Here is a 72,089-nt window from a genome sequence, read left to right on the forward strand (position 1 = left end):
TTTATACAAAGACACTTTGAATCCCGAAAACAGGAGCAAACCTGGCGTGTCGTCACTTTGCCTGAGCTGTCGTATGACCCAACATTAACTTTAGTGATTTGTTTTTCCAAGGTTATCCCCTAACTGGATACTTCCTTTGAACGTTTCAGCGGTTCAGAGGTCACTGGAGTGAGGCTTTAAACCCAACCTTTGCTGTTTCATTTCTTTTTCTAAAATCTGACTGTGTGCCAGAGAACAGTTGATAGTTCAAAGAAGCAGCACAAACAGAACAACCGATGCTTTTCCTTTTTTATTCTTGATCTTTCCCAATGGTACTTTATTTTAAGGCACATGTTGTTTTTAAGCCAAGATGTTAACGAGTGATAAGACTAAAGTGATTTTTGTATTTTTAATTCACAAAACCCAGCATTAAGTTGCCTGTCTAGTATTTTTTTTTTTTTATGTGAAGTACAGGTGAAGCTGCCGTTGTACTTGACAGAGCGGTATGGAATGAAGTGTAGCCTCTTCATGATTTGAGATTTTGTTCTTATCGGCTGCTTCGGTACCTGCTGTCATTGGATTCTGCTGGAAGAAAAACCTACTGCTGTGAGTGTGTGAACGTGTGTGTGTGTGTGTGTGTTTGTACTCAGATCTCTTTCTCCTTACCTCTCTCCTCCATCTCTAACATATAGTTTGTTAGCTGTCTGGTCTAAGCCTGCTTGTCCGTTAACTGGAATGAAAGGTTGTGCCATAGCGCCACAAACCTAATCTAACCCGATCTCAAGTTTTGTTTTGTTTTTGTTTTCTGAAGAAACTCTTGGAGTGTGATTTTTTTTTATTATTTTTTTTTTAAGTCTGTCCTAGCTGAATCTTGGCCTGTGAAACATTTCAAAGCGTGCTCCCTTTCAAACAGCTGAATCATACTTTTGTCACATGGAGAGGTGGGATGAAGAAGAGCTTTCCTCTTCTCTCTCTCTTTTTTTATTTTTTTATAATCTCTCCTATATTGCAGCCGTCTCCCAAAATCTGCCTTCTCTCAGGCAACATCAGTCATTTTCAGCAGAGCCCACGCAACATCCACGGTCCATTCTTCTCATTGTTCTTCCCCAGATGCCTCTCTCTTTTGGATCATTATACATGGAGCCCACTCTCTCTGCATTGGCCTCCAGGCAAATGACACATCTGAGCTGAATACCATGGGTACAGTAGTGCAAGCTTGTTTTCAACAGGACAAACCGAGGGTTGCCAGTGAATGATTGACTCAATAACTCTTTTTATTTATTGGCAGACCCTACACGTATGAGCCTCTAATCAAAAGATCCAGCGCCCTTTTTTTTATCATCCGTTTTTGTGTGTTTTGGCAGCAGGGCCAAAAAAAAAATCAAATCACCACCAAATCAAATTGAACGAACGCCGAAGGCCCTTGTGATGAAGTGACATCAATAGCAAGTTGGGTTTTTTTTAAATGATGATTTCTAACAAGAAACGAAAACACCTGCAGTGCAAAGTTAATAATTGATAAATCAGGGCTGCCATCTGCACAAAATGTCCAGCAACGAGCTGTCTGTGTTCAAAGTGTTTTGTTGTTGACACATAATTGGTACTGTCTGTGCGTTTAGGGTACTGATCAAAGGTAGTTTGGAGGGGACCAGACGTGGGGAGGGCTCGGGTTAGTTGTATTTTTGTAAAGATGAAAAACAGCTCTAGTCGGGTAGGGAAAGGACAGCACTTTGTAGAAGGCTGAGTGGCAGGTAGTGCTACTGAAAAAAAAGAGTTGGAGACATAAAGCATTGTTAAAATGAGTTGTTCTTTTTTTTTATTTGTCATTTTTATTTTGTTTGAGAATAAGACCTGTAGGGAACAAGAGAAAAAAAAAGAACTCCTAACTACACAGTGCCACTTGTTAATTTTTTGTAAATAATACTAGACCATGTAAATACAATGTTGTATATGAAAAAAATCTTTAAAATAAAAGGGAAAATCATTTGTGAGCAGAAAGATTTTGTTTTGATTTTATTTTTGATTTTTTTTTCTTTGTTCCCTTTTTTTCTTTTTCTTTTGGATGATTCAAATGTGACACAAATGGTGTGTATTTCAAGACTGCTATTTCAAAAACAAAGTTTTTTGTTTTTATTTGAGACGTAATCTATAACAGCGAGTGTATATATAATGAATCACAAAATAATGAGAAATGTTTTACCGTATTATATCCTTGGTTAACTCCTACCTGTGTCATAAAAACCTTTGTCCTCAGTTGCTTGTTTCTTTCTGGTATGATGGTTTTACGGTGCTTTGGACATGTCTATAAGCTTGATTGTGAACAATTAAAGCTTGTCTGTCAAAGCATGGAGACGTGGCGTCCGATCACCTTGCTTTTCTGCACCGTAAAAGTGAGGCTGGGTAAAATGTTAGAGTGAGCAGAAGAGAAAAACGGCACCAGTGACCTCGACCAGAATCACTTATTTTTTTGTTTTTTTTAATTTGAGATTTAAACACAAAGTGAAGCCATCGATCACATGAGGAAGCCAACGTGCTAAATCTCTGTAATGCAAAGAAAAAATTTATAGTAAGGGAAAAGAAAATAGGTTTTGAGTTGTGAGGAAAAAACTCTGACAGAGAGGTTTTCTAGAGAACCAAAACCGCTTCCCTACAGATTTATGATAATGTCAGATGATTTGATAGAAAAAGGTACTTTGAATCTCCTTTTATAATGTTATTATTGAGCCAGAGGCCACAATGGGAGCTATTACTGCGCATTAAAGCACCAGTGCAGAAAAAAAAGGATGCATCTACTGTGCTTTTTGTAATGATAAGGAGCAAACACACACAGTTTTCACACTTGTGTAAATGCAACACACACAAAAAGACAGTTGCCATACTCTCTGAGGTACAGTAGTGCTTGTTTTTAAAGGTGTTGTAGGGCTACAGTAACACAAGGAGGCTGAGTTAAATGCAGGCACTATTTGCATTTTCACAGACTAAATTTAGACTTTTTAAGCACCCATGATAATTTTATTTTTCTTGCCCCATTTGCCTGGAGTTTTTCAAACATACCAGATTCAACTCTATTCAAACAGAATTTTCAGCTAGCTGGAAAATGTGTTTATAACACAAAAATACATAAATAAACAAAAAGGAAACAAACAAAAAAATATACTTTGTATTTTTTTTTCTGTGGCAACTTTAAATGTAAAAATATTACAATTATAAATAAAATGTATATCTTTCCCTTCTTTTTTTTAAAAAAAAAAAATTTGATAATTTTCTTGTGATATGTTACTAATTTGCAATCTGTGGGGCATTCTTGCCAAATGGGCATTTCCTCTTCTCCCATGTTTAAGAAAGAAATCCAACCAATCTGCTTAGGTTAAATAGGTTAAATTACATGGGAGGTTATCCACAGAAGATTATTTCACAGAAGATTACATTTTGTATTATACATTGAATTTAAATTCCATGAATTTTTCAAAAAAGTTAAATGATTTTGACTAATTTCATGACTTTGCGAGGCCTGGAATGTGTGATTGTGAAATTCTATTCTATAATTCTATAATTTGGAAGAAGGCCCAATATTGTGTCTACACAGTGTGAATGCTATTCACATACATTTTATTAGTCATGCCATATTGTTGCAGGCAGCTCTTCACAATCTACACACATAGAAATATAGCTTGTTTACATAGTTTAGCATCCATAAAGAAACCTATTTGGTTTTTGTTTTGTTTTGTTTTTTGTCACAAATATGTCATATTTGCAATCAATGAGATGAGAGTTAGTACAGATATGAGGGCCAAAAGACACTAAAAACATTTAAAATACTTGCTGTCAGTGGCAGGAAACTAATTTATCAAACAAACAGAAAAGTTTAATTCACACTGTGCTCTTCCTTACTTCCTTACAGGCTTAATGCCCTTAAAACCCCAAATGAACCACAAGTCAAACAGGCCGCTATAGCCACATTTAAAACCATTATTCCCAAAACAACCAGACGGGGGGGCTGCTGTGTAATGGTGACAAGAGTATGGCTCTAATTCAGAAAATGATTAAGGCAAATCCTCCAAACGATTGCCTTAATACTGTGCATCAGGGAAACTCAACTTGCTTTGCTTGGGGGCCACTTTTGTAAAATGACAGGATGCCAGGGGCCAGTCCCAGCAGCCCCATACATGCTTATAGGATTTTAAGACATTTAGGACATTCGTAGGATTTTCAGATGTTTCTAGGATTATGGGATGTTTCTCTGATTGGAGGCCATTTCTAGGATTTATGAAATGTAGGATTTTAGGACATTTGTATAATTTTAGGGAGTTTCTAAGATTTAGGACATCTCTATGACTTAAGGGTGTTTCTATGATTGTATGATGTTTCTTGGATTGGAGGACATTTCCAAGATTTTTTTTTTCATGTTAGGTCATGTCTCTGATTTTAAGATATTTCCAGGATATTAGGACATTTCTCTGACTTTAAAAAGTTGCTAGTATTTCGGACATTTTTAGGATTTTAGGACATCTGTAGGATTTTAGAACGTTTCATGGATTTTAGGACGTTTCTAAGATTTTATGATATTAGGAGCCTAGCTATAATCTCTTTTGGGGGGTGTGGTGTTTCCTCCACTGAAACTTTTTTAATAAACACAATTTTTTATGCTGTTTTATTCACTCTGGCACCTAATGTTTACTAAAAGTACAAAACCAACTGAATCACTTTATTTTTTTAGAGGCCAGATTTGGTCCGCGTGCCGTAAGTTGAGTATTACTGCTGTAAGTTATGAATGGCATGGCGACTATTTTATGGCTTTATTCTTATTTTAATATGTGAGTGTGTGCAGCGTGACTGTATGTATAATTGATTAGCAGCCTTGTTTTCTCTGGCCCTGTATTAATAAATGACAGCATAACTGAAATAGTATATAATTAGGTGTGGTTTTAATAAGGTAAGAAAACGATATGAAAAAAGTAACAAGCTCAAACAAAGAGGCGTGTCTCTTTAAAAATGCTAATTACGTTTTTGTTAGGGATTTATCGTGACGTCACATCCTGAGGAGAGCTTTGCCTCCTACTTTTTGTTGGGACCTGGGAGAGAAAATCATCCCGCAGAGGTAACAGACTGGGAAGAAAAGAAGAAAGAGAAACAAGATACAAACCATGGAAATGTGCGAGGTTGTTGTTTAGTCGTCTACGATGCAAGAGGACGTCCTTTCACTGTGAATTCACCCGAGGAGGTTTCTGTGAGTATGCTTTTATCCAGCCCTCCACCGATCCACAAGTGGTTGCGGAGCAAGTGTATGTCGGATGCAGCTTTTTGAGCAAAAGGCGGCGTTTGTTTTGTAGTACGGAACACGTTTGTGTGGTCGGAGTCTTGTGTATTGCGTTGCTAACGGTTAGCTCGTGCTTTTAAACAAGCGCACACCTGTTGCTTTTTTCTTACTCCAGGTGCCTCAGGCCTCAAGTGGGTAAAATTGTGAAGCTGATGGTTAAATTGTTTATTTGTTTGCTTTATTGATATTATTTTAACAGACGCACTTGAAGTTTTCTAGCCGGTCTTTACGTTTCGAGTGCTGTGAGGGGTTTTGGCAGCACGGAGAGACAGCCTATCTCAGGGTTTCTTTTTCTGGCTGACCTGAAAACACAAATAGCGAGCCAGTTTACACATCTTTTCAGTCGACTATTATTAGCTAACTTTTTTTAAATTTCATTTTTAGTCTGTTAAGTCTGTCTTAAAAATACCATTTGCTTTCGTATTTGTCGAGTAAAGCTTGCTTAATAGTAATTGTAACTAACTACAGAAGGTTTTAATATTGTAAGTTTGATATTCGGTTAACATTAGCTGCGTTAAAGTAACGTTATGACACTGACAGCCGTTAAAGTAGCTCACGTCGCATCCAACAGTTTACCTTTTAGTTTATTGATAACCAAAGTAACTGTGAGGTGGTTAATCAACTCCTCCTCTCCCAGCCGAGTTGCTGTAGATAAAGTGATATCTGTTAATGTAATATTTACTTCCGATTTTTGACCTGTTAGCCTATGAAAGCTAGCGTTATCTTGGTTAGCCAACATTTAGCTTCAGGTCTGTCACCTGACAGTTTACAGAATAACCATGTAGCTAATAAGACCAAAAGTTAAGACCAAATAATAGTAACGTTAGCTTGTTGCCTCGTCAGGACACAGAATATAAGATTATGTTGTAAACAATATGGTAATGCTAACAAAAAAGTGCACCTGTTTGTTTCAGGTATGTATTAATGGTGGATAACTAGTTACCTGCCAGCTGACATGCACAAAAGCAATGTAACACAATTACATCTCATGTTTTTATGCTCTGAGCAGGGTTCCAGCAGACCCTTAAAAAGTCTTAAAAGGAACTGAATTGATTAATCTAAAAATAAAGCCTTAATTGGTATTAAATTTACCTAAATTACTATTATTTTAAGTCTTAAAAATCCTTAAGCATGAAAAATCCTTTTCTTAAACTTGTCATGATGGGAATCCAAGCGATGGAATGTCACATGCAGATTGAGAAACACAAAATTGTCCAGAAAACAGGCCAGAAATGAAATATATTTCCCACTTCTGTTAGTAAACCTAATAGATACCTTTATGATAATATAATATGGTCATTGTCTTCCTTAAAAGTGTTGTTTTTCTGACATTTGATGTAAATAATATAACTTTTATTTTACAGGACAAAAAAGTAATGTTTTATGTTACAATACACATTTGGGCATAATTAAATTGTCCTTCAATTTCAGTTTTTAGAAACAATTTAGTTAATAGAAAATTGGCATTAAAGAACACAGTGCATAGATGAAATATTTTATGTTCAAACTGATTTACTTTAATGTTTCAGCCAAAGTTTGTCAGCCAGTATCTGTGTTCATATCAGTGGCATAGGTAACTTGTACATCTGTAAAGTACCATGAAGGCTGAAGGGTACACACAGGTTTTGGAGTAATATATGCTGCCATCCAGATGATGTCTTTTTCAGGGATGCTCCTGCTTATTCCAGCAAGACAATGCCAAGCGACAACCTGCACGTGTTACAACAGCTTGGTAGTAAAAGAGTGTGGGCACTAGGCCGTCCTGCCTGTAGTCCAGACCTGTCTCCCACTTGGAATTTGTGGCGCATTATGAAGCGCACAATATGAAAAAGGAGACCTTGGACAGTTGAGCAACTGAAGTCATATATCAAGCAAGAATTAGGAAAAAATTACTTTGAAAACTTAAACAATTAGTATTTTCAAACATCTACTGAGTGTTTTTAAAATAAAGGGGGATGCCACATAGTGGTAAACTGTCCCTTTCCCAACTTTTTTGGAATGTGTTGCAGGTATCACGTTCAGATGAAATGTATATTTACTACCCCCACCCACCACCACCACAAAAAACAAAATAACTATAATAATAATAACTACAATAATAATAATAATAATTTTGAACATAAAATATATTGTCTTTGTACTGTATTCAGTTGAATGTAGGTCAAAAAGGATTTGCAAATCTTCACATTCTGTTTTATTTAGGTTTTACTCAACAACCTACTTTTTTTGGAAATGGGGGTTGTAATATGCTGGGTGCAAAATTAACTTTTGTCAACCGACCATATGGCTGATGGGTGTTCAAATTTTACCAGCCACTTAATAGATTACCACTGTTTTATTTTTATTGTTTTAGGCTGGTAATTGAGGCAAATGTGTCATACTGTATACTGTAGCTGCATTTGGCTTGTGGGTGGTGTTAATTTTGCACCCTACTTATGTATTTCATACATAGACACTGTTTTATATTACAAACGTTCGTGTGTTACAATTCCAAAGGCATAGTTCATGAATACAAGATTAACTTCTTATATATGTGCCAACATCCACTCATTTCTCTTTCAGGTGTGGTACTGTAACCTTCCCTCTCCCCCATCATGCTGAGTTTCCTGCGCAGGACGCTGGGGCGACGCTCCATCCGGAAACATGCAGAGAAAACTCGATTACGGGAGGCCCAGCGCGCCACGACACACATCCCTGCTGCAGGGGATGCAAAGTCTATCATCACCTGCCGTGTATCCTTACTGGACGGGACAGATGTCAGCGTTGACCTGCCGGTAAGGATTGTTTCTAGAGTTCGAGCCTTTTAAGTTGTGCATGTTCATGATGACTCTGTGGTGACAGTGGTTAACAGTGATCACCATCTAGATGCTTGTTGATCTCACCAGCCGTCACTTTGTGGTTGTGCATTCTTCTACACTTGATTGTAATGAGCAGCAGGGAGTCACATCATTTGGAAGGACTTTTGAACTAACAGTTTTCTTGAGAGTTACAGCACATTGAAAAGTCCTCATTTGTGTGTGTCTTTATTTAAACACATAAAAGAATTCATAAAGTCATAAGTCACAATACATATTTTGCAAAATACAACTATGCAGTATACACAGAACCTTTAAGAACTCACAGTGGCTGCACAAGATTGAGTATACGTATATACTGTGTTCAAATGGGGTCATGTTTACCATCTAATGTGAAGAGTCTAAATCGTATGAATGCCCCCCCTCATGTGGTATTCAGTAAGTGGTTCATAAGTGGTAATTTTTTGAGAGCTACAAGTTCACATCTTCAAGTACACGATGCTGCGTTCTAATGATGTGGTGTTTATCGTGTGTACAAGAAGAGTCCATTTGAATGCCCCCTCATGTGGTATTCACAGCCTCCTAAGTGGAAATTTTCTGAGAACTCCTAGTTAGCGACTTCATGCACACGACTTCCCATGTTGTAAACACAAGCGCACGGGTTCCATTTGAATGCAGCAATAGTTTAAAAGTAGGAAAGCCAAATTCTGTGAGTGTAAATCCTTGGCCAGTGGTGACACATCAGTGGCCTTCCAGAAGGAAAAATTTCAGGCATTAGAAAAAAAGCTGCGTTTTTTAAATTCTTTTTATTTATTTGCTTTGGTTTTTATGCTCACCCACTTTATTTATTTTGCTTTGTTTATTTTTTTTAACTGGGTAGGATGGCTTAGTATTAGGGCTAAGTATCGGTACACATTACCTTAAAATTATCAACAGAAGTAACCCAATACTAAGTCACCATCAAAAAGTCTCCTCTCTCTCTTTTTGCTCATTCTCTCCCTCTGTGCTGCTGCCTGCATGTGCGCAGCTGCAAAGAGGAGTGTGAAATAGTGTTAAATAACCCTAAGGTAATGTTAGCCATATGATGCAAATGCTTGAATGCTGTCACTGTGTGTCCCGCCAAGCAAACTCCCAACTGTCCCCAGTGTGGAGCTCACATTCCCGCAGCTGCAGCAGCTACAATCCATACTGTACAGTCTGTAGCATGGTGAAGTCATGCGGGGTGTATTTTGACAGATTTGGCTCTTCAGTGTGCTGATTTCCCAACGAAACGTTTGAAAGTATGGTTGAACCACACGCCATCCCATTAACATTATGGATATCGAATGAAGTACTCCATTGCTATCAGTGTAACTTTCAGGGTATGCGTACTGGTACTTATACCAACAGTTTTGAGCAAGACCCAGCCTTACTTATTAAACACATACTAAATGCATCATTTTTGAACAGAAATGTAAAGCCATAGACTGTGTCTTTTAATGGATCTCCCTGTGTTTGTACTTGTCCATTAAGTGTAAATACTGTTGATGATGTTAATAAGACAATTAACTCACTGCAAATGGATTAAATGTTCTAAGAAATTGGTGTCATATGTGCATCAACCATAACCAACTGAGTTTATGTATTCACGTGAAGTGCAAGAGCCGTACTAGTAACCGTTGTGCGCCTGTGTCAGTGGAGCAGTACTCCTGTTGAACCCACAGTGGGTGTGTGTGTGGGTGTGTGGTAGTGTTGCTGATCACCTGTAATTCCATGATCCTCTCTAGAGAACACACTTAATCACATGACAGCGTCACATGACATTCAGGGCTCATCACCAAGAGGACACAAAGCAGAGGTTCACTGTTCCCATGCCTTTCTTGTGCTACTGTCTTTCTTCCCCTGTTCTTCTCTTCTTTTTTTCTTTCTCATGTTGTGATTTTCACTGTATTGACTTATTTTTAGACAAACACAAAGCTTCTTGGAAAAAGTGTCATGTCTACTTTTGTGTTAAAAAGTTTTTGTTTTTTTTTTAGAACCACTGGGCTTAAATATCTGGATATTTTTTTTTCCCCATCATGTGATCTTTATTTTTGCTCGGCTCACAGATTTTGCTACTTTGTGTTTCCATGTGTCAAATCTGCTGCATTCCAGTGAGGCCAATCTTGTGTCTAACTGTCCCCTATGACTCAATCTTATCTTGAAATCTGTCCGTCTGGCATGAATATAAGGAAGATGTGTCAGACACAATAATTTTTCTCATTATTACTATCTGTTTTATTAGTTTTAACTCCAAATGTTGTGGGTTTACTACAAAACACTTTTTAGCTTTTTATTTCTCCTTTGATTTTTTTTTATTTAAACGAGAGCATTCTCTACATAAACGTCATTACTCATGCCTGAGACCAAGCGGTGATACTAAGATGTGATAAATGATACCAGTTTACCAGCATTCGAGAATTCCATACCAGCTTATTGGACAAGAACGCATTTTTTTCTGCACGTCTTTCAAGCATGGATCTATTATAAATGAAGTGATGTCATACATTTTTTTTTTTCAAGTGTAAGAGCTGCTAAATCATTAACATGTAATCCTTCCTATCAGCTCAGTATTGTGTGCAGAGTTACGACTTACTCAGTCTTTCTTCTAGTGGAATGTTATTTGCTTTGACTGCATTTTTTACAAGGCTGTTTCACTGATGTCTTTTTTTTTTTAATTTCCAATCGTATTGATGGATTTAACTGACTTTGCTCTAGTGCTTTCATGCCTTAGAAACTCTCAGGCATTTGCAGTGTGTGCCTGAAGGATGTTTTAAAATTCAAGTAGATTTCTGAATGCATTCCTGCAGAGCCCTGGCCTTGTGTTAGGTTTCAAAATGATCTGTTCGGTGCCTCCCATCCCCCAGATTTAGGTAGCCTCTGTAAACCCTGTCTTATCATCCATCTATCTGTAAGTGATAGGACATTAACAAAGACCCAGTCAGGGGCATTGCTCTGTTTGCCATCTAGATATCCATTGTACTCATGACAACAACACTGACAGCATTTTAACACAACCAGGGAAGAACTGTTAAAGAGGTTACTTAAAAAAGATACTTTTTGGTTGAAGATTAAATAGAGAATATTGTTGAAATAAACACAGACAAAACAGATTAAACCCACTAAGTATGTTTTATGCAACAGTCTTTATTCATTAAAATGGTGTTGACTGTCTTTCTCTAACATCTCAAAAGTAGACAGTCCCACTCGGATATTTTAAAAGAATACTTTACCCACAAAATGACCATTCATCAATCAGTTAGTCATGCCTTGTTATCTTGAATTCTTGAAAGAAACTTTTACTCGTAGGCCTTCATGGGAATAAAAGCAAACATACTGATTTTGTGATTAATTGGGAACCATATTCAGCAACAGTAAAGCTATACCAAAATGTCTGTTTACAATGTCTGTTTACAAACTCTTACATAACTTAGCAGTTTGTATGCTTGGTAACTAAAAAAACACATGCATTTTTTTTCTTAAAAAAAAGGTAGGGGTTGGAAAGTACTGAGCATATGACTGGATAAATGAGACTTGGATTATACTGCCCGGATTGTGTAAGAGTTTGCAAACAGATGTTAGATTCAGTTTTGGTGTTCTTAAATGTGGTCCCCAGTCAATCACTAAATCAATATGTTTGTGGTTTTTCATGGAGGTATGGAAGAAAAACAAAGTTTTCTGCACAAATTCAATGCAAAACAGCATGACTTATTGATTAACAGATGCTTTTTTTTTTTTTACCTTTTTTGTGGGTGAAGTATTTCTTAAGTCTGGTCGTTCCTCCCTAAAGGTTACTCAGACAGATATAGTTCAAAGTTTCTCGTCTCTGTTAGGTCAGTATTCTTGCCCTTCATTATGCTGGAGCCTGCATGTGTTGACAGATGCTGTAGTGCTAACTGAAACCAGTGGTCTCAGTTTAAGGCATGACATTTGCCTCACCATTCAATCATAATGCTCAGATTTTTGGCTTTTCTCAGGTAATAGAGGAGAAAGTGCATGTGCTAAACATTGTTGATGTCTGGGGGTTTTTTTTGTCTTCAAGGCACTATTTTTTTGTAGTTTGTGTATGTGTGTATAATGCTGTAATGAGTAGAGTACTGAAAAAATATACTCAAGTAAAAGTTTAACCTCTCACATAAAAGTGAAAATAACCATCTCTTCCTCACCATAGCATTAAAGACAAACGTCACGCATGAAAAATGAACATGCTAACGTCAGACAGCTATCTACGTTTTCACGTACAGTAACAGCACGTGAAACTTACTTCAACCTCTCCTGGAGACTAGTTCTTCAAAGAGTAGATCTTGGTGTTTTTCAGGAGGCACAGCACGCATCGCATCATGCAACTGTTGTCTTTTTTTTTTAGATTTTGGTGTTTTAAGTGTGGCCAAATGTAGTCAGAGATTGTTGCTGTAAGTTGCTGTTGCTTCTGTGTTTTGCTCCGTCATCATCACGTCATGGTCAAAAGACAAGTGGCAGTTCTTTTTCTTAGCGGCAGCTGCAACTTAGCATCTGCAGTAGAGGTGCTCCTTGCATGCTCTCCCCCTCTGGACTCAATCCAAGTCAAGTATTGTCTTACAAGTACAGTTTTAAGGGAGGAACATGCAAAGTACTCCTTTAAAAAAAAAATTTAAAAAACCTTTTTTATTCATATGCGTTACTTGAAATGTGTTACTACCCTCCCCTGGTGTAATGTGGAGTTGCTAATTTTGGAGTTTTCTTTTTTTCAGCTCTATTTTGGAAGATCTAAATCAAAATGCACTTTGTTACTCGCAGCAGGACCCAGTTGGGAAATGCAATCCAATGGCATTGTGCCTAATTAGTTCATAGAACTGATTCAAGGTAACTTGTGTATATCCGCACTTGGGGGACATGATAGTTTTGAGTTTTGTTGTTGTTGTTGTTGTGCTACTCTGTCTGAACTGCTCCTAAATGCTCTGGGTAACACGGGAAACTAAACTGAACTCCTCTGACAGTAGAGAGTGAAGCTGTGCAGGTTTACAGGGAAACATTGCAGCTTGCCACTATCTGTGTTTCAGCCATGCTTATCATTTAGTTAAACAGACTGTGAAAAAGTTAGCACATAACTGCCTTTTGCTGGCAGTCTTTCTTTACTTCAAGTATGTAAATATGGTGTAAAAGAAGACTTCTGTTACACTGTTAAGCATTTAACTCCATGAAAGGGTTTTGGAGGCTGCCAGGTGTCAGTTAAAGAGTTGTCAGTTAAACTCAAGCTGGTATAAATTTGTGAGACCCCCTGCTTAACAGTGCAGTTTTTTTTTCTTTTCAGATGTTCAGGTGGTTGTAAATAGATTGCCACAATTTAAAACTGAATAGGGCTCATTCACATGCTTTACTGGCTGTGTCACTAGTATGTAAGGCCACCCATCGTGACTCCTCCTAGGGAACTGGGATACTTTTGTTTGGTAGCCTCCATGTCCAAACATAAATCCACACAGCCTTATGATTCACATTCCTTCCTTTAAATGTATTTACTTCCCTGTCTTTACTCTTTATCTTTATCTTCCCACCCGACACACCACCCACGCTGTCACCCCTCCGGCCTTATTTTTCTTGTTGTAGACCAATCAAGAAGCATATGCAAGCTTTATTTATTTTTACAAGTCATTTTGTTGATAAAAGTACAGCTCAACACTGACAAGGTGGAGATGACATAATATTTTGTCACTTAAATCCCACATAGGAATTTAATATAAAATGCCTCTATGCTGTGCACAATATCAACACTGGAGCAAGACAAATCAGAGGATTATTATTTCTTTTTTTTTTTAATCTATTTTATAAGAGTCTGGACAATTTGTATGTGGAACATTTTTACACCCCTTGTGACTAATGACTGAAAGAAGAAAGTTAAGAAAAACTTGCGCTGTAGCCTCATACTTTGACCAGTTTGAAAAATTCCAGGTCAGGTAATTCTTTACGTGCTGTGAAGGACATTTTGAAATTCCACTCAGGACAGTAATGGGTTAATATGTTAAGTAAACTTCAATCAACTCCCAACTGCAGTATTTTAGTATACTTTTGTATTTGGGTTCTATTTTTTTCCTGTAAACTATATGATACGATACAACTTGATTGTCAGTTTATACTCTAGTGCTCCACTCGAGAGGTTCATACACAAATTAAGCACACAATTACACAAACGGCTCACATTATGGAAAAAAACCCTCTAGAATCTACACACTTTAGTGGTGAGGGGGGTGTGTGTGACTTTTGACATTTTGATGGGTAATATAGGTTGAATATACAACACATTGTTATGGGTCTGAGCTCTGGTTGAGTAACTTTCACTGGTGTAAATGTGCAGCCATGTTAAAATACCTCATAAATTCTTTGACCTTGCTGACTTTTATATTAGTTATCAAACGTTCACAAAATACCAACAGCATTTTTTATTGGTAAATGTGACATTGTGTGCAATGCAGCCATGAAAGCGTCAGCACTTATTAAAATATTATCAAGAACCAAACATTTAGAGCTTGTAACTGGATCGCAATAATTCAAAACAAGCATCGATGACTTGCTGGGACGTGCGGTCACCTTTTCTCTAGTACTGGATGAGCGGAATTTTCACAGTGACTCGGCATGTGAGTAAATGCATCATTGAGGACAGACAGATGCCTGCTTTAACTTTTCTTCTACAGTGTGTTGGGTAAATAAGACCCCAGAAATTCTAGGTGAAGGAGTAGTCAGTCCCAATTTGGACAGCCATACTCTAAATGAACAGCTAAGTGCATAAAAATAATGATTTTTAATGATCTTTCACCTACCCTAAAGATATTTTGTCATGGCCTTTGAAAATGGATGCATTTCCAGGTAGATTGTGTTCATGGACTTGTTAATTGCTGTAGATCTGAGCATCAGCCAAATACTGCAGTTGTAACTCAAACACAGTGTCTGAGAGACAGAGCTGTATGCTCACGGGCAGGCAGAAAGACTGCAAACAGCCGAACAATACTGCAGGCGGTATAACAAGGCCTTGGGTGAAGCACACATGCACACACACATACACAATGAGTCCTTTGTACTCTCTCCCTGGGTACTGTAGGGGTGCGGTATGCCTCGTCAACTATGCCAGCTAGCATGGGGCCAGCCCCCCTGAGCTGCCCAGGAGCTCTCTTGGGGTGAGTGTGTGTGTGTGTGTGTGTGTGTGTGTTTGTTTGTGTGAGAGAGCGAGGAGAGTGTGTGTAAGACACACAGGGAAACTTTTAGAGCATTGATGCCCCTTTTCTTTTCTCATTATTATTATTATTATTATTATTATTATTTTTACATCCCTGACTTCTCTGGGTAACATTTTGCACGTGTGTGTTTTTTTTTTTTTTACTTTAGCTTAAAAATGAAAGACAAGACAACAAGCTGAATACAAACATAAAACAACAAAATAAAAAGAAACAAAAAACAAGAAAACAACATCCTTATACATCCCAGTAATTTACTGAGGGGATACCTTTTGGACTTAACTAACAGGCCAGTCACATGAATGCCAAAAGTCATTTCGCTGAATCTCACGTGGGGACTCTGTTAGTGCTTTATATAATGACTCAAAGAGGCAGTAAATTCTGAATGTTTTGGTTCTCGTGAAAATGTTACAGACAATATCTATGCACACATAAACAAATTTGGCTGAAGAAATAATTTAAGAAAAAAGATGGAGAGAAAAGCAAAAAAAAAAAATGCAGCTGCAGACTGATCTGGGATGGCATATTTTCCTAACATAGTGAAGGACGCACAGAGCCAGATGATCACATGATGTATCCAGCCACCCCACTTCCCTCAGCTCCTCGGCGTCTGGGGCACTTCAGCCCCCGTTACTATGGCAACCCTGTTGCTGTGCCTCATGGTGGGGTTTGAAAGTGTGTGTGTGTGTGTGTCTGTCTGTGTGTGTGTGTGTGTGTGTCTGTCTGTGTGTGTGTGTGTGTGTGTGTGTGTGTGTGTGTGTGTGTGTGTTAGAGAGAGTAACTGAGTGCACATGTGAGGGAGAGATCTCCCAGGCAAAACACAGGCAGTAACTGGTACAGCCTTGTCAGGAAGGGAAACACCTATCTAAACGTTGAGTACTTTATGTTCATATTTTCTCACCTCTCTATTCAATCCATGAAACATGGATAAGAGCGTGTACACTTAAACCAAGCTGTGCTCTCAACAATATTTTGGAGAGGTGGATAAAAATAAGCTCAACCTTTTAGCCAGAGGCCAACAACTATCTTGTGAACTTCTTCAGACAAATCAGATGTATTCTTTCAAAAACAAAACATTTTCTGATTTCTCCTAAAACGCTATTTTAGAGTTGTTGTAGAGAGTTGATAAATTGTTTCGTTGGTTGATTGAAAATGAATTGGTTTTAGTCCGTTTATGAGCAAAAAAGCAGTCAGAAGACCTCATTTATGATAAGAGTGAAGACCCCAACACACGCAGGCATATTGCAGATTTTGGATGCTAATTCCTTCTTTCAGGACTCTCTACATAGTATTTATGTTGTGCATGACCATCATCACCAGTATCAGTATTCAGACTGTAAATTCAACTTGTGTTTTTCTCCATAACCTTACAGGAGGTAATGTGTCACTCAGTAAGTCTTCTGTTTGCTTGTGTGTTTCATTGATCAGAAAAAAGCCAAAGGTGAGGAGCTGTTTGACCAGATCATGTACCATCTGGACATTGTAGAGAAAGACTACTTCGGGCTGCGCTTCATGGACTCGGCACAAGTGCCGGTAAGAATGAAGACACGCTTTACACAGTGATCTTATTTTGAAGAGTTTGCTAATTTAAATGTTTTGATTTATTGCAGTGCTGTGGGTTGCTTAATTTGTTGGGTCTCAGGGTTGGTTTTGTATGTTATTTTGTTTTGTTTCCATGCCAGTGATAACCGTGGCTGGAGGCATTATATTTTCAGGCTTTCCATCTCATTCTCGTGAATGTGATATCTCAGGAACACAGTTTGGGAATTTCTTCAAATTTGGTACAAATGTTCGCTTAACAATAATGAACTGATTAGATTTTGTTGGTCAAGCGTCAAGGTCACTGAGGAAATTTCTTCAAATTTGGCACAAACTACCACTTAGACACAAGAAAGAAAAGATCAGAATTTGATTGGATACTGAATTTGTGAGGTGAATTTTGGTTGCCCACCCTGAAACTGTGTTGATTGTGTAGATCTTCGGTGCTGCTGGGGGTGTCAGAAGCTTCCATGTTTTCATGAACAGTAAACGGCAAGTGCAACTTGACTGGTGTGTGGAGACACGCTACCCTGAGGCAGTAATTCCAATTTTTTTCCCACAACTAATGAACAGATAAACTAACTGTTTAAACATTTGAAAAACTATATTACCAGAAATGGAAATAGATAATGTTCCTGTAATGGTTTATACCAGTAACTGTACCAGCAAATATCTACTGTACATAGCTTATCAAGTTTTATCCATGTGTTCAATACAGTTATTTTACATTTTACCATCTCGGCTGCTGTTCACAGCCAGGCTTCAGATTTCAGTCCAAATCACTATTCACCCATTTGAAGGAAGGCTTTAGGCAGGGACTTTTGCTGCCAGTGAGTGGGCTAAAGGGATTGGTTATGGGACTCTGGGAGTCAGGCTGTGCTCGGAGACAAACTGTTTTAAGTCATTGGTCTGCCACTGACCCTGTTCCTTCACCCTGATACTCAGTGAAGGCCATGGAAGGAGAGAAAGCTGGTGGGAGGATGTAACAGACAGGAGGGACACGGAGGAGAGGGTTGGAGGTACAGAGTGAAAGGGCTGGGAGGGGGAGCTGTGTAGAGAGAGGGAGGGCTGTGATGAGGAATGTGGGGGAGAGGAGACTAGAGAGTGCTGCAAGTTCCTCTGTTATCTTTCCTCTGTGTCTCTCTCTAACTTGCATATGCACACACAAACACCACCACCACCGCCTCTTCTTTGCATTTTTCATGCCTCATAGAGCTTAAACTTCCAAGAAGAATTAAAGCACAGAACACTGACTTTAGTATTTGTGTTTTTGTCTGTGTGCATTTTGACAATGGACCTCCCAGAATTCAACTTTTCATTAACTGCCCACTTTGTTTCTACAGTTTTTGTTCAGTCATTCAGTTGCACACATAAATATTTTATGTTTCTAAATGAAATTAAGACGGTTATAATTGTTGTGGAGAAAAATGCTATATACAACTCTACACTGTTGAAGCTGCTGTGTTTTTTATTGGTTGTCACTTTCATGTTATTTTGTTGTTGTTTTTTTTTTTTAGCACTGGCTCGATGTTACTAAAAGTATCAAAAAGCAAGTGAAAAGTAAGTATACAGAAGACCTCCATTTACTTTTTTCTATTCCCTTCTTCAGACATGCATAATTACTTGCTATATATCTGTATCTATGTATGTAGCTATCCATCTGTTAATACTTTTTTAGTGTTTGACAGAAGTGTAATTTACTTTTCTGTGATTTACAGAACATTGTATGTTTTTGTGTAATTGAATGAGGTGCATCTGATCTCTAAAAGACTTAAAATTACTAAAAATGAAGTACATAAAGAATATGTGGTTGTAAAGCCTGATAGCCTTTACTCAGCTGTCATTATATCTATCTTTTAGTCGGCCCACCATACTGCCTTCACATGAGAGTCAAGTTTTACTCCTCAGAACCGAACAATCTGCACGAGGAGCTTACCAGGTGAGTTACGCTACAAACCTTTGAGTTTTTTGGCTTGCTTTCTCTTGAACTCGCTTTCTCTTGATGTTAAAAGCCCAGTGAAATAGGTCTTTTGAGGTTGTTTTTGTGTTTTTGTGAATCTGTTAATCTCCTATACCTTGAAGAAAGTCAGAGTATGCTGTTTGTCTACATAACCATATTTAACCGTACTGTTTTGTTTTTTTTCCAGATACCTATTTGTGTTACAGTTAAAGCAAGATATCCTCAGTGGCAAGTAAGTAATATCCTTTGGCTGGCTGCACCAACAGGGTTTACACCAGGTCTTAAGCTAAATCAGTCATAACTTGGTGTTGAAAGTCTGGCCTAATGATTAGGCTGGTCTCACTATCTAGGCCTAAGCTTTCTCACCAGGACCATGCGTAAATCTTGCACTTTGTCAGGAAGCGTTCATTTCTATCTATAAGCAGCCTCAAACACAACGCAAAAGCCACAAACTTTACATAATAACCCACATTAGGTTTTACTGTTCAAGTCACCTTTTTATCTCGCTAACTTACAAACATAAACATACGTCTTGTTCTTCACCTCAGTTTGTTGAACAAGCGATTATTCAAACGTTCACCATGGAAAAATGCACTGCTAATGTCAGTTGTTAAGCCAGCTAACCCTAACCCTCCCTGACTGAAGGGTTAACTTTTGCCTTAGCATTAAACAGAATTGGTGGTGGCTTGTCAGTAACACATTTTAAACAGTCAACAGTTATGTTGCTGCCAATAAAACACCATCTCAAAACAAAGAAGCTTGATTTAAGATACTAGACAATCCCTGAGGATTCCCCTCTTTTATCCGAGAGAACCAGTAGCTTCTTCTTTCAGTGACACAACATAACAACCTTCAGTATTCGACGCTAGTTCTGGGTACATGCTTCCATGTTTGTTCAACACATTGGGATTGGTTATCCAGTCTGATTATTCAGTCTTGATCACAGGTGAAAAGCAATTGCCTGCTCACTGTTGGTCCAAGTCAACTTTTACTGGCTCCTTTATGGTTGATATTGTTGAGGACTGTATTTGTTATTAATTAAGTCGTCCTGTCATTGAACCCATTATTTAAGACAACTAACTATTAAATCACTTGACCAAGACAATATACTGTGTTGCCTTTCTTCTCCAGTTATTATACCCTGAGACATTAGTAGTTGTGTTTGTCGTCACGACCATGTCAGAATAAGAGGCTTATGGGATTACATGATGGGGAACAGAGCAGAATTATTAACAGTAGTCAGTCAGTGGACTGGGAAAATAAGTTTTTACTACAAAGGAACATTTCTTTTGCATTGTTTGGCTGAATAATATTTGGAAGTGGTAGAGACCAGATAACAACAGTGAAGATCATAGAGGAGTTTTGTTAACCTCTGGCACTGTTTTAGCCTCATTAATGTTACTCTGTATTTTCAGGCTAGAATGTCCATTTGAGACAGCGGTGGAGTTGGCTGCCTTCTCGCTACAGGGTAAGCACAGCAGGTATCTAGGATTCTCTCCAACTCTGTGTTTGGTAATTGGGATCACTTCTGTAATAGCTGCCATTATTTTGTTTGTTGCAGTGCAAACGCCTTTACAGAGTCGAGCCCCAAAAGGCCTGTGTAACAGAAATATAGCATGTGTTTGTACCAGTTAGCGTGGAGTGAGTCAGACGAGCATTTGTCAGCTCCAGATTGCAGCATGGTACACTCGCATACCAAGACGACTGGTAATTTCTGACTTGCAGTGACTAAGTCCCCATCATAAGACCTACTTTCTGTTTCTGTTCTTTGTGACTGCTGAACCAACAAAGTAATGTCCCCACATCGCAATTGAGCTGTGCCTCAACAAGGTAAAACTGAGACTTTTGGAAGAATGTCAGAATTGAGCCAATGCTTCTCTGCATTCAAAGGCATCAGCTGAGGTTATGTGGGATAAAGATTCCAACAATAGAAGCTGAAAGATGTTTTTTAGAAAGATATATTTGAATTTCTCTTTCTACCAATTGCCACATCAACCTTTAACTAAAATAAATAAACTGATAATATTGTAAACATAAGTGTTTGAATCTATGTGAAACTTTCCCATTTTTCTTTCTTTTGTGTGTGTATGTGTCCCTTTTTTACCATTATGTGACCCCGAACTTTTCATGAAGTCTTGTTTTCCTCAGCAGCAGTATGAAGAGTTTGAGTTGTGGAGTGGATGATTTATTTGTCAGTCCTGTCAGAGCTGATAAGATAGATGGATGAGAGCAGCAGCTGTTGTAGATGAGAGTGTATGCAAACTTTGAGACCCAACACAATTAACGGTTAAGTTTCACTTTCACTGCTGCTCCATCTGTGCCCAGAGTATGCTCTGTACTCCCAGAATGTGGTGTAATATATAATCAAACTGTATGTATATTCAAATAGCGCTCCTAATGGTTGGTCCAGCTCCAGAAATTTATAGTAAATATGTGGCAGTATAGGTGTAAATCATGGTTGACCCCTTCAAATAAATTTTGTGGAAAATGCTGTAATATATAGCGACAAAAATAACATGTTAATAACATCTAAGTGGAGACTGTAACAACAGTCTAACTTTAGACTCTCAACACCAACAAAAAAGACATTAAAGTTTTTCACCTGGCTACTGTTCACTCTGTCAGTTCAATCACTTTGTTAGTCAAATGTCTATGTAACAGCAGGAATATTATCTCTTGTTTTTAAGGAATATTTGCTTATCAAACTTACAATTAGAAAGTTGAGAGTAGGACTACTTGGTGTTAATTTCAGGGCAGTTGGTGTTTCCATAGCTACATACGGTCCATTTCAAAATGAGCTAGTGAAGCAGTGCTTGGGTTTTGTCTTCTCTCAAATGTTAAATAGTAATCCTTGAAATGTCTTCTAAACTACATGTTTACGGTTTCTAATAGTTAGAAATGCAGCATTTAACTGCATACAGAGAATGCTGCTTCAGAGGAACAAAGTTTGAATCACTAGATGTTTATGGAATGGGATTGCGTGCCCAAACTCTTGAGCACATACACACACACACACACACACACACTCTCTCTCTCTCTCTCTCTCTCACACACACACACACACACACACACACACACACACACACACAGTCACTGTGGGGTAAATGCCAGCTCATTAGTGCTCCATCCTCTTTGGAGGCCCCCTAATCCAGCACTCTTTCTGTCTTTTTTCTCTCTTTTGGTTGAGCTTCCTCCCTTCATTTTTCTTTATTCGAAATTATGTTTTGGTCCACTGACAATTGCTGGGATAGGATAAAATTATCTTTTCTCTCTTCCATATCCTGAGGCTATGCTCACAGCTGGACTATCTGAACAGCGCGGCCCTGATTTCTTCTATGTACCAAAACACTGTAAAATGTAATCACAACTAAGGGTTTTCAGTCTTCGTTTTATTTCTCTACACAGTGCCAGAGATGATTTTTCTTTTCCCTGACTGTCTTGTTTTTAACACTATTCTCATTCTTATCTAGCAAAGATCTTTTTTTTCCCTTCCTCAGTCTTTTTGTCTCCTTTTTTTTCCTGATAAAATCAATGTGACCTCTTGACTAGACAGAGATCAGATACCCATCAGTTCCTGACCTGATGCTATAAACAAAATCCTGTGTGTGGTGATGAGGAGGGATGGTTTGTTTATTAGTTTGTTTGTTGTACCTACTCCCACAGTTTCAGGAACTCTTCCTGGGCTCCTCTTCTCAAGCTTGAAATTTAGGAAATTTAGGAAAAAGTATTATTTAAGAATGTTTTAAGTTGAATTTCACACTGAAATACCAGTTTATTCCTCTACAGCTTCATGCAGTCTACAACTTCAGCCCCTAAGTGTGTGTGTCTGTGTGTTTTCAGCTGAGCTCGGTGATTGTGACCCATTAGAACATAATCTGGACCTGGTGTCAGAATTTCGATTTGTCCCCAACCAGACAGAGGACGTTGAGCTAGCAATATACAACGCATGGAAGGAGTGCAGGTAAGCGTTTCACAATAAATCTACTACTGTATGTAAGGCTAGTCAGTTAAACTAAAAATCAGCAAGAAGGAATCCAGTTATACACTGGCCTCTGATAGCAGATATTTTATAAAAAATGGATCATTCTGTGGTCTGTATGCTGTGTGGGCTTGGGTCGCAACCAGCAACACTGTGAAAATCATTTTTCTTTTTTCACTTTGAGCTGCAGCTATGTTTTTGATTGTGCAAACATTTCTTTCTGTTTTGTTTCTCTTCCTCTCCTTCAGAGGTCAGATGCCAGCACAAGCGGAAATAAACTACCTGAATAAAGCCAAGTGGCTAGAAATGTACGGGGTGGACATGCATATGGTGAAGGTAATGGAAGCACACTCTTTCTCACTGTATACCCTGAATTTGAAGTGTCCTTTATGAAAGATGGGAAATGGATGGAATGTGTGGGAACATTTATCTGAAAAGGTCATAATGTTGTTTCTTTCGGTGCCTCTTCTTTCTTTTCTCTGTTCATATCTGCCCTGTAGGCACGAGATGGTAACGAGTACAGTCTGGGTTTGACACCTACTGGAGTTCTGGTGTTTGAGGGAGAAACTAAGATAGGGCTCTTCTTCTGGTATGTTTGCTTACATCCTAATTTACTGAAATATGTAGTTAAATGCTTTATAGAAACACCTTTAAGTTCTCATGATTCCTTCCTGTGTGTGTGTGTTTGTTTGTGTTGCACATGTGTGTTTTTAAACTATTACAGGCCCAAGATCACTCGTCTGGATTTCAAGAAGAGTAAACTGACGCTTGTGGTAGTGGAGGATGATGACCAGGTGAGCATGAGCTCATAAACTCAGATTTTCACCATGCAGTGGAATGTTAAAAATGCAAAACATATATTCAATCACCCATAGTAAGCCCTCTTGATAACAGTATATTAATGACCTGTTCTCAATGCTCAATGCTACATACGGTGATTATAATGAATGTACTGTACTTGTCCATAACTGCACCCATTCAAAGAAGGGGCATACAAATGTGTATGTCTGTGTGTATTAGCAGTTAATTGCTTTTATTTATGGAATGGAATCATAAGCACTTTATGCAGGTGTGCTTTTGTGAATGATTTTGAAAGAAAATCTTAATCATCTGTGGTTTGTAGCTTTGCAGAGGAGGGGGGAGACAGTTCGGTAACAATAGATTCCAATAGTGACACAGCTTCATGGCAAAAAAAAGAGTATTAAAATGTGCACAGAAACTCCTCAAATCACTCCAATTGCATTGTCACCCTCCCTTGTGTCCATCTGTGTGCTTAGTAGCTTCCAATCACACTGCAGACCTTTGTGAAAATATGACAATTCTTGTCTAAATACACAGCTTTTGTTGATTGTGTAGCAAGCTGTTCATATCTGTCATTCACAATCAACAAACATTTGCAGCAAGAATAAAAATGCAGCACCACAGTGAATACAGGCTGCTTTCAGCTGCTGTCCTCTGTGAAGTGCAAAATATTTGATACTTAAAATGTTGATACTTAAAATATTTGTAAAATGAGCTGATCGCTTATCTCCTCTTACAAAAACAGGAAACAGTTAAACAAAAATCCACAGTGCACTTTAAGATCCCTACAATACTATATATTATAAACTGATAATAAGAGGACCCATGTCCCGACAGGACAAAGACAAAATAACCATGCAAGCCATTTAAAGAAAAATCACTTAAAGAAATGGTCAAACAAGGAATCTTCCTCTTTAAACTTTTAGTTTGAAGCAGCACCTGAGCCCTGAAAGAGGCTTGTTCCAAATCAAAATGAAACAAGGCTTAGTATTATACTGCCCAGCGGCAAGTGTATATGAGAGAGAAGGAGAGTCTGTTTATGTCCATCCTGGAGGTCTGAGAGTGAGGTTAATAAAGAAGCCTGCCCCCTCTGGTATTTCTGGTATGCACCATTCTCCTACACACACATAGACACACACATGCACATTTTTCCTTTCCAACTCTTTCTTAAATGGTTATATACTGTATGCTAAACTTTTTTTTAACACAGGAAGCTACTTTAAATGCCTCTCAATTCTCTATCGAGATGCTATTTAGTCACAAACAGACGGTGAGAGCAGCAGATAAAAAGACAAAAGAGAGAACGCCTGTCAGGGGTCCTTGCACTGATAATTGTTGCACACGTTTTGAGAGTAAATCATGTCTGCTTTCTATAACAGTGGCTTAAGAAAGTGAAACAATTATATCCCATTGCTGGAATGTCTAAAAGAATGCAGTTTCTCTGTGACACCGTGTCGTCACTAGATGCTAGCGTCAGACTATCCTGCCACATCACGCTCTGTCCACACACACACCCGTTACAACAGAACTCTGTCCCGTCACACATATCATACAGACAACTCATCATCTCCTCTCAACCACCTCTGCAGGGCAAAGAACAGGAGCACACCTTTGTGTTTAGGATGGACCACCCCAAGGCCTGTAAGCACCTCTGGAAGTGTGCTGTGGAGCACCATGCTTTCTTTAGGCTGAGAGGACCCGTACATAAGAACTCTGCACGCTCTGGATTCATACGCATGGGATCACGCTTCAGATACAGGTAATGGACAGATGTAATGGCAGACCAGATGTATTGGACACTTTTGAATGAGGGACTTTTTTTTCTTGGCTGTACACAAGGGTTGCAGAATTTGTATCAAATACACAAGACTTTAAAATCTCTGGCAATTTTAGCTTCACTAAATAAATTCTGCCTGCAAAGCCCATGGCAACACTAACAACACAGACTTTTTTTTGGCAGCGACTTTCACGTAATAATATTCAGCCTTGCGCAACAGCACTTCCAGTGTTTGCAGTGCCTTTAATATTCACTCCAGACTAGATTTTTATCATGTTTTATTATTAAACTGCATCAAATTGCAACAAATTATTTTTTTCTGCCTTTCAACTGACAAAAAAAGTATCTCAGAGTGAAAACAAATGTTTTCTCAACATCTAAATTGAAATAAAAATAAATTATTCTTAAAGTATTCAGCCCCTTTAATATAACAAGCCCAAATCATCACTGATGAAGCCAACTGATGTCGCAAATCACTTAATAAACTAAAGAACAACTTTGCACAGATAAGTTACACAAGCAATTTTTAGTGTGTGGGCTGGTTCTCTTTGACATTAGCAAGTCGTGATCTGTATCAAAACATCTGGCGTGGTCAGTGTGAGCACAGTGTGTTGTGGACTGTGCATCCTGAACACTGGTGACTTAAAGCTAGAAGAGAAATGCAGCTGGGCTATCTTAGCAAGGAGACATGGAGAAAAGTGCCACAAATGTACAGAGCATGTATTTGTTTCTGTACTGTGTGTTTGAACATACCGACAGAGATAATAATCCCAGTTTGATGCACAGTGTCATAACCTGTACATACAGACAAAACAAGTGTGTACACATTGATACTTGCAGTGGTATAAGGCAGGCACTCAGTGTCAACATAGCGCAGTAGCCAGCTAGTTCCCTTCTGTGTGTGTTTAAACATTACCCAGTTGGATAAGCACTGGCAGTAATGTTGGTTTTACACAGAGGTTACAGGGTTTGTTGTTATTGGAAGGTTATCGCTTGAATGGGTCCAGAGTTCAGCAGGGGTCACCGCTGTGTCCTTTGTTTGTTGGATAATTTGTTTTAAACATAAGGAAAATGTATCTTGTGTAGATTGGTTTGGCTTGCATTGATGATGGTTACCAGTAATGTTGATAGTCTGGGAACACACAGAAATACTTGCAAGTGTAAAATATTTGTGTGTGTGTGTGTGTGTGTGTGTGTGTGTGTGACCAGTGGAAAGACAGAGTATCAGACAACCAAGGCCAACAAAGCAAGAAGGTCAGCGTCGTTTGAGAGGAGGCCCAGTCGACGTTACTCTAGAAGAACCATGCAGAACAGAGGTGAGGACAACGGACACACACCGGCACAGCACATGTGAAAATACTGCCTACATACAGAGCATTAAATATAAAAACTTACAATATATGGCAAAAAAGCACAAATTCAAGCACTTGTGTATCTCCAAAGCTGTTTGGCATCTCACAGACAGGCGGCCTGCACACGGCATGCTTTTGTGTGCTAACATTTTTTTCTGACCCAGACGTTTAGGAGATTTTTATCATAAGCTGAATTATCCACAGAGGTCTCCTCCTTTCCAAAACAACAGACCTGACAATTCAAACTGGTAAAAACACTGAAGAAAACAGTTTCACCATACAAATCACTATATTTCTGACGCCAGTGTTTGGTCACCTGTTTTTCTCTGGATGCACGATCTAGATGTTCAAGAGGTTTTAATTTAGGAGTTGAATTATCCGCAGAGATCTCTTCCTCTCCAAAACAAACGGACTAGGTGTTTTAAACCGCTAGAAACACTGATTAAAGAAGTTTCACGTTACTAATCAGTAATAAACATCACCAACATCTTTGCATTCTTTAAAGCATTTGCATTAGTTTATATTTTCAAACTTAACACTTACTGTTTGTTATTTGTGTTTTCACAGGACCATTCCATCCCCAGGAGTAAGTACATTGATATGAACAATGTGACTGTGCCTTTGTCTGATTGTACAGCTTGAATTTTAGGGTGATCACATTCACATCTGTTGATCGGTGTACAAATTCTATCTCATTTTATTTATTAATTTGTAGCACTGTTGCAGTGTAATCCTGTTTACATTGTCTCATTTGTGATAAATGTAACAACAGTGGAAGGGCTTGCACTGCAAATTGCTTAGTTATGTGTCACATAAATGTATCTATGGTTATCAAGCACTGTTGCTTAAAAGTGCTGTGACTCACGCACACACACACGCACACACACAGTCTCTCTTGTAGTTCGATCATAAGCCTCAGCTGTAATCTTGTTACAGAGGAAGCCTTTTGTTTTAGAGGTGTGTGTGGGGGCTAAAGACGTGATGTCAGTGAAATTTAAAGCTGCCATGGGACCAGTTGGTTCAGAGCATTGTGATGATAAATGCCCCTGTGACTTTTCATAACACCTGATTGGATGCTGTGACAATTCAGGTGGTTACAAGGCAACACAGCATTTACAATATTTGAAGCTGTGTCTAAAGGATGTGGCACTGCCGCCTTAAACAAGGGTGGGGATTTGGAAAATGGCTCATGGACAACCTGGCAGACTTAAAATAGGAAGAGCATAATGGAGTGTCATAAATTTAACCAAATTTGCTCCAAAATTGGGTTCATGTGTCATTGCCTGAAGAACTACAAACTGCTCAGTGTAATTTGGTGTTCATAGGGGCTGTTCAGCCAAATTAGCATTAGCATTGTACTCTGTGAAAGGCATTGTGGGAGGCTTTCAGAGTCCCTGGTTTATTTTTTGAGTGTTCTTGAGTGTCCTTAAGTGTTCAGACGACACTGGAAACCACTTTAGTTATTTACAGTATAAACCTTTATACATTCTTTTGAATTCTTTAAAGGGGCTTGCTATTGATTCTTTGAATAAAATGTGGATTTCTGTCTTTGCTCAGGTTTCTTTCCTCAGGCAACGGAGTCAGCAAAGGTAACAAGGTGAGGAGCAAAACTGCTATGTGTATTTTAATCCCTCCTATATTATACAGGGAAACAACACTAAGCAGAACAGAAGACTGAGACAGGTTTTTAACTCAGAACTGCAGGGTCCCCACAGCCATTGAAAATCTGGGAAAGTCATGGAATTTCACAATCAGATTTTCCAAGCCTGGAAAAGTCATGAAATTAGTAAAAATCACTTAAAGTATGGGAAAATCTTTTGAACTTGAATGTGTATAATACATGCAATAACAACAGTTTAACATAACAGTGGATTTATTTTCTGTAGCTGATGACATGACATAGTTTTAAAATGCGTTGACATGTGACAACGTTTTGGTTGTTTTTGTTATTTTGTTCAACAGCAAAGTTTCTTCATTTTCTCCCAGCGTTCTGTCTCTCTCGTCATGTAAGACCACAAGACACGTCAAATAATTTTTTAAGCACTTTTGGCTTAGGGAGGGTAGAGCATTTTTTATTTATTTTACTGCTGATTTTTAAGGATGTTGTCTTGAAATTTTTTTTTTCTTTTTGTAAAAACAGCAAATATTATTGGATTTTCAATCTTTAGAAGGTGCTGAAATCATGTTAGAATGGAGTTTAAATAATATGTGTTTGACAAATGCTGAGCAAGTGGGGCTAGAAAAAAAAAATTTTGGGAGGGGGGTCCTTGAAAAGTCATGGAAAAGTTTTGAAACCTTGTCCATGACAGTGTGTGGAAAAACCCTGCAAATGAGACCCAACAACAAATGAGAATCAAATTACAGGGAAGGATACAAGAGCAGCAGGTCTAGAGGTATTCACATAGAGAACAAATCATTTATTTGTCGGAACAGATACAGTTGGCCAACTCAGAACAGCTTCGGTTATTAACTGCATTGGCAAAATTAACTTACAATGAAAAGTTAAATGATAGAAAGATAATAACTATATATTTCTTTTTTCTTTCATTCCTTCTCAAAACATTCTCAGTACCTTCCAACCTCATCCTTCTTTGTGCCCATCTTACTCTTTAACACATTTTTTCTCATTCTGTCTGCCTTCAGTCTTCTCCCAGTAGAGGTGCCTGGTCAGGTGTGCCTGTGGTCAGCCCGGTAGCTGCTTCTGCCTGTGCACCGATGGAAATCGAGGCTCTACCCAGGAGTCCTGGAGGAGAAAAAAGGAGGTTGGTACTTGATTCAGAATTGTGTTTTTTTTGTTTGTTTTTTTTTTTTTACATATGCGTGTTTATTTATTTTTTAAGCTCAATTTTGACTCAGTATGTGTTGAAATATGTGCTCCTGCCAGCTGCATTGTAGCGTATTAGAGAACAGATGGCTTGGAGCTTTTGGATGGATTGATATTTTTATGTTAAATGCCAATTAATTGTTCAGATGGCAGTGGCAGCTTACAACGGTGCTCACTCATGGTGAGGGAAACAAGACCAGGTTAGGAAAGGTTATGGTGGGCCTACTGATCCCTATTGGGTGCTGAAGGAAGTGGGTGGATAGCTAGGTGTGTTTTTCACAGTCTAATTCCATGAGAGTGGCTTAACATGGCTTATCCACTGACCCTGATTTGCTGTGACCAGGGAAGAAGGAGTGAAGAAGGCAGAGAGAGTATTTTTATGTGCAATTTTCTATTTGTGCCTCACTGTCTCTTCCATCCTTGGCTCTTCTGTTTCCCTTTTTTTTAAGTTCCTGCTCTGTTTTAAGTTATTATGTGCATGTGACATGTACGTAGAGGTGTTCTCTGAAACACGATGGCCTAAAGGAAGGAGGTCCTTGTATGTCTGCAAGCATGTTTGTGTCGTCGTAGAGTTCAGCACATACCAGGAGACTGTTATGTAGCAGTGCAACATTCAGGCAAGGTGGCAGATTCAAGCTCAAGAAAGATGGACTGCATTTCAACAAATAGGCAGTGAATAGATGAAGTAGTAGACATACACTAAGGATTTTTCCTGCCAGACTTCTTCTTAGTACCACCTGTATAACCTTTATTTTATTTAATTTTTAGTTCCATAGCTTACTGTTTTTGTGTTATGCTGTATTTTTTGGCTTTCACCTCTGAGCAGTGTGTTTGTATACATACAGGTGCATTTTTTGTTTGGGATAAATCTGGTATTTGTGGCTGCATTTTCATGTCTTGTGTGAAGCTTGTATGTGTGTGAATGAACAAGCAAGTGTACATACAAATACGTACGCACCGTCCTCTTTTATAAACCTGCACTGTTCCCCTGTGTGTTCCAGTATTAACATGTACTGAGGGCAGATTGTTCCTGTGTGGATGCAGGCCAGGTAGGTACGATCAAACACTGAACCTCGCCGTTGCTCCGGCTTTAACCAACCAACTGCTATGCAGTGTCGGGCTTTCTGACTTTGGCTTTGGAGAAGGGTTTCCTTGCGATGGGATCATCTCCTGTGATTTGCTGCCTGTCCACTTTTGATCAGCATGAAATGCCAACCTAATCGGTGAAGGAAATGATGTGATGATTTTTTTTTGGATGCTGTGCTGTGATGTAGTTTTTGGCATCATGAATCATTAATGTGATTTCAGCTTTGGATCTGTTCAAGACGCAGTGCATTTCAGTGTGTAGATGTCTTTACTTTCTGTCATCTAATGTCATGCTGTACATCCTCTCAGACACCTGCTGCTCTGTAAACCATTATTTATCTTTTAAACTGCGAAATGATTCCAGAGATATTACAACAGTATTCGAGGATGAGTGCAAGTATGTTTGCCAAAAAAGCTTGTGGCCAACATAAATAGTAATGCTAAGGACTTCCCAAAAGACATTTCAGGTTACATGCTATTTTCCCCCATTGTAAAGAGTAGGAACTCTTGCTTCCTGATCAGACTAATGTGGCTTCAGGGGAACAAAGCTAATTCAGATTTACAGCTCTTGTTGATCCTGTTTCTTGTAAAGTAAATTTCTGGTCAGTGGTATTAAGAGGATTGCCTGTCATTAGAGCAGGGACCCTTATTTCATTCATTTATTATCCTGAAAACCAGGATGCACAGACATGACCTTGGATACGGCCAGTGCACTGACAGACGGATGACCTATTACCATTTATTCTGTATCCTCCTCTTTTTGACTTTGTTGCTTGAAGGGTAAACAATAAATCCCAAACCTGCAAATATTTGTAATTCAAAGGTGGCAGTGCCCTTGCGACATTTAACTTCCCAGTTATTGTCAGTCTTAAGTGTGTTTAAACAAGATTAGGTATAGTCTAACCTGTTAACCCATCTGCAACTAAACTGCTTAACAGCCATAATTGTTTTGTTTCTTTTAATCAGCATTGCGATGCCAACTTGCTTGAAAAATACATTGCAAAAGACTGCAATATTGCACTTTAAATATGGTAGCAACATCTTAAATTACATTTTCTGTAGGCACTATTTTGTCTGCTACGCACCGTGCTGTTAATCATCTGGCCAATCACAAAGCACCAGCCGTTAATGGAGCTTCCAACAATAAAGAGGGCTAGTAAAAAGTTACTTAGAGTCACTAAACAGTCTGTCTGTCAGTGTGTTGCTTGATTGGGTCAGTGCTCAAAAAATGTTATATCATAAGAAAATTAACATTATTGCACATTTCCTCAGTGCAGCTCTAATACCAACAGAACTAGTTTTGTTTTGATCAGACCTACCAGGCACAGGCCCACATTTTTCCGTATTGGTCCAGTGTTCTCAAGGCAATGTTGTCAAGTCTTAAGCAGCTTATACAATGATAAACAAAATATGCTTCACCAACACTGACACAAGCTCTACAAGTTCTTGTGTATTTTATCAGCACAAGATATTACACCTCTGAGTTGTTGTTTGCTGTCAACCCATTGCAACTTAGTGAACAGCAGGAGGATTCTTTGAAAGAGACTGTACCACTAATACTTCAGACTATCCCCTGGTGCTCTTTCCTTTCTCCACCCACTCCTTTCTCCCTAGCTTTTAGTACAATGTCACTGTCGAGTTTGCATGGAGCACTATAACCCCTAGCTGTTCTCCTGATACCAGGAGCCATCAATCTCCTCTGTCTCTCTGTCTGTCATTATCCAACTTTACTAAGCACATAAGAGAATAAGCACATATGCTTAATCCAATCGCACATACATGCACATGTGATAATATAATGCAAATGTTAATAAGTGGAAACAGTTATGCCTGATTTATGGTAGGGCGCTCAATGCTTTTGAAGTGGGCTGCTCGACAGAACTTTAAGAGTAGTGGGACTTTTTCAATTTATGCCTTGGTGACAGGTTTCAGTCATCTCCACGGTAAGCAGAGACCCCTTTCATGGTTTTGTTTTCCAGATCTGTTACTGTCACTGTTATTGAAGTGTAATCTCCACAGATAGGTATTTAAACCATACAAATGTCCTGCTGTATATTTGTTTTTAATTTATCAACCATCACATTCCTCTCACTCAGTACGCTGGGCTGGGAAAAATCAATGAATCTATACACAAACATACTTGATCTCTTCCTGTGGCCCTTGCATGAAACCTTTTTTGGTTCAGTAAATGTCTCTCTGTCAGTCAGCCTGGTGAGGGCAGTTTTGCCGGCTGCTGTCCTCTCAGCTCTGCAGCAGCTGCTGCTGACAGGTGACTGTTTCTGTGGACAGAGATGCTGAATGCAGGTATTAAACTCTACGTTCTTCAGGGAGAAAATAGTAATAGTAGCAATCACATTGCCAGAAAAAATATGACATTATCTGTGATGTTACACGATTCTATAGGTGTGGGAAAGTTTCCAGTGACATTTTTTCTAAAATACAAATCATTTTCTTCGAGCGACGCTTATCAAAAATGTCAAGCACACTACCATAAATCGGGCTTTTCTGTCAGTGTTTTTTATTCGGATGTGTACAACATCATCAGACAGTACCAAATCAAGGTGAAATGTTAACATATACTAATTTAACAATTGCAGTTGGAAACGTTTATGAATCTTTTAGATTCCTCTTTGAGCAATCAGCAAACAGTTGTATTCTTTCTACTGTTTTAAAATTACAAGTAGGTGTGTGTCTGTATCTGTTGCCCTCTCGCTGAACCTTTCTATGCTACTTCACTTCTCTGTTTACTTCTCTACCTAGGTATCATAAGTTATAGTCCATCATTATCAGGTTAGTGCCATTGGAATAAATTCATCACAGTTTATCCTCCATGGCCAAAAAGAGAATATTAAAAATATATATCAAAAGGTCAGCAGGAGATCATCTGCTGTACATCCAGTCAAAGATCACAGAGTTAGTCAGTTTTTTACAGTGGCAGTGAGAAACGTATACTCCCTTGCCTCTTCTGCTCCCAGTGGAGCTGTCATCATGAATAACAGCTTCCGGCTGGAGGCCTTCAGCACTGAATATATAAAACAAAGATTTGACATAAGCCATCAGACCTCTTGCTGGAGGTGCAAAGCCAGGTCACTGACGCTCCAGAGACATCCAGTCCACTTCACTTAACTCAAGTGTGTATGTCACAACACTTGTCTCAGCACACTTAAATGCACGCCAGAGCACAGTGTAGCAGAAGCAATGTGCCATAAGTTGCATGGCATATTCAGTTTCCTGACACTGCCGGGCTCATCGTGACCATGAACGCCTCATTTATTTATTCATGTTGTTTTATGTCCGCTAAAATAACATTTTTGTTATTATCATCAGCATGATTTCTCTTGTCAAGCTGTAGTTTAAAATGAATAAATGATTTCTCATGGCAAAAATCGTTAACACTCTTTAGCATGAAAATCCTCAGGGAACTCTGTTTCTCATACACGCAAGGACAGTTAGCATGTGTTTCAATCATACGCAATGAATTACACTTGTTTCTGTTTTAGATTCATGTTTTCAGCTGACTCAGACTCTCTTCTGCTGCCCTCTGCTCTTCCTCTCTTCCTATTTTTCTGTTACTTAGCTGTTTCTTTCCCTCATTAATTTGCATACAATGTCCCCCGCCTCGTTGGTGTTTTCATTCACTGCTTCCCTTTCTCTCCCCCTGCCATTCTCGCTCTCTTACTCACTCGCTATTCATCTCTTTACATACCCCCTTCCCCTTGTCTTTGTCCCTCCACCCTGTTCTCCTCAGGTCTCCTCTTCCCTCCACCCTTCCCGCTCATGTCTCATCAAAGCTCCCCTACAAGGAGTCGGACCCATCCAAGGATCTGACAGCGGTCACCCTTTGTACTGACATGAATTGGACAGCACACTTTATAAATGGGAATGGCTCAGCAGTGACTCACCATGAAAAACTGATGGTATTTTGTGGTGGTGACGGCACCACATGGAAGGACAGATTTTGTGTGAGCGCAGACGTGCCTCGTTAAAAAATTCGTCAACACAAACAGCTCAAAATGTCACATATTCTGTTTAGTAACGCGCCTCACAGAAGGACACCTCTCCAAGCTCTCACACCTCTCTTTTCAATCTTTCATCTTTGCACGCTGCCTCCACTTGCCCTGTACCGTTGCTCCAGTGACAGTTCTGAAAAGTCCTCTTTTCGCTTTTTTACCCCTATTTTCTCCATTTCGTTACCTTTGACATTTTGCTCATTCTGTCTCTCTTCTCTCATTTCCTTCCTCTGTCCTTCACTCTTAACCTCACTGTGAAACTGGCTGGTAAGATAGTATCGATGTGGGGCTGAGGAATTCAGCTCACTCTCGACTGAAGGAAACAATAAGTCACATAGTTCCTCGAGGGTTTTACTCCTAAGTCCTCTTCAGCTCTCATTGTCATTCTCTCAAAATTAGTTTTTTGTTTTTTTTATATGTCAACACTGCTGCTGTATCAATTAGTTCCATCCAATGATTTTTATGCAAAAGAAAATGTGATTTTTTTTCTTTCTTATTTGTATTTAATCTATTCTGCACATTTCATAGATTTGCTGCTCTGTTTTAAAAGGTAGTTGGATAAGAAGATCAGTATCTTTAGAGATTTGTCTGAGAGGTGATAGCCTATTCTAGCACAGAAAAATAGAAGCAGGAGAAAAGAGTTACTTTTACTTATACCCCTTTTACACCAACATGGAACCAGTTCATTCTGGTTCCTGCACTGAATTTTGAACATTTAAGAGCATGTTGACCAAAAATAAATAGGTTCAGAATTAGAAAAGTCGGTTGTCAGCTGGAAACTAAAATAGCAGTTTTTTTCTACTACTGTTTACTTTCATCAAGCATTGTGCAACACCCTATGTTGATGACACATCCTTGGTTACAATTGTTTTGTGCAAAACTGGTGGAAATGTGGGAAGGTTCACTCGATAGAACCTAGGTTCCAAGAATCCTTAAGAGAATGATTGCAAGAACTAGAATTTATTTGGTTGAAAAGGGGTTTCTTTCATAGATGCATTCCAAAAATCACAAAAAAAAGAATTAGAATCTGACATATTTGCACATTGTTTCTTGTATGCTAAACACATTTTAGACATGCTTAAGGAGCATTTTGCCTTTTGTTGGAAGTTAGCTCTTCTCCCCTGCTTCCATTGTTAAGCTAGTCTCAACGTATCCCGGACTCTGTACTTAATATCACTATAATCAAAGTGATACTGATCTTCTAATCCAACTTCTGGCAAGATATCCAACAAGTATAATTCTATAAAATGTTCAGAAGTGAATCAAAATCAACATTGTTCATCTGCTTAATTGTTTAATGGCCACAGCTGCAGTGGTGAAGGCACAGCTGGGATGTTATTATGAAATGACCCATCCACCAAGGTGATTGTGGGTTTGGCTGATGTACAAAAAGCAGTGTGTAGAAGAAGGTGCTTTCTGAATGATTACCTACTCAGCTACACCACTGCACAGCAGTTGCTTGTATAGCTCAACCAATGAAGGTGATTTTCTATTATTGCTTAGTCAAATGTTTACAATATAACTTTGACCAAAGGATCTTTCTGAGCTTTTTGTTTAAAATCATTCCAGAGAATAAAGAAAGGATTGATCTTGATAAAGAGGAGACTGTTGCTTTATGTGTGTTTGATTACTGTAGGATACACACTGTTAGAGAAGGATTACAAGGCTGTTTGGCAGTATTGAAAATTTACTGATATTTTTGTATATTCTGTTGCTGTCACTCAAGTTGTACCTTAGCTGTCAAACACTTAATAAATCTGATTTTAAAATGTGAGGCACAGGTGAGTGGGTTGGTAAGTTGTTGCTGCTGACTATAAAGCTCAGTAACAAAGGAGTCTGTACACCAGGCTACGTTGGGATTGAACATCAAGATATTGGCTATAACTTTAAATGTAAAATGTGTAAGACTTAGGTGGATTGGGTGGCGTATAGCAGTGAATTGCACATTGCATCCAGCTAAAACTTCTCCCTGTTAGAGTTCCTTCAGTGTTCTGGGTTTTTTACCGGGAGCTGAATTATCGACAGAAGTCTCTTCTTCTCCAAAACAAATAAATCAGGTGATTAAAACTGCTAAAAACACTGAAGGAAGTAGTTTCATGTTACAAATCAGTGTAACGAAGATGCCATTTGGCTTCTCGGCAACGGGTGTCTTGCCCACCACATTATATAAACAGCTTATTCTTAGATAACGAAAACACAGTCATCTTATTTTCAGGTGATTATACACTAACGAAAACACACTTACTCTTTTATATTTTTCATTTCTGCTGATATATCCCCCTAAATCCTACACACTGAACCTTTTATTGGTTTGGAGAATGCTTTGGAGAAGATTTATCACCTCCTCGTGAAATCTCTCAGCCATACATGTCTTGCATTTGAGTGTAAATACAATACTTGTATTGTGTTTATGGCCTACACGAGGGCTGGATGCATCCCTGATGTGTTTCTTTCATGGATTACTTAACATGTGGGAGTGTTTATATACATTTGGTTTGTGAGTCCTGAGGCAAAACATTGTACTTATCTCTGTGTGCTTTACAGTAGCTTCTTTTCACTCCAGATAGTTTATATAGTAATATATACCTCTCATGTTTCACTGTGTCTTCAGGCTACAGAAATATGAGGTAATTACTGGGCTGCTGGAAGAGCTTCCATCAAAATCCATGTATCAAATGTTTCGCTTCAGGTGGCTTTATTTCTAAGAATATTACGCAACTTTTTTTTCTCTCCACAAAAGTTATTGCCTGTTTTGAAGACTGTCCTCCGTGAATTCAATCATGCTGTTCTACCTCTTGAGAAGGACGTTTTTCCAGCGGTGTTATAAAGAGCTTTTCTCTTTGGTCACACAGATCCCATATCTTTTGGTGTACAGCAGCTGTCTTTGTACTTTGTTATATTCCTGATAACAAAGTGGAAGATGTATGCCTATATTTTCCAAACCTATTGGAGCAGCTGTGAACCTACATGATTTGTTTTATCCAGATGCTTCTGAACGTTTGTCGGAAAATACACATGCTTAAATCCATGTTTTTTTTGTTTTTATTTCTTTATTGTATCTTTTGTATGTTTTTGTTTATGGGAAGTTATTCTAAAATAGATTTTGATATATCATCATGGGCCAGTTTAACATCTCTGCAGATTCCATTTATGTCTTATGGATACCGCAGGTAAGTTGTACAGCTGTATAATCCTTTGTTTTGTTGTAATTTTGGTTTAACACTTGCTCCTTCTCCATTGTTTCTGTTTACAGTTAGACAGAATTATTTTTAAACCCCCATCGTTTCTTTTATATCTTTTTCTTCTCTTTTTGCCCCATCTTTAGTTTGCCCATGGCTGCAGACCTGATGGAGACATGCATTGACGATGTCCTCAGGGCTCCTGTTGGTCCCTCAGCTGCGGACGAGGCTGGACCAAGCAATGCCTTTGCCGCCCCCAGCGTCTCCGGGGAGGATCATCTCGGCCTCACTGGTGAGACTGCAGAAAACTTAGCATGCCAAAATATTGAATTCATAGTTACAGTAAAAATTACTTGGGGAATGTTGCAAAAGGATATTGAAAATCTGGTTTTAGAAGCCTAATCTTTACAATAAGCCACTGTCATCATATGATTATCTCTACGTTGAATGAAAATGTATGAAAACGTAGTATAGTGACTGCGTGTCAGAGTATGAAACAACAGTGTTACCACATTTTCTGATGTTTTAAAACAAACATTTAACTAACATTAAAGGGTAACTGAAGTATTTTCCCATCTGGACCCTGTTTTCCTAATATTTTTGTGTCAAATTGACTAATGGGAACAAATATTTTTGAAATTGGTCCAGTATTTAGCAACGAGGCTGTAGCCAGCAGCAGTGAAACTAGCTACAGTGTAGTCCCTGTGGGAAATTTAAGCACCGTCAGTGTACGTCCACTAAAAGTGTTTGTTTTTGCCACTGTCAGGCTCAGGTTATTATTCTAAGTGTATGACAATATTACAGAAATGATCCCTACAGAGATAGACCTTTTTTAAAAAGAGTAAAATCCTTGTTTAACTAGAAACACTCCTTAAATCGCCATTGCCAAACCTACCACATTCCGTTGAAATAAACAGTAGTTTTAGTGTCTATAGTCAGCATATTTTCACATCTAATTTGGTAAATTGAGTTTGTTTTAACCAAACCACAATTGGTAATTGTTGGAAAAGTGAAAATGTGAACAAAGACAGCTTTTTTGAGTTGTATTTCACTTCTGGGAACTTGTAATGAAATATGTTTTATGATGATTAAATTAGTGTTTATTTAAATGGAGTCTGGTGGTTTTGGCAATAGTGATTTTGTGGTTGTTTAAAAGGTCCATCTCTGTAGGGATCCTTTCTTTAATCTTTTCAGTCCCTAAGAAAAACAATCCTGTCAGTGGTAAAAACAAACATTTTTAGTGGACATAAAGTGCACAGTTGCCCGCAGTGGTTACATTTCAACCTGTTTCAGTTCTGCCGGCAGCATCAGTCTTGCTCATTATTAGACCAATTTCCAAAATTGACACAGAAATATGAGAAAAAAGGTCCAGGTTGAAACATTCCTAAGTTACTCTGTAAGTCAGTCAATGCTCAGTTCCGATGTTGTCAATGATAAGTACACAAACTTCTGGAGTATACTAAAAAGGGGGATGTGATAAATATCTCTTGTAATTTCAGTAAACTTTTCAGGTGTATGTTTTATCATGCATGCATTGAAAGATTAGTTGTGTGGCTGTGTGTTTTGGTTAAATGTTGCGTCTCTCCAGAAGCAGCAGCTCGTCTGAAGCAGCTGGAGTTGGAGAGCAGTCCGCTGCTTGGTACTCCGAAAAATAACATCAATGTTAATATGGCCATGAATAATCAGGTAGGTGTTCATATAATATTGCTTTCCATTTTCTAGCTTACGAAAAGGATAGCATGGCATTTTTTCTGGTTTGTTCGGAGGTCATTTTCTCTCTTTTTTTTTGTATATTGTGTGTGTGCCCCATCCTAATGTGCTCCAACAGGAGGATGTGGTGAAGCTCACAGAGAAGTGTGGTCTCAGCAGTACAGGAAGCAGTCCAGTTGTCACTCCACTCTGCACCCCAGAGGATCTGAAGAGTAACATCCTGAAAGCACAAGTTGAGGCTGCTGCCCTCAAGGTGACACACATACACACACACACACACATACACACACCTGAGCAAACTGAATGCATTTTATTTATATAGTGACCACTGAAAGGTGAAAAGGCCAATAAACATATCTAGAACTGTGTCAAAGCAGTTCATGTCAAAGCATTTGGGAGCTTTAAGTAGAGGGACAACAGAAGTTGGAGGGTAGAATCATGGGGAATGACGTGCAAAAAAAAGGTCCTCAGCTGGACTTGATCCAGTGAATGGAGCTTCATAGTCAGTGCTGCTATCCCTTTGGCTTATAACTTGAATTTAAAATAATTTCAACTTACTGAAACAGTTGTAAAATCATTGTGAAACTGAAGTTAGCAAATTGATCCATGTTTTTTTCCCAATCAGAAACCTTCAACCTTCAGCACTTTGGGTGGGAAGGGGAACTACAAGAAAAACAAGTGCCCTCTGTTGCTGACCTGGGTACACCCACTATTGTGCCTCTAATTGGTTTAGGAAATTAAAATAGTGCTATTTTCTCAGGTATATGAAATAATGTTATTCTGCGAGGGCCTCAGAATTTCTGACATTCAAACCAACCTTTTAAACTCTTAACAGTGTGGCCTTTGTGTTGCAGTGAAATTATATCATCACAAGCTACAGAATATCAATAATTTAGAACACATTCATGTTAATATAATAACTGTGATGATAATTTGCTCTCAAGTGAGATGTTCCCCACCTCACTGTCCGTCTATCAATGCAGTTATCTCTCTCTCTCTCTCTCTCTCTCTCTCTCTCTCTCTCTCTCTCTCTCTCTCTCTCTCTCTCTCTCTCTCTCACTCTCTCTCTCTCTCTCTCTCTCTCTCTCTCTCTCTCACTCTCTCTCTGTTCCTATGTGCAGGGATCCTTGGAGGAACATGTCATCATTCTTGGAGATAAAAACTGTAACTTGCAGGAGGCCTCTGCCAGGTAAGACCACACAATGGATTTATTGCTTGCAAGTACAAATCTGCACATACAGTACAGATGTGTAATGCATGCATTTGAGAGAAAAATCCACTGTTCTTTTTTTTTTTTTTTTTAAGATAATCGTTAATTCCAAAAATGAGAATTCAATAGTAAATTATTTTCTAAAGATTCTAAATTATTATCTTGTTAATTCAGGAGAAACAGAGTAGATTTATCAGAATTATTATAAATAAATTAATTGTAATAATAACAAAATACAATAAATGAGTAAACAAGCAAAATTCACATTACAGGTTAAAAAATGTGACACCTCTAAAACTAAACTTACAGGTGATAATGAACAATGAATGTGTGTCTGCTAAGGCTTTCGAAAATTTTATCAACCATGCAGAGTTTTTTTGTTTGTTTCATCTATGTGTTTTTGTAAGCACCATACTGCATTTTTTTTAATCTCTTCTTTCAAACAGTCAGTACATTACAGTCAGTCAGTGTGCGGTACACATGGACAGGATAAATCTGTTGTCACCCGTACTCCATTGTCTTGAAAATGGGCCTCCTCCTCCATCTTCCTGAGTCATGCCAACTGTCAACACATTGTCTCAGCCAATCTGAGCGCTCCTGCAGCCAGAGCTGATTAACCACTTGAATATTCATGAGGATTATTAACGTAGCTCACAACATTACATCACCTACAGCTCATTCTTACAAGCAAGGTTTCACAGAGTGTCAAGCAAATCCCTGTGGCTGCACTGTGTCACAGGCAGTCAGTGGCTCTGGATGACTTTAAATTTAGTAAATACTGTCTGGAACAATACATTCTTACATACATACATATACATAAATTCCTGTTCTTATTTTTAAATGCCCTTTTTTCCATCTTCCTTCACTGTGTCTCATTCAAATGTTGATTCATATTGAATTTGTTATTATAAAAACAATTAACTCTGTAAAAGTATCGATTTGATTAAATCTTGTGGGTTATGTTGTTTTTTTTTCTTTTCCTTGAATGTTTTATGCAAAACTTGTAGATTAAGTAGACACACAAAACCCCTGTTACAAAACAAGAACATGTATTGTCTGTTTCCAGGTTGAAAGTGCGCACCGGGCGAATGGGTAGTAACTCCTCTCTGTCTGTCAGCAGTCGCCCTGACATCCAAGACTCCTGGGATCTGCTCAAGCCAGCCTCACTGGTCTCATCTACAGGGGCCAGGTCAGTCTGTGTGTCTGTATGTGCTAAATGTTCTTTTTTTTCTTCTTAAACTTTGTCTGTGGAAAGCAAAAACTACACTTTTGTTTGTTTGCCAGGTAAATTCTGTATTATTCCCACTGTGTCTGCAAAAGATAGAGAAACCAGAAGAATAGATCAGCAAAGAAGGGAATCTTTAACAGTTGCTGCAGATTTTTAATCCTGCTGAGAGGACAAAGATGCATCTGTATTTTTCTCTCCTCTCTTTTATCTAACTTTAAGTCCAATGATAAATTTAGTGAAAATCATCACTTACATTTTATTCCCTACAACAATGTGTGGAGCTGAATCAGATCAAACAGTAAAGCTAGGCGGTGCTGATCTAATAAAAAAATCAAGATTATGCTACTGCACGGTCTCGCCTAAAATGTTTTCAGGAACATATTTTAATGCCCTGTTTAACTGTAATAGTGAGAGTTTGTGAACAGGAAGTTGGCCCCTTACTGCTGTCTGCACAGTGAAAACAGAGGCTGAAAAAACAGAGATCAAATGGTAAAACTATGCAGCTGGGATCACATATAAACCAAGATTCTGTTACTGTGTTGCATTTTCACGTGTTCGCTTACTCGTTAACAGTAATGTGAGATCCTGTCGGTAGCCATCGTGTCGAATGGACCAGGTGGCGTTACGACATCCACCACCACCACATCCACCAACAGGAGTGTTTATTGGTCCGATGCACTCTGGTAGTTGTAGGTTTTCTACTTTTTGAGCATAAGCCAGTGTCACTGTTCTTTTTCTCTTTTTTTTTCTCTGGTCTTGTTGCACCTATTATAAATTTATTTTCTGTCTTTCTAATGCATAGAAAGCCTAGTTTTTTGTGAGGACACTCATATTGTTGAAATACTAATTAAGATCCTTCACACATCATTGTTAAAGTCGTAACTCATTACTATATAGTCCATTTTAGGATATAATAATTTGATATATTTGACTGTGCCTATAACTCTAAACATACCTTATGTAATGATTATGTTAACTTAACCTGCTTCAGCTTTTAAGACCCTGAGAGAACAAAGAACAGGCTTTGAGCATTCAGATTGAAATAAGAGGAAAAAAAGAGAGGATAGAAAAAGTGGTATCAAATATACTCTTATACTTACTGTATCTTCGCTGTATAATTTTACATAGGCCTATGCTTCCCAAACAGAAAATAAAACAAGTTTGCATTCTCCGGTGGTCCATTGGGGACAAAGATGTTGCTTGTTCTCAGTAGTGTCTGCTGACATCTGTTGGCGTGTTTGAGCAGCGCGCACGCCTGTGTGTGTATGTGTTTGTTTGTGTGTCTCTGGGTGTGTTGAGTCACATGACTTGAGTTCTGCCTGGATACTGCCGGCATCTCTGCTCAGGTGTTTACAGTAGGATGACACAAAAATACAGGCACACACAGACGCTTGACCAGACAATTCACAAAGGCTGTATGGCCCCCAGGCTCATTGACGCAGGAAACACTCACGCTATTTAGGCTGTTTTTCTTCTAGAGTCTGGAGAATGTAGACTCATGCTGTGCTGAAACCACACAGTGATTAATCAATTAGTCAATCAGAGAACATCAGACGAGAACAATTTTCATAATCAACTAATAGTTTCACTCATTTATGTAGCAAAAATCAAGCTTTTCTACAACTGACATCACCTTGGGCTGTGTGATTGCCTCTGATAATATCGGGATGTCTTTAATCATGAATGAGAAAAATATAAAATATGTTTTTTAACACTGCTGTATCTCAAGGATGAAGGACTTGAAATACATTTCTGGTAATGTTTCTGATTGGAACATAAATCTAAAATTCTGTGCTCACTTTTTCTTCTTTTTTTTCCGTCCAGTGCAGAGAGGCTCGCTGAAGATTTAAACTCCTCTGTTCCCAAGATGCCCTCTGAGTCTGCCACCGAAAGCATGGCACCAAAGGTAATATGATTATTAATACTTGAATTATGTGGTGCATTTACATTTGCTACCATGGAAATAGTTGGCAGGGATCCTCATACTCATGCACACAGTGCTTTCTGTTATTTAAAGACCTGAGAAAAAATGCTGTTCTACTGGAATTTCAAATATGTAAGAAATAAAATTTAATTCATAATATGTTTTGAAGGTACAGTTACATGTTACATGTCCATCCTTCTATCCATCTGATCTGACTCAGATAGAAGTAATTATCATTCAAAATGAACTGAAAGGTGATGATACCAGTTGATCTACATTCCTGTCTGTGCTGACAGGAATGAAAGAAACCCGATGCACTTTCTCACACTGCTTGTTTAGCTCCTCTCTGCTTTACATGTCATGTTGAACGCAATGTGAACACATTGTCTCATTCAGATTTTGTATAGGTTTGTTTGCATGTTGTGGTAAAGAGTGTTGGTGTCGTTCTGCAGGTTATAGCAGAGGAAGTTGACCTGCAAAACACTGTTGCCCCGCTGTCCGACAACCTGATCGATTTCACTGATCCAACCCCTGTGGTAAGACTTATTCTACTGTGTGTGGAAAAATTAAGCAAAACACTTTACTTAAATCAATTTTTGACTTTTTTTGTGTGTAAATACCTTTGCACAGCGACAGGCTTTGTGGACTTGCTCAAGAACACGAAGTATATTGGCCATAGAGAGCTTCAGAGATGACATTCTCTGTAGGCCGACGCAGAAGTTAGCGTCTCCCGGGTTCTCTTGTCAAAAACCTATTCAGTTTTTTCCGTTGGATTTTTTATTATTGCAAAAAGAAACGGTGTGGAAAACAAAAGTTTGTGATACTTAGACGATTTGTTTAACAGGGTAATACTCCCACATAAACACCACTTTTGTGATTTTTGAAGCCAAAATGCAATTGCCAGAAGTAAATAGATATTCTTAGGTTATAAACAAAATACACAGACCATATTTCAGGCTTCTAACCAAAAATGCATTCTAAAAAACATATTGACTTTGAGATAAGGGCACCAGGAACACTGAAACACTAACTCATTTCCAGGTTTTAGTACTCTTTCCTGCACCACACTATTGTGGTTCAGTGTGAACACATTTCCAACACTACCAGACTTAAGTATACCGTTGTCTTTATTTGAGACAAGGATAAAATGGAATGCTAGTGACAAGATTCCCATGGTTATGGAAAACCATGGAAACTCATGGAGCTTTACAATCATATTTCCAGGCCTGTAAAAGTCATGGAATTTAGTAAAAATAATTTAAAGTTTTAGAAAGACATGGAATTTTGTTGTTACAGTGACCTTCTATGGATAATCTTCCACGAAATGTAACATGATGGGAAATATATTTCCTTTAAAATATCATGGGCACTTAAAAAGTCATGGAAAAGTTTTGAAATGTTGTCCATGAGAATGTGTGGGAACTTTATAGTGATGATGCTCATGCACGACATTTTTGAATGTATAGATTCATAAAGACACTCACACTTACATAACGAGAAAGAAATATGAGAGAGACTGAATTTAAACTGAAACTTAATCTTGTCCTTTTGTGTAAAGTAATTATGTAACTTTGCAGTGTTTGCAAAGCTAGGCATGCAGTCAGGAGTCTCTCGCTGTAATCCTTTGAAGCAAACCTGTATCACTAACCTGGGGTCAAAAGTGGGTGAATGCATGAATAATGTACGGTCAGTTCAGTGTGACATTGTTTTTCTGAATGTCTTGCAGCTACCACCAGTGCAGCAGCCCAAACCTCTCATCACACCTCGCTGGATCATTCCTACATCTGCTGTGAGTGATCGACCTCTGTATTTGACTGTCTAACATTTCCCCAGTCACACTGTCTACCTGTCCATCTGGCTTTCATGTCTGCCTTCTTCCCCACAGGTTCTTCTGAAATGTTTTAGAGGGATTTTATGAGTACTTCATTATTTTAATTTGTGTCCAGTGTCGTGAATCTGGTGATATGAGGCTCAGTGTTTATTTTTCCACGTGCACTTGCATAGTTGCTGTTCACTTTGGCTGATGTAGAGGCTAAGTAGAAAATGACCTCCTTCCTTTTCCCTCATCCCCTTCTAATGCAGCCTCCTGGCGTCTTTACTAATGGCCTGCTCGACCTTGATCCCCCTGCTAAGGTCAACCCTCTTCTCCCTACAGATGGGGGAGCAGCTCTCACCTCAGTCCTCCCCCAGCTCGCTCACACACGTAACACCATCTCCACCAGGTAAAACTCTTCAGATTTGAACCTTAAAGCTTGTTTGTAAGGCAAGCTTGGTAGCATGCTGACCCCTGCTGATGGAGCAGGAAAGTGCCTGCCTGTAGCTGAAAGCAAAGAGTTGAAGACCAGCTAGCTGAATGACTTTGAATTCTTGCTAAGAAGTCATGAGCTTACTGTTAACTGGTCAGGAGGATACATACTTTTTATGTATTTCCTTATGCACTAAGCAAAATAATGTCATCGTCACTGAGAATTTAAAGTGATGTCAGCTAACCACTTCAGCACCGTACCATGTGGTGTATACTTTATCTCTGGTCCTTAACATAGCTGTATTCTGTGTTGTATGAATGCATCAATGGAATTATTTATTTTAAGTGCAGTATTTTTCATTACCCACATGTTCAGAACTTGTCAGTCAACATTACGGATGTCGGTTTTTTGCCCACTGATGTGAATCATTTAATATTAAGTATTTGCCTAAACTGAGTCCCAATCCGATACTTCTGTTATCCTAGATAATACGCACAGTATAATTGCACAGTGCACACCTCAGGCAAAGTTAATAAAATTAATCTAGTGTATAACTATGTCTATTGAATAGCTCTGCAATGCATTAATAAAACAATCCCTGCATCTCAGGTGTTCCTTAATGTTGTGTTTATTAATTTTTAGTATAAAGGATAAAGTAACAAAGCCTTTCTTTAATCTTTTTGACCTTGTCACTGTCTCAAGTTAATGTCTCTGTCCCTTTAAGATAGTATTCACCGGTGTTCTCTGCTTAGATGCAGCCTTTGTTAAGAGAATGAAGTGTATGGCCATCTGTGTGTCTTATGTGTGGATTACATTAATAAATTAGCCTACTTCTTTACTTGTGGGCCTTTTATTGCACATGCAGCGGCGTGGTGAGAGCGTCAGACCGTGGTCTGTTTCATCTCTGTATGCAGTGAAACACCATGCTCCAGAGACAACTGTAAAGCACAAGAGACTCTCACACTGAGCTGAAGCAAGTGCTCATAACTTTGGTCAATAACATAAACAAACACTGCATTTTGCTGTCATTTACAGTGTTCGTTTTTTTACAGTAGAGTTAACAACAGCTACACTCTGCTTTGCTGTGCATCAAGGCTTTACAGCTGTAATAATACAAAGGATTGTATTAGGATCAATAAGCTTAATATAGCCAACCCAAATGAGTAAAAAGAACACCTTGATTGACATCAGTACCGATCTTTGAGATCGGATCAGGACATCCCTTGTAAACATTTGTGTATGTTTTATGCTTTTATGAGAAAAGTAGTCTCTGATTCAGTCATTCTCCTTCACAGCACTGCGGATCAGCAACCAACCTCAGAGGATGGGGCCAAACCCAGAGGTCTCCTGACCACTGAGCTCTGATGGAGAAATGAGGAACATCACAACATTTGTCTCTGAGACTGTTTCCCAGCTCCCCACTTCTCACCCCATCACCCATCCACACACAAGCAAGCTGGGCCAGATGTGCTGAACGCTGAGGGCTGAGAGGAAACCAGGGAAGAGGCAGCTTACAAACACACTTGTACCCATTCTCACAGATTGCACACACTCAACTCACTACATAAGAAGTTAATAGGAATTTTTTGACAGTTTTTCATGATAACGTGACACAAAGCCTAATTTTTCAACAAATATTTAGTTCAAGTATTAACATCTTAAGAACACTTGTGAATCTCCTGTCTGAATTTACTGTCAGTGACCTGCCATTTGCTCAATCCATCCAGTCAACAAACAGAGGTCAAGCTGGGGCTAACTCAAAAAAAATCTTATGACACTGCAAGGTACGTTGCATGAAGGCATCCACCACTGGTGTAAAGGGTAGGTTGTCTCTTTTAGCGCTGCTTTCCTCCACCTTTTTCTGGCTCATGCTGTTTAATCACTGGTTCTTTACACCACTGGATTCTGTTACTCTGAGCTTTCCTGCACACTCACAGATGACACAGCACATAGGGGTGCTGACGTACACTGGATGACAGACTGAAAAGAAAGACAGACTGACTGAAAATGCTGATTCTTAGAGATAAACACGCATGGACTCTTAACACGCTGAAACACATGAATATGATACTGTCTTCTTCACTACCTGTGAAACTCTTCTGTCGGCAGCCACTGGATATGAAAAACTTCACTGGATTATCTTTGAGACACTGGACCTTGAAAGATTTCTTTGCAAAGGATGACAATAGAGATGATCTTTTTTTTCAGCTGATGTTTTTATCATCCTCCTACTTTTTTCTCTTTTTGATGTTTTAATTTGCCCATCGCAGCATTCTTGAATTCATATGTTTTGGTACCAGCATCATAAGGGACTGAACATCACTAATGAAAGTTTGCACCCTCTGTGTTCTGCTCTTCCTCCATTTATGTTCTTTTCATGGCTTTGAGTCAAAGGTGACAACGTAATGACATGAGGTTTAAACAATTTAAGATGAGATCCTAAACTTTGTTTTCACTTGAAACCACTGCTTCCACCTGTGGCAATTTTTCATTCATATTTATTTTAACCTCTAAATTAGCAATGTAAATGTGACAAGTGAAAGCAAGAGGCACCTCAGTTGCTATAGAAAAGTTAACTGTGATCTCTGTTTTTTTTATACCTAACTGGATATCTGAGTTCATTTTGGACAGTTGTAGACATGCTGTAGTTACTACCCTGCCTTATAGAAATGAATGTACTCAAATAGTCTCATCTGAGAATGCTGGAGACACCACAGTATGAAAAGTTTAACATTTTCTGAAAATCTCAATTGCTGAAGTTTGGAACAGGAGAAAAACTTGTAAAATATCTTAAAGGGACAGTTCCCCTCCATATCAAAAATCCATATTTTTACTCTTACCTGTAGTGTTATGTGTGAGTTGCAGAGTGTTGGACATAGCGGCCATAGAGTTGTCTCTTTTCAGAAATCATGACCCAGTTACTCAAGATTATCCACAGACCTTTTTGTGAGAAGTTTCATGTAGGAACTATTTTCTATCTACCAAACTACACCAACAAAACGGATCAACATGCAGACGGAAGCATGCATCTACCCATGAACGAGACAAGCCCCGAGGAAGACCGTCAGGCGCTGATGCAAATTTTACATAGTGGCCAAAAGTGGAATCAAAAGTGGTTGGTCATGTGATGTCCACTGGCCCAGAGACTCTTTTCCCCATTGACGCATAACGGGAAAGAGAGACTGTAAATCAATGAAGGGCCCCACCCAATTGCTGTATCTAGACTTATAATATAGGATAATATATAATATGGAAGTAGAGGCTTATGCTCATAGCAACATGAGATGAAAACATGAACCTCCTCAGCTGACCTGCAACTGTAGCGAGCTCAGTGGTGCTCGGTGAAAAACTGTTTCTACATTAAACTGCTCATTGTGGATTATCTTAAGTAACCGTGTCAGGACTTCTGAAAAGAGACATTTCTGTTGAGTTTTTTTTTTTTAAATGTGCTTTCCTGGCATTTTGAGCACCACAAGCCAAGTGCCATCTAATTCACTTATATTGAAGAGAATGCAGACATCTCTACGGCCGATATCTCCAGCACCTTGCACCAAAACAATCTAGATTAATACTCAGCACTACAGGTTAGAGAAAAAATACGTATTGTTGATTTTGGAGTGAACTGTCCCTTCAAAAGCTGATTTTGTACATGTGATGCTACATTTTCTGAGTTAAAATGAAGGTATATTACATTTAGTCTTAGATAGACTGGCAAATTCATTGACAGATCTCAATGACCCGTGTGTCGTAATCACTAAGTCTGGACCCTCATTAAGTTCTATCTGTTGTTCTTTCACTATGATTTTCACTATCAGTATTGAACAAGGGACGCTGACTGTTTTACATCGTCTTCTTAGCAGTGACGGTTATTTATGCCACTACTCAGTGTAATGGAACAAGTATAACATGTTGTCCAAAAGTGTTGTAGCACACAGCTCTAATGTATTGTCAGTATAATGGCATCAGCAGGCTGTAGATATGAAGTAGATTTATATATATATTTTTTTGAAAATGATTCCGGCAGTATTGTTACTACACACTGAGAGGATTTCTGCTTTAAGCTGTTTTCTAATTACAAAGTAGGAAAAGTATTACTGATCGAACTGACTGGAACAGCACAGAGATTGTCACGTCTCAAATGCTATTTTATATAAACTTTTATTTTTTTTCTGGAGTACCTGATTATGATTCAGTAAAGCTTTGTTACAGTAGGAGTCAATTTGTTTTTCATTCATTTTTATAGTTTGGCTACTGTTGAATTGATTGGCGTGCACAGGAAGTTATTAGTGATTACAGTTGGGTTTATGCAAGACAAGACAATCTGATTTATTTCTTTGCTGTGCAGATGAGCTTTTTGTCTTGTTAAACCAGCTGCTGACCCAGATCACTTTGCAGTCCTGTTGAAAGTCAGCTGCTCTGTGAGAAGTTAAACTCTATCTGTATCAGAAATGTAGCAATAACAACTGGCTCAGCAGAAGTTTGTGCATTTTAAATAAGTGATTGTCTATATCTGTGTGTATTCACAGGTTCACCATGTGTCCACTAAAGTGTGAGGGAAAAATCCACTTGTCAAAACAGTTCACATCTAGAGTTTAGTATCACCAGGTTAAAGGTAATTTACAAACTAATCAAACCTATTTTTCATATTCCCACAGTGACAATGTAACACTCTCTTATAAAGAATTGCTGGAAAAGTTATTGACAAACAGATGTGAAACCCTTATTCACTCCATTAGTTGACATATTTAGTCTCTGTTATTGATCATTGGTTCAGTTGCAAAAAACAAATTTGACAAAATTTCAGACCGCAGTATAAGATCTTTTTGCTTTTGCTCTGTACAGTATTGGTATTCACTAGATCAACCCAAAGTAGTTAGGACCGTGTGAATTGTTCCCTTCTTTACATACTTTCCAGCAATATAGACCTTCATAAGAATGAGATGAATGGATTGACAGACAACCTGAAAAAATGATGCCTCATGCCCCAGGTCTTAAAAATGCTCTGACATGGCAAGTATTATTTTATGAGGTTTTTTTTTTTTTTGGTAAATAAAAATCACAAAGAAAACTTGCCAACAAAAGCCAGCTATTTCCCAGCTCTAACCAGTTCTAACGTTTTGCTGAATTGGAATTTTTTCATGTAACAGTAAACATGTGGGCAAAATTGTCTTTAACCTAAAGTAAAAAAAACAAAAATGTTTTTCTAACCCCCAAAACATTGTCTTAAATTGTATCCCTTGCGACATTAAAAAAAAGGCTTAATAAGTATTAAATGTAACTTGCTATAGCTATAGAAACCCATTATTAATGTTAAATTCCACTCCTGCCAATAGATACCTCTAAATCCCATACATTTGACTTTTAATAAAGCTGGACATTCATTGTTTTTGTTTTTTGTTCAACGTTGTGCTCTATCCTTGAAGAGCACCTGATTTAAAAAAAAAAATAAAAATTTTTACAATCACTAAAACCTAATTTTTGGACACATTGCAGCACTGCCCTATTTTTTTTTTTTTTTTTTTTTTTTAAAAATATGAACATGTTGTACAGTGCAAGAGTCAGAAAGCACAACTGTCCAGCTACATCAAAATATTGATGTAAAAATGACCAACACAGTAATATACTGTATATTATATAACCTGTGAGCTCATCTACAAAAAGAACAAGGTGTAGTGAGTTGACAGTAGGTGCTGTATGACTTTTTATACCAAAGTGTGTATCGTTTTGTAACCATGTAACCATGCTGGTAACACTCTTTGGTGTATGTTGGCCAGTTTACCACTGGATGGCAGCATAGTACCATTTTACAGTACCGCCTCCTGCTGCACTGAAGTGAGAAATAAGTGTGCTCCATGCAATACTATTAAGTTGTAAGGCAATAAAAACGTTGGGACTTTATGAAATCAGGCTCATCCAAGAAGCTATTTATGCATTTGAGTGTGGACAGGCTGGCCAAATATGCTTTACAGATTGCATTGTTGATTGAAATTTACATTAATGGGGAAGGTGTAACATAACCCAATATATTATCTACTGTAAGATACTGTAAACAGACACATCCTGAACACACTCGACTGAAGCTGATTTGTTTAGCTGCAGACTAGTGCTAAATTCATCAGATCTCTTTGAAGCTCCTTAAATCAGGTCAGGAGTTAACCCTTTAAAGCCTGGATAAATTGATTTCAAAACTAGCAAGAAATAATTCTGTAAAATTTTTCAGAGATCTGATGATGATAATTATAAATATAGTTTCTTAACTAGCTTTTTTTAAAAAAAAAAAAAAAAAAAACTCAATTAATTCTCTTGAAATTTGCAGAACATGTCTTGCCAATTTGCTCACAGCCTTTTCCCAATGTTTTTCGAAAGATAACAAATCAATTTTATGACGGTTCAAATGTTTAAATTCTTGTGGAGCACATGAAGTGATGTGGATCCAGGTTTTAAAGGCTTTAGGCAGCCTGCTGTTCATCGTCTGGTGGAATAAAGCATACACAGCACCAGCAGCGGGCCCTGTTGACTGCACTGTACTCATCTTAACCTCTAGAGTGTAGTCTAGCTCCAGAGTGTGCAGTCTCAGTAGATCTTTTTTTAAAATCAATATATGAAATTGTCTTTTTCTTATCTAATATATTATTAAAAATCTACACAAACTCAACAGCAGACTTAAACAGGATTTCAGTGAATATTTCCCTCTGGATATACTTTCCCATGTCAATAAATCACAGTCTAGTATCTCCAGGTTTAAGATTAGTGTCTCATTTGCTCAGGGAAGTCTGTTAATCAGATCAGATCATGTGAGGGATGTGTGCAGCAGGTCACAGCAGATATCTGTGAGAGTGGATAAGATGGGTGAACAAATGACGGGTAACGCTCACACGCACTTCTCTTCTTTCTAGTTTAATTTACTTTTTGCAAATTAACTGTCGGTCATCAGTTCAGCTGCGTCATTATCAGGAACAAAACAAACAATCTTTCTTTGAGGCAAGATAAATAAACATCTCACAGTTCATTGTGGACCACAGTTCGGTGGCTGTTTTTAAAAAAAACAACAGAAAAACTGTTCCTTTAGGATTGCATTATGTTAGAGAATCTTCAATCAGCACCAGAATTAAAGCAATACACTGCTGTTATTTGTCAATTGCTATATTGGTTTACATTTCGAAATGATTTGAAAAGAATTGACTGCGACTGGTCCACGCTACAGAGCAATGCATAGTTGGACCATTATTAAACAGCAGACAGCACACAGCTCAATAACTCAGCCAGGACTGCTCCCCTCAGCAGATGGGCCGACTTTCCCCCACCTTCCAAATGAATAATTGATTACGTACATGGACCTTATGCCAGGTCATGATTGCTTAAGCATGCTCAAAGCTCTGGGTGGATTCATAGAGATTTGGCGCGGGGCCTGTGCCCTGATGTCACCAGTTCAGATCCCGCTAAAGCAAATATTACATGTCCTCTCTTAAATGTTAATATTCTTCGAGGATGGACGGAAGGATTATTTTTTGTTAAATTGCTTTGTTTATAGTTTGTCAACTGGTTGTGTAGTTTTCACTTTGAGAGATGCTATTGCATCGAAGTTTAAAGAAGGATATAACAGAAGAACATCAGACTAACAGTCTTTGTGAAATGTTAAAATCAACCAAACGGGAGGGTAAAATGTTAGTGCAGCACCAAATTAAGTATATCTGTTCATTTTTTTGTTTTTGTGTTGGTTATTTACACAAGACAATATTTGGTGTCGTCAGTGGAGCTGTTATTAGGTGTTTCATACTGAATGAATGATTGAATGACTTCATTTCAAACCACAATTAAAAACATTTTATAAACAAACAAACAAAACAAAAGTTCAGTGTCCAAAAAGGAGTAGGTAGAAGTAAAACGTATATATCCTTACCCCTTTCTCACTTTTTAACTCATATATTATGTCAACAAATTCCCAAATTTATTTACAACTAGTCTACAAACACCCATCCTCAGTTTACTTACCACCAAATTACATAAATAAATAACTACTCCCAGTTTATTTACAATCCAAATATTCCCCAGTGTTACAAAATACATATAAACACCCCTAACACAACTTTTCTCATCCATATACCGGCCAAAAAGAATCTTTTTGTATAGTTTTTAAAATTGATTTTGCTTTGTTTCAACCCTTCAGCCACTCCGTACATTGAAATGCAGACTCTTTTTAGTTGTACAAACATATTGTTTTTAGAAATTAAATTTCCTCTTAAATCATAACTCCCACTCCTAGTCACAAAACATTTTTTTAATGTCGCCAGGAAGTGAATTATTTCTTGCTCTAACCATGATTACTGCAGTTTTTAATTTGAACAGATTTATGAATTTTAATGCATGTGACTAAAAACAGCATGTTCGTGTGCTCCCTACATCCCAGATTATTCAGGAATTTGTAAATACACACTTTGAGTTCCTGAATTGGGACTAATGTAATATATTTAGCCCCTCTGTCTTGTTTTCCTTATTTCCTTATATTTATACTGTCTTAAAAGTGTTTACCTGTTATGAAAAGGCGGGACTTTTTCTCACAATTTATTTCAACAAGAAGAAAAATGTGTATTTTATGGTAGCTTTGAGGGGCAAAGGAGAAAAAAAATATGATGACCCATTTTCTAAGACTGGTTGGTTTTTTTTTTCTCCTGTGTTTGTAACTTAAGAACAGGGGAAAAACAGTTTTGCCAGGATTAATCTTCTATTTTTTTTTTTTAACATCTGTGCCAAAAAGTGACAACCAGTTTTGGCAAGTGATTTTTTGTTTTTAGTCAAGATCATTTGTATTTAGTTTGTGATACTCATTTTGGCCACAAAAGGCTATGGGATTTGATTTTGGATTATTGCAGAAAATAAGCTCTGTGGCAAACATTTAAGATACTGACACATTTTGTTCAGCAAAATAATCGTCACAAATGAACAGCACTTTTATGTTTTTGAAACCTAAATGCAATTACCAGAAGTAAAGTTAACATTAGGCTATATGCAAATGAGGCCATGGTCACTTCAGCGTCGCCACCACAACAAGGCTTTAAAGACGTGTTTAATGTGACTCAGTGTGATGACGTTCTGTCGTCTTATTCAGCCACTTGTTCGCAACTCCCTTTTTTAAGACACAAAAACTTTAAAAATTCGCGAGTGGGATAATTAGCCCACTGATTTATTTTATGTCATAGAGCAAAATATGAAAGTGTCTTTAGCTTGTGTTAACCACAGAACTTATTTCAGGCATCTAACCAAAAACCCAATGACTTTGCAATGAGGGAGGTTTGAGTTTGATATGGTAACTAATTTCCATGTTTTGGACCATAGACTGTATATAAAGATGGACGACATGACAGCTCCTCCAAAGAGAGATCAATCAATCTCGATCACCCCCTGCTGTCTGACTGCAGTACAGGTCCTAAGGCCCGCCCCTCCATGTTAATGAATAGACATAGGCCGAACTGAAAACTCAAAGTACACACCAAATAAATGTGATAGTTTCTGTCACTTAAGGTAGTTCTCATCACCCTGGGGGGTATTCCAGAAAGCAGGTTATGTGAAAACTCTGAGTATGTTAACCCTGAGATGAGAGACACTCTGTGTTATCTGTTCCAGAGTTAAGTCAAACTCTGAGTCAATCACCATGGTAACTGACTCTGTGAAGATAACCTGCTCACTGGCAGGTTTTCTATAAGAAACCCTGAGTTTCTACCTGTCTGCTCCCACCTGAAGAAAGCTGTCAGACACGGATTGTCCATATTTTTGCAATTCGATAGATTTTGAAGCAGAATTATTACACAGTGCCTTACGTCGGGAGAAGATTTTCAGACCTCCACTGGATGTGCTGTCATTCCCTGATGAATATCCATTAGAACAGTCCCGTTTTTCATATCACTCAATCATTTATCTTGATAACATTATCCTGCTGTACATATCCAATCTCACACACCGCCTTTCTGTTGGCTGAGTACAACTCAAATGTTAATCTTTTTATAATTAGTTTTTTATTGAATTTTCATGTACAAATCACCAAGATTTTAGTCTAATGATCAATGACTCCAATATGTATGAAACAAATAAAATTTTAGAAATAAAATATAAAAAGAATATATTAAAAACAATAAAATAAACAAAACAAGACAGAAAACAAAATAAATAATCAAATGTTAGTTAACTAAATAAAAGTACCATCCCCACATCTGTATGCACCATAACTGAATACACAATCAACGTTATTTTAAGTCCCATGAAGAAAGTTAATATTGTGTTTATGGTGTGTCCTTTATGTCAATATCAGATGTTGATTTACTCAGCAGGATATATAATATGTCTTACCTTTCTGAATCATGATTTTAAATTTCATTTTTGGTTGCTTCCAAGTGCATATTTTCCCTGTGGGATTGCACCTAACTGAAAATCAGAATTTATTCAATCCACCACTTTTCCACATGTATGCTATGATTTTAATAAAGTGCAATTAAATGTTAAGTCAATGGACACGTGCATTCAAACTTACACATTGACACAAATGACACGGGCAGAGATTTTCTCCCATGCCACTTTTCTCTCCTTAGCTGCTGCAGCTGTGTTACTTTTCTTTCTGAGTATGGGCTCATATTCACCGTAGGCAGCATGAGGACCTGAGGGGTAAAGTAGCTTGGATTTTTTTTTTTTTAGCAGTTGCCATGGTGAATCGAGGTATCGGGGCTCTATTGATGATGGCTTTTTAATGAGGTTGTGCATGCGCTGAACATACTCCGAGTTGATTGAGCTAATTCAGATCAGCTGTTCTGGATAATATGATGTTATTTCCACAACAGAAGAGACTTGATGATCATCAAAATTAGATGCAAAAAAGTGGATATATTGATATTGGTATCTGTTATCAGCCAAATTAGTTGTTACATATCGGCATATTGGATATTGGTGCAAAGTACAATATTGCACATCCCTAGACAAAATGTTAACTTAAACTTGCTAGCTAGCTTACAGTTAACCACCAGTAGGTACATTAGCTGTTTTGGGTGAATAGACATGAACTGCAAGTGGTCTGGTGCTCTTTTTTTCTATCTTAGCACACAGAAGCGCAGGAGCAATTTTCAGTCAGTATTATTTAGGGGAGCATTTCCCATTAAATCTTGGATATGAGAGTAGACCGGAAACCTGTAACAAACAGGTTTTTATGTTCCCAATTAAAACATGCTTTCACATTCTGGGTGAAATCCAGATGCTAATGAAACATACTCTACACCTGCCCTCACATCTGTCTCCATTGCTTTCTCTGTTCTGTCAGATCCTGATGAAGTTCCCTGTTTCTCCAGAATAAACTGACCTTGATGAAAAGTTCCATCCAGCAAGAGAAGAACAAATGGTGGAGCATCTGGACAGGAAGAGCAACCGAGAGCTAAAGCTACTGCTTCGTAAGTGTGTGTGTGAGTGTGTGTGCATGTGTGGAGATGTATTACTCATGTTGTGAAGGCATAAATCCTTTTACACAGTCACATTGTGGGGACTTGCCTTCCATTTAGGGACGAAACGCAGGTCCCAATCATGAAAATCATGAAATTTCAGGGTGAAAACTTGAGTGAAGTATAGGGTTAGGGTAAGTCTCCAGAAAATAAATGTAAGTCAATGTAATGTAATGTCCACAGAAGTGATGGAAACACAACTGTGTGTGTGTGCAGTTTGATGATTCCTCAAGAGAGCTGGTCACAGGTGAATCAGAAGGACCTTAAAATTCAACAGGTAATCGCTTTTGAGGAAAAGACTCTCTCTCTCTCTGTCTCTCTCTCTCTCTCTCTCTCTCTCTCTCTCTCTCACACACACACACTCACACACACACACACACACACACACACACACGCACACACACACACACAGATGAGATTCTCTCTGTCAGTCAATACAATAAAGGCTATTGTGTTGTTTGGCGAGCTGTTGCAGGAGATAGCATTCTCTGACAGGGCATTTTGAAAAGAAGCTTATACATCTCAACTATCAAAATGGGTTTATAGCCTTGGTTTATGTATGTGTGACAGAGCGTGTGTCTGGTCGGTGTGGGGAAGTATTCATAGTCAAAGCTTTGAGATGATAAAGACGTGAGTGAGCAGTAATTGATCCCTAAAGGCCTGCATTGTGTCAGTGAGTGAGTGCTGTATGCATTTGTGCGTGTGAGTGTGTGCCAGGTGAGGTTGTTCACTCACAAACATATACGCACAGTATTGTATATTGTTGCTCCATCCTATAATATATAAAACTAGGTGGAAATTTGTGGAAATAAAAAAGAAGTGATAAAAACACATATAAAGTACATACAATGGGAGGAAGGCAAAAACTGTTTGTTGGCTGTTTAGATAGTTTTCACCTTACAGAACAGTGCTTCGTTCAGCTGTGAAGGTGACTACAAACAGAGTTACTCTCTGGACGCTTTCACACCTGAAAGTCCGGACCAAAGTCCAAACCAAGGTTTGTGATTTTGTTACATTGTATATTTTTGGTCCGGTTGGTTTTGGTTTCACACTGCAATTATGTAAACGGACTAACGGACTTTACATGGCAAACCTACATCATATCGTCATCAACTACGTGGGTTGCGTGTATCTATACTTTCCATTGATTGGTTTGTTGACATCTGACGTCAGTGTGTTCATAATAAAGTGCGTAGCTTCTATGCAGAAAAATGGATGCAAACGTTACTGCCACCATCATACTGTTATTGGTTTATCACTACCAGCAGCACCAACTTCAAGATCGATAAATCAGACCAATCCGAATTCGCCATATGAGCTTTCTCATTATGTGAAAACTTTATCGTCGTGGACAGGAAATAAGGAGAAAACAGTATGCAATCCTGCGAGCCATGGCAATGTTGATTCCGGAGAGAAAAAGGTAAGTGATGGGAACTTTTGAAAAGATTAGCTGTCGCAGTAGCGATGCATTCATTTGTCTTCATCTTTATGCATTTTTCGGTGCAGTAAGACGCTTCCCATTCTCTTCAGTGTCTTGCTGCATCTTCATCCACTTTGCAAGTGTGGCATCCTCCCTCTCCTGCCTACTGTCTTCTGCACAATGTAACTCCTCCATGAATCCTTTGTATTTATACAAATCTTCCAGCAACCTTGGCCTTTCTAAGAAGTTGCTGGAGCAGGTCCTTTTTCTGCCTCGGTGCTCATAGGTGCATTTTGTCCTGTGGAATTACATAGAGTTATAGGTAATTAAAAGTGTGTGCACAACTGTGAATTAGCAAAAAGTCTAATATGGTATAAACACAGAATGCAAGTCAATATGGTTCTGCATTCATTGTTTTTAGTGATTTAAGATACCCTTCTCTCAGTGTAAGCTATTCTAGTGTTTTTGATGGAATACCCTCGCACACGTCAGCAGTGCATCACTGCAGCCTCCCCGAACTGCAACGTGTTTCATGCTTATGGTGCTCACACATGCAGCGTCGTTGCAACATTGCTGTCTGCTGCTATGAGTACTGTATTTCCACATTTATAAGGACAAATTCCACTCATTTATTAAGTCATGCAACTCCTGCAAAGCTGACAACACGGTCCTGTAAATGTTTCAAAAGAAAATGCCGTGTATCAGCAACCAAATTCTGTCCACACAGACGTTGTCAGTGGGCTTTTATTTTGAAAGGGAAGTTGGAGTAAAACAAACATCTTTGTATTTCCTTATATCTGTGACAGAGAGAGACTTTTAAACTGCAGTAAAAGGTGCTATAATGTCAATAAAATCATCAAAAAATGGTGAGCCACCATTTCTCTAGATGTGCTGCAGCTGAGATGCGCCTGGCAACCGCTGCTCAAGCGGGCAGTGTAATGCTCTCACATGATGATGGGCATGAAATGGGCATTGAAATAAAAAACAACAAGCTCTGCACCGCTCACACACTGCAGACGAGTACTATGTGAAATGTGCATAATTCTAAAGACTAAGACTACTGGAAAAAAGTAGGCTATCTTTGCAGTGCAGTAGAACAAATTTGAAGTACAAGGAAGAATAGGTGGCTAGTACAACTGAGTAGTGCGCAAACGATTGGCTACTTACCACTGTCGGAGGTGTTTTTGGCGGAAAAGGACACATCGGCAGATGCTAGCTCTGACTCGCCGGTGGCAGGTGGTGTAGACTCAATCACATTAACTGGGGAGCTAGTTGGGTGCCAAAAATGCTGTCGAAGTCATCAGAGAAGGGAAATTTCTCCTTATAAGTGGAAGCACCGCCTTTTCTAAAAGACACCTTTGTATACTGCTGCCGCAGTTTCTTTGTCTTCAGGTGGTATTGTTCTCCCGTCCTCTCATATCCTCTCTCGTTTCCTCTCGGAAAACAACTGAAAAGTTTTTTCCAGTTGGCCCTTTATGAAGTCATCAGACCAAATGTCCTCCTCTCCCCACATGCTTCCACAGCTAATTTTCTTTTGGTAACGTTGGTGTATCTTTTTCTGGTTAGCCTTCTATAACTCCCTGTTATTGGTACGAGGGTCCGAACCTTACAAAATAATGCTTTCACATGGAACACGAACTGAACCGTGGTTCAGTTTGATCCGGACTGATACCACCTCCTTTGGTCAGACCAAGGTTTGGCTGTTTTTTGGGAGGTCTCATTCCTGTCATTTTGGTTTGGACCAAACTGAAAAGTCCAAAAGTCCGGACCAAATGACATAGGTGTGAAAGCACCCTCTGTCACAGATTGGGGAAGTTCCCAGAATCTGGTTTATTGCAAGCCAGGTTTTGAGTGCAAGAAATTTGCTCTTGCAAAAATCAAGAGAAATATATATATGTTGTGTGTGTGTGTGTGTGTGTGTGTATATATATATATATATATATATATATATATATATATATATATATATGAATGTGTGTGTGTGTATACAATATAGTATCTGAATTAAAATCAAAATGGGTACAAATGTGAAAAATTGTCCGAGAAATGTGCAGGGGCTTACAGTAGAACTTATAAAAGGAATGTGTAATATATAGAGATATAGTCCCAAAGATGTGTGTTAATATCCTGATCCAGGACTAAAATCCTTGGGAGAATCCTCCAGCCTCCTGCCAGAGGGGAGGGTTTTTACAGAGTTTATGTACGAGGTGGAAGGGAGGGGTCGGCCACAATGTCTCTTGCCCGCCTTATGCTGCGTTCACACTACAAGCAACAACGCAACAGCATTGAGCTGCTACATTATCGCTGAGTCGCAATGAAAGTGTTGCTCGTTACCATAGTTACGTCAGCATGAGCTTATGTGTGTTTGCCACTTTCCACAATGCACCTTAGCTGAACCTCATCTAATATTCAAATAACAGTAAAAAGTCAGACGCTTTGTACACACACAAATCCAACCTCCTGCCTCCATTTCATACTAAAACTCAGTTGCATACCACAGACAATGCGAACATGGCTGGCAAAGTACTGAAACAGCACTTTCCTTTGCCATTCTCAATTGCTGTATTGAAATATACTCCTTCCAAATGTCAGCTCGCTCTTTTCAAGCCTTCCAAAGTGACAAACAAGTGACAGATATTCCCTGGCACATCAAAAGATAGCCTACATATGAATGAGACAGCCTCTCCCTGCAGAGGAGAGGCCTGTTGTTGCTGTTATCAGTATACCAGGTTCAATGGCTGGCCACAGGCAGGGCTGACAGGTTGTGTGGTGTGTGTGTGTGTGCGTGCGTGTGTGCATGTGCGTGCGTGCATGCGTATAGAGGATACAGTGGGGATTCTAGGCTTGTGACGTTGCGTCTGAAAGAGATTCTGAGACAGAGATTATGTGAGTGTTAAACACAAGCAAGAGTCACTCCATTTACATGCACAGTTACGTCGAGCTACGGTTGTAACTCGAGATTAGGCCACTTAATTAGACTAATGTCCCTTTTCCAGTACACAAGCACCATCAGAAAATTGATTTATTGACAGAGGTATGTCCGACATCGCCACAGAAGATGGCGATATGCCCCCTTTCAGCTAGTTGCTATTGGACATTCTCACGGTTGACTTATTGTGTCATATACCAAACAAGTTAGCAAAGCGGCCAATGGGTTGCATGTCAAACGGTGAAAACAGGAATAACTTTCTACTTCTTTTTGGTCATAACTTAATCCTGTTTTGTTTTCTTCCCTTCTTCTTCATTTGTTTTTCCCAGCTTTCTTATATGAATTTATTCTTTTTGACTTCCAGGCCAAAGCTCGACGTGCAGAAACACTGAAGTCCAGAGGCTCCTTACCCTCCGAACAAAGGACAAGAACTGCTACATAACAGGGTCGGTAAATGATTATTATTTCCAAAGTATTGCTGACACGTATGTTATATGTCACACTAGGTGCTGATGCTGTTATGCTGCTTCAGACCCATCATGTCTCTTCTGCAACATACTAAAATCACACCCTGGGGCGGCATGTTGTCTGTGTTATTTGGTTCCGTTAACAAAAAGCTAGGGCGGCTTAATGAAGGGGCTTCATAGCGGCCGTATCGTGCAGTCTCTGTAAAAACTTATAATGCAACATGTTGTCACTTTACATTGCACTGAACCAACTCACGTTTCTTAAGTATTAGTTTAAGCACACATTATGAGCATATAAGCATGTAAAGACTAGAGCGGGAACCATTAGCAGCAACACTAACTTTAAATAGACATATGAAGCAATATTGATAAAAAACTCATACTTTTCAGACTGCTAAATACAAAATAAGCCCCACATTAACTGGCTTCAAAACTGTAATGATGAACATATTAATGCATTCATAATTATAATCCAATACTATGATGGACCAATACTTTTATGTAAGTAAGATTTTGAGTACAGGAAGATCATATCCTTAATTCTAGCATCAAATGTGACCTTTAAAGTTGTTATGTGAATCCAATATTTACTCTTGTTTTAGCTCCGTTTTGGTCTTGAACATTTCCACCAGTAGTAATTCTGTCTGCCTTTTGGTGCTGGGTATTTATTAAAAGATATGTATACCTCATTTGTAATCATGCTTTAGGCACCACAGATACAGGAAACAGAGTAAACAATTTGAGCTTTTTTTTTTCTTGTAAATTCCTATTTTATTGTATTGTAATAATCAGAAATTGAATGTGGGAGGAACCGGAGCACCCGGAGAAAACCCACCGAACACAGGGCTCAGACATTTCTGCACTTAGCCACTATGTCGCCTTCACATGCTGCCTGTATAAAGATGGACACATGGCAGCTCCCCCAAAATGTAACTTTTCAATCTCCATCGCCCTCTGGTGTCTGGGTCATAGAGCCCACCCCTCTATGTTATTGAATGGGACAAAGGCCAAACTAAAAACTCAAATTCAAAACAAACACTTGAACAAGCATCAGTGTGATAAGAACTACCTTCAGTGACAGAAACCATCTTTGGGAAAGATTTATTTGGCATTTTTAGTTTGGCCTATGTCCCATTCACAGACATGGAGGGGTGGCCTTAGGACCTATAATCACCAGGGGGCAATTGAGATTAAAAAGCTACACTTTGGGGGAGTCGTCATGTTGTCCATCTTTATAAACAGTCTATGAACATGCCCAATAAATTTTTCTCAGAGATGGTTTCTGTCACTGAAGGTAGTGTTTGTTTTTGTTTGTATTTTAAGTTCAGTTTAAATGAGTTATTAAATACAAAAGGGGCATTTCCTGCCATGACTCACAGCTGTGACTGCCAATCCGTGCAATCGGGTTTAATGGAGCTGCTCGCGATTGGTTGGACAGGTGTACTTTACATAGATGCCGCATTTGCTGGTGGATCATTTGTCAGCGGGTCAGAAAAACTGCAGCTCCTCTGTTTGCTGTCATTTGTTCACAGAATATTCAAGGCCCTTAGGTTGGGGTGATACCACTGACACATCGCAGCAAAGGCTCAACAAGGCCAAACTGGCATCTCTGCTTTTTTGTTTTTTGCGCGTTATGTCAGATAGGGGATAGTTTAAACTTTTTTGGGAAATTTTATCAGGTGTAGAGGCACCAATGTCACCACGGCCTAACACATGTATCGTCACCTGGTGGCTGCCAGTCCTCTGGGTAAAGGTACGGTGCCTCCTCAGCGGCCTCTGTGGCAACTTGGCCATGTCGCAGTATTTTTTTTTTGAACCAGGAGTTTATCTTCTGGTGTACTGGCTTTGTAGCCTTTTCAAGAAGCCTGCTCACCTTGTGCAACTCAGTTATCTGCTCATTCATAATTTTGATGTAACAGCTTCTTGCCTGTGCATACTTTTGGTTGTCTGCCTCTAACCTAGACACTGTATTAGTGAGCTTTTGAACCTTTTTGGTCTTATTTTCTATTTTTTTTTTGCTTCACGGCATTTTCAGATCTTGTAGCTGTCTCTCTTCTTTCTACCTCAGCAATGGCCTTTTCTTTTTCTAGAAGCTTGTTTTCTAAATTCATTACCACCCTTTTGTGCACTTTCACTTCACATAAAAGTGCTTCTACCCGGGAAGTATGCGGTTGCTCCATTTCTTGTTTTTCAGCTGATAGTCTCTCATAATTTTTATTGGCATTGGGTAGCTGCTTTTGGAGAGATTCCGTGGAACTTGCACTTGCATCTTTGCAAAGTATATAGATGTCTTCTAAAGTGGCTTTATCTGATTCCCTCTCCTTGTATTTATAATTTTTCACCTGCGTCCTCAGTGCCTGGTTGTCACTCTGCAGAGAGTCTATTTTTAAGGTTAGAGACTCAATGACCTTCTGCATGGACTCAAAATCAGTGGCAGTACTAGACCATTTTAATATTTACGTGATAATCAGATAATATCAATCACTCTATACACACAGACACACACACACACACACACATATACATATGCATACAACTTATCACGAAATCATATCGTAATCACGACCGGAGAAATCAAATTAACAGAATCAAAAAGTGTTGTGCCCACAAAAAGGTAATAAAAAGTGGTGCCTTGTAATAGTGCCCTGTGCATTATTAAACAGGTCATCTTTAAGTAATGCTACATTCAGTACTTTTTAGTAACTGTAACTGTCGCTAGTGCTCCGTGCTGCTTACTGATAACCTGTAGTTTAAATACAGACCGTACACTGTATACACGGTCTCTGACACAGACACTGTAAGACATCCATATTACAGGCTTTACAGCCAACAGCATATGGATGTGTTGTAAAATGGTCAAAATGATGAATTATGATTTGGAAATCTCCATTACTACGGCCAGCACGAAGCCTGTGTTGTGTCAGGGACTCCGAGAGTTACATGCGCATGCACGTGGTGGAGTCCGGCAGCTCTGATGCGTCTTCATTTATGTCTGGAGATACATCTCTATATTTGGAAAATGGCGCATTTACATCTTTAGGACTTAATGTTTTAATAATGGCTATTAAAAATGCATTCTGAAAATTCAACAAAAAATTATCCAGTGATTTTAAGGAGGTCTCTTTCCCAATGTTAAGCAAATGGGGAAAAGTCTTTCTGGGCCAGTGTGCATCACGTGACGGTGTAATTCCACTTTCGGCCACTATGTAAGTTTTTGCTTGTTTGAATATGTTAGTTACAATTTTCTGCAATATTGCAAAAAAATAAAAATAAGATCATTACTGCGCAGCCCCTGGCTCCAAGTGACACGTCCCCACTTAGCCCCGCTATGCTTACGTGAAGACAAAATGTGTCAGATACGGCTGCCATCTTTCGATGAGGGCATCACCCTGACTTAGAATCTGCCATGGGGACAGGGCCTCGTTCATTCCCATGAGAGCTGCTCAGTGGTGCAGGAAGCAGAAAAAGCTCTTTATCCGGGTTTAGAAATGTGTAAAATACTCGGATCTACTGGCCCATAGTGCTTGCGTGGTAGGGGTTGCGTGGTTGGGCGCTGCCGAGTGTGCCCGAGTGGGTAACTTCCGCCGGTGGAGCGACCGACTCCTGGATGCGCAAATTTTGAGATTTTTCTTGATTAGGTGGGGTGGAATATGGGGATAATAATGTTTGTAAAATTTTATGAACTGATGGCTTGTATTTTATTTAATCAAATTCTGTCATTTATGTATTTATTATTATTTATTATTTATTCCACTAACGTGCCCAGGGACTACAGGCAGAAAATAGCAGTTCTGCTAGAACCTGGTACAATCCATCTCTCGTTACAGGGTGTTTTTTGGGGAGTTTTTCCTAAGACGATGTGAGGGTCTAAGGGCAAAGGGATGTTGTATGCTATAAAGCCCTCTGAGGCAACTGTGTTTTGTGATAATGGGCTTTATAAATAAAATTGACTTGACATGAGCTCTCCTTGCTTTGTATAAGGTTAATGTTCCATTGTACACTGTCCCTGTCTAAATAAAATTACATTACATTATATTAGCGCCTCACTAACTTGAATGGTGGTCTATAAAATGTAATTTTGCAGCTCTGTTAGACTTTCCAAATGTTATCAAATTGAATGGTTTACATGTAGATAGTGATAGAAATTGTTTCACGGGGGTTTTGATGCGCACAAAAAATGATTTACTGATTTACAGATGTCTCTTTTCTGATTTATGTCAACAAGGAAAAGTCTCTCTGGGCCAGTGTGCATCACGCACAGTTCCCTACCATTTTTCAAAACAGTCTATATAATATTTCTGTGTTGTAAGGCCCCTTAACAGTCTTGGAATTTCATCGTATTGTTTGATTTAACTTTTCTCTGTTCATTCAGAAATAGACATCCACCCCCACTGACTGTATTGTAGCGACCCTGTGGTGTGGCCAGCCATCATCTTCCATTTCTCTGCCAATCATCAACGTGGATAATGCGTCAGGGTGCGTGCATGAGGGGGTGGGGGGGTAGACTGGACAGTAGTGTGTGTATGCAGTTACAGAAAGTTAGTCCTGATAGTCTCTCAGTGGGCCACTTTTTCTTCACTGCAGTGTGTTCGTACGAGCTGTAAAATGAGATAATAAACTCTGTCTTCGAGAACGTTAATATCGTCTCTGTCTTGTCAGTGGTCCATTACAGTATCTATGGCGACAACCACGGCAACCCAATTTCTATTTTCCTATAAGCAGTGGACACTTGTCAGAATTTATTGGAAAATTATCTTGCATCTCTATATTTTGATACATAAGTCACTGCCACAGGTCTTTGGTCCATGTTGTTCATAACTGGACTTTTAATGGTATTAACTTTTCCTGTAGGCTACAGCACAGCATAGAAATAACAAAATAACAAAAATAAACCAGTAGAAATAAGTTAAAAAAAAAAAATAAAAAAAAAATAAAAAAAATATATATATATATATATATATATATATATATATATATTTAACTACATAACCTACTTTGTTAGAGGGTAAGCAAACAAATATCAAGGAAAATGGAATTGTTCCCCACAACACTTCCTGTAAAGCAAGGATGGTAATGAAGAAACAAACCACCCAAACTTTTATGGATGTCAGTTTTTGTGCCACGATAAAGGCTAAAATGTGTGTGTGTGTGTGTGTGTGTGTGTGTGTGTGTGTGTGTGTGTGTGTGTGTGTGTGAATGAATGAGAGGGAGAGAAAAGGAGTGTGTGGGTGTCTGATGGGCAGACAGCTTGACAGTCGCCCTCCTGTGTGTTATCAACCACCCACACACTCCTTTTCTCTCCCTCTCATACATTCACACACACACACACACACACACACACACACACACACACACACACACACACACACACACACACAAGCATGCACAAACACCTGGCACCAAGACCACAGAAGTACGTGCATGCAGGAATGCACACATATGCAGTTGGTGATGTTGCTTGCTAGTTCCCATTACTTTCTCTCTCTCACACACACACACACACGTACACTGGGAGCAAGTGTCGCTCACATGGAAAGCCATCTGCACACACACACACACACACACATGTACACACACCTAACTATCTCTCGCCCATTTTCCAATACTCACTGGCTTTACCTGAGGCACCAACCAATATGCTTGTGCTCTCTGCTGCTCTCTTAGCTCTAATTACTTGCGGCACACCTGGTGAAAGTATTGGACTGATGTCACACTGTAGTAAATTATTACAGTCAGATTCCACTATTTTCCCCTCATTAGTCCATCTCCTTCAAGTTGTGTACACAACTTGAATAATTTGAGAACCACATCAACACCTTTAAGTCATAAGTTTGTGCTAACAGGGTGGCAATAATAGAAAAAGATTTAAAATTTAAAAAGATGTATAGTTCACAGATAATCTCTGCAGGTAATCACTGTATGTCATCTGCTACCACAATAACAGTTATAATTGGAGGGCTCTAGCTCATGGTTATTTCCAGTGTTAATTGTTGATTTTTTTTTTTTTTTTATTGTATGATTTTATGAATCATTTAGTGAAAGATGTTAGAAAAACAACAGCAAATACTCTCCTGCAGCATTGGTAAAAAAGAAGGAAGTAAAAATGATTGAAAGATTGCACTGAAGACGTTTGTCCAGTTGTTGCTCAGCAGAAGATTTCTGTTAATAAGGAGAATCACATGGGTAGTTTCTTTGACCCCCCCCCAAAAAAAATCTGGCCTCATATGGACCTGGATTCTGTTTAAGCCTGATCAAAGCCTGAGCCATTGCAGTGATTATTAAGCCAAAACATTTTGATTTTGTGTCAGCTGTGTAAATACAAAGCAGACTAACAAGCTCCTAGAATGTCACTGAATGTGCTGGCAGGATCTGGAGGGTCACATTCACACTGTTAACAAAAAGAGAGGGAACAACTGCAGAATAAAATAAAATCTGACCAGATCAAGCCCAAAGCAATTAAGAGAAATCAGGCCGAGCAAACCTGGACCAAACCTCTCTGGCCCAATCACATTTGGGCTGAGAATCAAAGCATGCAAAGAAGCACAGAAATAGACAACTCCCCCCCAAAATGCAGCTGCAGCCAATTTTCCAAAAAGAGTTGTGGCAAAAATGTTTGTTGACCATCCTGGTAACTCAGCTTTGTGAGAAGTTAAGAACATTGGGTGACTTGTTGGTTGTGATGCTTGCATTGTTAAGCCATTGAAGTCTTTAACCATTTCATTTTGACATTTTTAGCTACCAGAAACAATTGTTGAGAAGTCCTGAGTTTGTGTTCTTTCTGTTTAAGTCAGTGGTTTAACAACACGAGTGTAGATGTGTAGAAGGTAGAAGACAATAGATTTATTAGTCATTTTTTTTAACAAACTCTATTGTTATAGATTGTTATAATATTTCTGACTGTTACTAGCTTGATTGGAAATGGGGGGGGGGGGGTGCACTTTCAGGGTCTGTAGGAGATTGGCTGGTAGACTTTTTTCAGCAGCAGCAACAAGCATATTTTTTACCAGCCAAATAAATCAATAATAAATCACTTTATTTTCTCTCATATAAAATCTAAAGTAAAAGTATTACATTTATTAAACAGCTCATCACCACAACAACTGTGTATAAATGAGTTCCCTCTGGCAAGCTGTGATGCAGTGTATTCGTCTAGGGCTTTTATTGTGAAAGGTAAGAGCAGAAGAAGTGCAGCTACTGCACTGACGCTGTCACTGTAAGAGCCAGAAAGAGTTTGCTGTGTTGGTTCAAACTGCAGGGCCTCCGTCTTAACATGTCATAACCTTCATCAGTATAGTTAGTTTAGTGATCAGCTGATGTCTCGCTTTGTAAACAGAGCTGCAGAACGAGTAGCGCTCAAGACGGCTTCGCCTCACCGTGTAGATGTGTGTGAGTGACACAGAGAAAGCACAGGAGCCGCTGCACAGGAGCGGCTGCACAGAGTGGCAGAGCCGTGCACCCATAAAAACCCACCAGAGAATCTCAGCAGAGTTTAATACATGATTATTTTGGAACAAATATTTACCCACCAGTGTGATGAATAACCTCCAGAGATTTTACTGCATTTGGTGCTTGGCGGGTTTTAATTTGGAACACCACCGACAGTTTTTACCGTGATTTCAAAGCATGGTGATCACGCACGGTTATCATGGTAGTTGAAGTTTGAATAATATTACTAACTGTCGGGTCACCGTGGTTATCATGATAACAGGTAGCTGTTACATCCCTAGTGCACTGGAACCCCCCTTGGTCTGGAAGGAGCTAGTGGCGTGGCCCTTTTAGCATTTTCCATTAATAACATCTGCTGCATTCAAATGGAACTTGTGAGCTTGTGGTTAAGACATGGGAAGCTATGCACACGACATGCTTGGCGTTCATGTGGTTAAGTTGTGAGAGCACTGCTGCTAGGCAACGTCAACATGGACACTACTGTCAGCATCCAGAGGTCACTGGGGTTAACAATATAAGAAGCGAGCGAGATAGTTATGTAATGCAGATAATTCAAAGGCATAGTGTCTGAGGAAAAAGATGATGTTGTTGGGAATATCAACATTTTTGTCATACATGCTATAAAATTATGAAGAACAAGTCTATACAACTAAAATTACAGTATATTAATGTACCATTTGCTAATGCTTAAAGTCTGTGGCCTACGCCATTTCTGAAAATGTCAGCAAACTAAGTCATTTATTAAAAATGCTATTAGACTTCTATTTAGCCACATTTATGCCTACTGAGAGAGAGAGGCATAGTTTAGAGCAGTTTACTTTTATACATTTCAGCTAAACTTCCCAAAAGAATTAAAATAACACCCAATTTCAAAATCATGCTTGGAAATGATACAATTCATAATATTTTCCCTTATTTAAGCCTGTCTTTAATCAAGTGGAATAATAATGCAGATTGGAATATTCATACCAGTTTATTGGCATTTAGTAATCCCTTTTTATTTTATGAATGTGCTCATCCGCTGTGTCCATTGTGACGACTTTGTATTATGTTCTTATTCTTTGTATTGTTCAGCCATCTATTTGCCTGCCGCTTCATCCAAATCCATGTGTGTCCCTTGTGGTTAGCCGCATTCTGATTTGCCACAAACGCATCTGTCACACCAAACATCGTTTCCATACCAACCATTATTGAGACAGGCAACTGCAGTCTGCACAGAGTGTCAATTAACTCAAAAGGGAGAGATGCACAAGCCTATGGACACACATACTGTCCATGCAAATGTCACACACACACACACACACTAAATATCTCAATGACAGAATGGGTCACATTTGCTTAACTGAAGATGTTATTATTCTACCGATTCATACTGAAAGTAATGATTAGTTACTCATTACCATGTCGTTTCATCTCTCCATCCCACACACGCACGCACACACACACACACACACACACACACACCACACACCACACACACACACACACATTGATAGCAGTGCATCGCTTTCTGGATAGAGTGTCAAGCTGCCTTATTCAAGTTAATTAGCGACGTGTAATTCTGTCAGTCTGCAAGCCTAAATGCAGAAGGGTCTCTCTCTGTAAATGTGCCATAGAGACACCATCTGCCGAGACAACAGCAAATTATATTTATATTTTTTGACTTGGTTTTATCTTTCAAAATAACAATGATACGGAAACAGGGCTTAAGGGTTTATCATGCAGCAACAGCTCATTAAGACAGTCAAGCGTTTGTTCACAGAGCAGTGGTTCAGATGAAAGTGTAATTATAAAGTGTGAAAATGAATGTGAATGACCATGAGAAAAAACTGGTTGTGATTCTTGCAGGTGTGCAAGCTTCCTAAGAAGTTTATAGCTCTGTGCAAGTTCTGCTATGTTTTCACAGAGGCATTTTGGAAACCTGCTAATGAAAAAAAATCTGTAATATTATTACACATAACATTTGGGTATTTTTCTATTTTATATGGCTTAGTGTTATAATTGAATTAGGTGCAGAAAGTCATGTTCCCACACAAGATGAGTTGTAGTAACCGTGGTGATGACTTTTCATCTATCACCATCAAAGGCCTAAATCTCAGTTTGCTGATGCCCAATACACAGTTACAGTCTGCCTTAGCTTAAGTTTGTTTTTAGCACTAATCAGTAATGTTAAACGTCCACGCACTCGCGAGCAGGGACTTGAAAAATTAGAAAACT

General features: G+C 38.7%; 2 protein-coding genes across 2 annotated transcripts in view; both read left to right on the forward strand.

Annotated features, from left to right (window-relative positions):
- The window catches only part of ptpn4a (protein tyrosine phosphatase non-receptor type 4a), an 88,862-nt gene extending 86,885 nt beyond the window's left edge, over positions 1-1,977 (forward strand). The window contains exon 27 of the mRNA XM_042494228.1: positions 1-1,977. This exon is cut by the window's left edge and continues 1,951 nt beyond it. The gene's annotated coding sequence lies outside the window, so the exon portion shown is untranslated.
- Positions 1,978-5,039: 3,062 nt separating this feature from the next.
- On the forward strand, positions 5,040-48,969 carry epb41l5 (erythrocyte membrane protein band 4.1 like 5). Its single transcript, XM_042494251.1, has 26 exons — positions 5,040-5,206; positions 7,859-8,070; positions 16,740-16,844; positions 18,368-18,410; positions 18,711-18,789; positions 18,998-19,042; positions 20,226-20,278; positions 22,651-22,771; positions 23,038-23,125; positions 23,290-23,378; positions 23,514-23,583; positions 25,180-25,349; positions 26,577-26,683; positions 27,287-27,305; positions 28,277-28,316; positions 29,363-29,481; positions 37,965-38,110; positions 39,407-39,504; positions 39,647-39,781; positions 40,650-40,717; positions 41,805-41,927; positions 43,791-43,872; positions 44,343-44,426; positions 45,617-45,679; positions 45,973-46,112; positions 47,432-48,969. Exons 2-26 carry the CDS (start codon positions 7,891-7,893, stop codon positions 47,499-47,501), a joined length of 2,337 nt encoding a protein of 778 aa, XP_042350185.1. The 5' UTR covers positions 5,040-5,206; positions 7,859-7,890; the 3' UTR covers positions 47,502-48,969.
- Positions 48,970-72,089: the final 23,120 nt, after the last annotated feature.

The sequence above is a fragment of the Plectropomus leopardus genome, chromosome 10 (assembly GCF_008729295.1).
Source record: "Plectropomus leopardus isolate mb chromosome 10, YSFRI_Pleo_2.0, whole genome shotgun sequence".
Lineage (NCBI taxonomy): Eukaryota > Metazoa > Chordata > Actinopteri > Perciformes > Serranidae > Plectropomus > Plectropomus leopardus.

Coding starts and splice junctions, on each gene's coding strand:
- epb41l5 (XM_042494251.1), top strand. CDS start 7,891: ATGCTGAGTTTCCTGCGCAGGACGCTGGGGCGACGCTCCATCCGGAAA. Junction 20,279..22,650: donor GGCTGCCTTCTCGCTACAGG/GTAAGCACAGCA, acceptor GTGTGTTTTCAG/CTGAGCTCGGTGATTGTGAC. Junction 44,427..45,616: donor TCACTGATCCAACCCCTGTG/GTAAGACTTATT, acceptor AATGTCTTGCAG/CTACCACCAGTGCAGCAGCC.